At 41.7% G+C, this 58,126-nt stretch overlaps 2 protein-coding genes across 3 annotated transcripts; one reads left to right on the top strand and one right to left on the bottom strand.

Annotated features, from left to right (window-relative positions):
• Nucleotides 1-1,729: 1,729 nt before the first annotated feature.
• zgc:101810 (uncharacterized protein LOC493612 homolog) lies at nucleotides 1,730-6,083 on the top strand. The gene is made up of 9 exons (XM_018677227.2): nucleotides 1,730-1,913; nucleotides 2,870-2,980; nucleotides 3,794-3,952; nucleotides 4,108-4,237; nucleotides 4,317-4,453; nucleotides 4,591-4,740; nucleotides 5,032-5,177; nucleotides 5,290-5,422; nucleotides 5,852-6,083. The coding sequence occupies exons 1-9, from the start codon at nucleotides 1,866-1,868 to the stop codon at nucleotides 6,020-6,022; spliced, it is 1,185 nt and encodes a 394-aa protein (XP_018532743.1). The 5' UTR covers nucleotides 1,730-1,865; the 3' UTR covers nucleotides 6,023-6,083.
• A 981-nt stretch (nucleotides 6,084-7,064) lies between these two features.
• Nucleotides 7,065-41,962, bottom strand: rin1b (Ras and Rab interactor 1b). Of its 2 annotated transcripts, none has more exons than XM_018677202.2 (12): nucleotides 41,915-41,962; nucleotides 21,724-21,867; nucleotides 21,151-21,265; nucleotides 20,827-20,899; nucleotides 20,564-20,655; nucleotides 19,472-19,653; nucleotides 18,851-19,135; nucleotides 17,601-18,150; nucleotides 12,985-13,293; nucleotides 12,739-12,870; nucleotides 11,535-11,704; nucleotides 7,065-9,196 (listed from the first exon to the last, which is right to left on the bottom strand). In XM_018677202.2, the coding sequence occupies exons 2-12, from the start codon at nucleotides 21,865-21,867 to the stop codon at nucleotides 8,873-8,875; spliced, it is 2,376 nt and encodes a 791-aa protein (XP_018532718.1). In that variant the 5' UTR covers nucleotides 41,915-41,962; the 3' UTR covers nucleotides 7,065-8,872. The 2 variants fall into 2 exon arrangements, with proteins under 2 accessions (XP_018532718.1, XP_018532726.1); XM_018677210.2 differs by lacking the exon at nucleotides 41,915-41,962 and adding an exon at nucleotides 35,148-35,467.
• Between the last annotated feature and the right edge of the window lie 16,164 nt (nucleotides 41,963-58,126).

Genomic DNA, 58,126 nt, shown 5'->3' with positions numbered 1-58,126 from the left:
TGATCACATTTCTGCCTCTGCTGAAAACCAAAAGAATTTTGTATAAAATGTCAGGGCAACAAAGGACAACAAGAGATCACAAGCTGTGTTTATTCACAGAAAAAATAAAACCATAGATTCTTACTGAACAAACTGAGCCTCACAACACAGAACTGAAAAGGCATCATTCTTCTCATAGGCTGCATATGTTTCTTAGCCTCATCTAATTTTATCTAATTATCTTGCAGGATGGTCACACTATGACTGCCACCAAGTATTGCACCATTTACTTTTAATATCAGAGCTACAATTGCAATACACTCTAATTAAATCGCTGTATTGTCTTGTGGTTGAAAACAAGGATTGATATGGTAGTTTACTGTTTGATCTGACAGAATGAGATGTCCCCCTGCTGTGTGAATCATCTCTGAGCTGAGCTGCAGCACTGAGCTCAGACAAAGGCAGTGAATAATGATACACACAAACTGCACACACATCAGCAAATGCCAGATAGTTCCCAAAATACCTGTCATCACTGAATTATTCCCATATTAATAAGATTATCGATAATCTGACTTAACAAAGGTGAAACTAACAACATTACTGATAGATCAGTTCAAGCAGTTATTGTAATGAAACAATTAATATGTTACACCTGTGTTGGCAAGTCAAAATGTCTGTAGTGAAAAGGGTCAATTTAACTTAATTTTTATTCCACATTTGCCCTCTGGTGATGTGCAAAACAAACTGAAACACAACACTGACATATTACTAGTTGTTATAGCAGACATGGAGCGTCATCAGCCTCATCTGGAGCCGTGTGTTTGGCTCTAGCACTAAGCACTAGTTTATTTCTTGCACTTACAATTAAAATAGGATAACCTCAGCTGAATACACAACAACAGCCACACAGGTTGTTGGACAACACTCACCAATGTTTTGAAGACTTTTCCAGTTTCCCAAAACATTTTTTCTATCCGGCAAGGAAGAAAAAAAAATACAATACTCTTTGATGCACGCGAGGATTTTTAACTCACGAGTTGCACCTGTTTTCTAAACTAATCAAAGATGGCGGCAGGAAGTGACATATCTCTTCGCTCGCCAATTAGTCCACAAGGGGGCGTAACTTAACGATAAAAGCTTATAGTTATTTGTACTGAGAGGATGATGGGTCTTATTTTAAAATACACTGAGGGACTACCAGAAATGCAGGAGGTTGGTCTATCTCAGATTAATTTAACAACTGTTTTATTTATTTATCTATTTATTTTTTACGTTATAGAGCAAAACAAAAACATTAGTTATGAAAATGCTATAGTACTGCTATTTTAATGAAAAGTGAGAAAGTGCATGGATGGTTATAAAACTAAAATAATAATGATTATAAGGGCTACATAAGTAAGCTAAAAGTTTTTGCATCACATTAAAATGAGAGAGAAAAACTAATAAAATAATGTACACATTAACAAATGGTAATGATGTTCATGGAATGAAAACCTTTAAGGTCAATACATTATGATGAGCAGTATAGTTTCAGATTTATCAGTTATTTAAGTGGATACATTTGTCCTCAGAGTATGGATTTTAAATATTCAATGGAGCAAATGTCTGTTTTTTGTTGTTGCAAAAAGAGCAGTCTAAAGGAAATGTCAGCTGTCTCTCTCTGAAAAAAAAAAAAGTGTAGTGTAGGTCTTCCTCCTCCCTGGCCACAGATATTGGGCGTCTTCCTCACTTTCAGTAATCCCGCCCACACTTGAAGGAGTAGCAAGAAGACTTCTGCTTACCTGTCAGTTGTTGCTAAATTCATGTGAATTTGTTATTTGTTAGTTGCACCCCTGTCCTGACAGGAGGGAGTATCTGGAGCAGTTTACAGCATTTGTGTGAGAATGGACAGCCAGGGAAGGAAAGTGGTGGTCTGTGACAATGGGACAGGGGTAAGTAAAATAGTCCAAAATGTCAATATTCTATATTAGCCAGACAGACTATTACCAGTAGCATTACCAGTGTCAGTAATGCATCGACTTTATTCTGTTTTAGTAGATAAATTTCATTCTAATTGTTATGTTGACTGTATCCTACTGTCTGTGTAAACCACATACATTTGCAAGTACATTAAATTTCAATTCTATTTTCAAATGAGTTCATTTAGTAGCAAACATCTGAGGAAGTCCAGGGTGTGAATCTGTGTGCATACTCGAGCCTGGTTCCACATCTGTCTGGACTTGTCACTCTGCCTCTTATGTGCACACACAGCCATAAATGGTTGTAATCCTTTGAACTGCACTACAATTGGATGAAAAGCAGGAAGTGAGATTTTGGGTGTTAAAAGCCCCAGGAGTGGTTCTTCAGTACCGCACAGTAGTCTTTAAATATTGATATCTGAGAGGAGTATCAGGTGTGACTTTTACCTGCAGTCAGAAACTGGCTGTAGCTGATTTTTTACCACTGCTAGGAATGTATTGCATCCCTCCAGGCTAAGGAATGTGTCTATGCCCACAAAGACAAGTTGAGACAGTACAGTGTGAGGTGCAGTCATCACAGGCAGAGAGAGGCAGTCTGCAGTGGTTTGCATGCCATTAAAAGGCCATGTAACACTGTGTTTATTCACCAAATGCATGTAACGTGAATTATTCTACATGCTTTCAAAGATGTAATGAAATGGCAGTTGCATTGTCCGATAGATAAGAGACAATCTGGTAAAAGCACTTTGATAATAATACACTCTAGTTCAGTTTCCTGGATTCAGATTAAGCCTAGAGCTGGATTAAACTGATTGGTGAATGGAAATTATCCATACAAAAGACTTAGTAGAATTACAATTAATGTGCATATCAGTTCAGTTTCAGATAGTAATCTCTTCCTGTGTTTCCTTTCTCACATCCTTCCCCAGTTTGTCAAGTGTGGCTTTGCTGGGTCCAACTTCCCCGACCACATCTTCCCCGCCATGGTGGGTCGACCAATCATACGATCGAGCACCAAAGTGGGCAACATTGAGATAAAGGTGAGGTTAGATTCAAAACAATGGGCAGCCTGCTCATCACTCTCTCGCTGAACTTGGTTGTGAAGTCGGTCTGGTGGCATTTTGGGTTGTGATCATGGAGGATTCAACAGAATAAAACAAGACAGTCCAACTAATTCTTCTCCTTTTCTGTTTTTCTTTGCATAATGTAAAAAAGGTTCTGAATACTGAGGGCAGAATGTACACACTCATCCCCATCCAATCTGCAAACCTGTTTAGACTTGAGATAAACATCAACAACAGGATAATAAAAGAGATGAAAAGGGGATAAATTAAAACCACTCAATAAAACCTAGATTTACTACTCTCTGTCTACATGTAGTATTCTACTTAAAGACAAGCCAATGATTGTCTGCTAAATGTGGACATGCACAGCGTAAGACTTGTTCAGCTAATTAAACGCTTGACCTACCTCTGCTCCTCCAGATCTTCTTACCTCTTAGCTCATACGTATCAAAGTGTCTTAGAAGTGTTCACCTGTTAAGTTCCTAAGACACAGTTAAGTTCATATGCTCATGTAACCTGAGGTTGCGCAGATCCTTCAGAACCTTTAGATCTTTAACCCTTGTAATTCTTGTAGGACTGTGGTACAGGTATTTTGCAGAGCATGGGTGCAGAGAGCACTGCTACAGAAGGTAAATTTTGAAGGTAGGATGTAATCTCAAGACAGTAGCAGATGAAAAAAAGACAACAAATAAAAGAGTATGCTTTAATCCTCCTCCCTCTTCATTGGAAAAATAGCATTTCTCAACAGCACAGTCCAGCTGAACTCCTCCTGTTCTGGTTTTCACCCAGGACCTGATGGTGGGGGACGAGGCCAGCGAGTGTCGCTCACTGCTGGAGGTGTCCTACCCCATGGAGAACGGGATGGTGCGTTGCTGGGATGATATGCTCCACCTGTGGGACTACACCTTTGGACGCGATCGCCTGAACATCAACCCCTCGGAATGCAAGGTACAGAACCGCCGGGCAGATGTTGTATGGATTTTTATTAGGTGTCTCTGTGAGAGAAAGGTTGGAGGAGTTCCTTTGTGAAATGCCCATGCTGCTGTAGTTTCAAACCTTTCAAAATAAAGCTCAGTAACATCATCTTGCGTTACTTCTTCAAGATCCTGTTGACAGAGCCGCCCATGAATCCCACCAAGAACCGGGAAAAGATCACAGAGGTCATGTTTGAGAAGTACCAGTTCCACGGCATCTACGTGGCGATTCAGGCTGTTCTCACTCTGTATGCTCAGGGTAAGGTTTTAGCAAACAGCTTTTAAACTGGCATAAGAAAATCAAACCTCTAACCTCTCTGTTTGAACTGGGTCTCCAGGTTTGCTCACCGGTGTGGTCGTCGACTCAGGGGACGGCGTCACCCACATCTGTCCGGTGTACGAGGGATTTTCCTTACCCCACCTCACACGCAGGCTGGACATCGCAGGACGTGACATCACACGCTACCTCATTAAGGTGAGTCGGAGTTTGGTTGTAGGGTCTTAACGTTACACATAACAGAAATAAGAAATATAGATTTGACATGTTGCATTAGCCAGTAAACATGGAAGAAAAAGGACAAACACAAATCACCGTTTATCTTCTACCATCAGCTCCTGCTGCTCCGCGGTTACGCCTTCAACCACACGGCTGACTTTGAGACTGTGCGTATGTTGAAAGAGAAGCTCTGCTATGTGGGATACAACATCGAGCAAGAGCAACGCCTGGCCACAGAGACCACTTACCTGGTGGAGTCGTACACGGTAAGCAGTAAGCAGATTTCTTGAGTTAAGCATTAGTCGAAACTTTGGGAAATACTCTATGCTCTGTGTCTGTCTTGTGTGTTTCCTTCCCAAGGATTAATTGAGAATATCAATACCACGCCCATGTCTGTATGATGGACGTTAGGCTAGAGGCAGCAGCCAGCACATTTAGCTTAGCATAAAGACTAGAGACATTTTTTTTAGATCTAGGTCCATTACATTGCAAAGAATAGTGTCTGTTTAGGATCAGAAATGGGCCCAAAACCAACAGTCCTCCTTTCTGTGGTGCAGCTCCCTGATGGCAGACAGGTGAATGTGGGTGGAGAGAGGTTCGGGGCTCCTGAAGCCCTCTTCCAGCCTCACCTCATCAACGTGGAGGGAGCAGGAGTGGCCGAGCTGCTGTTTAACACCATCCAGGCTGCAGACATCGACCTCAGGTCTGAGTCTCATCACTGCTGTCTTTAATGAAACTGTACAACTACAAACAGTGCTTTTTTATCTGATGGACAATGGACAGACAAAGCATCTCCTGTCTGTTTTTCTGTGCAGAGCGGACTTCTATAAGCACATTGTCCTGTCAGGAGGGACCACCATGTATCCCGGCCTTCCATCCAGACTGGAGAGAGAGATCAAGCAGCTCTACCTGGAGAGAGTGCTGGACGGAGACACTCAGAAACTATCAGTAAGCTCTTTAATATTCGTGGTATTTCTGCTCAGTGCAGTGGGGATAGAGTGTATATTGTTGATAATCCAGGATATCAAATAGGATGTTATACAAGTGTTGACAAAACAATCTCATCTCCAGGGTCACTAACTCACTTGTTTTGGAGCTTTTGACCATATTACATAGTCTTCAAACTTTACAATATTCTGAACACTTCTGGTAATCTCAGCTCAAGCTCCTCTTACTCACTCGTTCTGGAGCGTTTGATCAATTCACAAGAGGAAGACTCACAGTAAGTGAACTTTGAGCTAAGACAGACTTGTCACTGTTGGTCTCAAAGGCAAGAATAAACTGTAAAGACCGATTGTTGTGTTGTTTGCCCTCATTGCATAAAAATAAAAATTATGTCAGCCATTTACAGGGATCATCTCCTCTCTTTTGTCACAGAAATTTAAGATTCGCATCGAGGACCCTCCCAGACGTAAACATATGGTGTTCCTGGGTGGTGCCGTGCTGGCCAACATCATGAAGGACAAGGACTCCTTTTGGCTGAGCAAGGCAGAGTACGAAGAGAAAGGCCTGGGAGTGCTGCAAAAACTGGGAGGTGGAGTCAGATAAAAATAAAATACTACCAATAATAATAACTGAAAAATGTCAAATAAATATTTTAGGTTTTTTATATCAACTTCTCACTTCTTGTAGCCACATGAGCTGGATTCATTCATCAAGAAAAATGCAGTATAAGTATTTTCTGGTTCCAGCTTCTCAAAAGTGAGGATTTTTCTGTTTTATATCATTGTAATTTCTCTGATATTTACAGACCAAACATGACTTAATTGCAAACATTTTTGATGGGTTGATTAATATTAAACGCAAGTAGAATGAAACGTCATCAAAATATCCTATTAAGTTTCTCAAACTGCTTGTTCAGCATGATCTAAGTCTCATTTAATGTCAATTTATTCATGTTTGTCACATCACAAACAACTGATGGTAAAAAATACTGGATGATCCTGTAAGTGACAGTTGTGCATCACAGCAGCAAGTTCTGACTGAGCAGAAATAATTTTGTTGAGGTGTTTTATTTTGCCATGAATATGTTTACGGACTATTCTGTAGTATGAGACATTTTTGACACTTAAATTGGTTTTGATTGAACCTCATACAAGACTAAGAGGTGACAGAAAATGATAATATTTGGGTTAAATTGTCTTAAATTGCCAACCAGAGTCAGAATTATTTGTTACAGCCAATGAAACAGGACTTTTTATATATAAAATAATACTGGAACTAATGAGAATAATGTGTTAGCATAGGCTTGAAAACACAAATGACTGATGCATAAAATATATAATGTTTTAAATGGTAAATAATCATTAGCCAGCCAAACTAGATACTAGAAACACTGTATTTTTTTCCTCTGTTATTGATATTTCTGGATCCTACTGTCAAAATAAATTGAAAAAAAAAATCAAATGCTAAATATTTTTTAAAAACCTGTTGTTAATTTCTGAGATGCTCTCAAGTAAATTTTATCATACATGCTAATTAAGTCACGTGCAAAAGGTCTGTTGTGCTGTTTCATGGGTTGAACAGAAAAACACAGTTTAAGATATTTAACAGCAAGGAGTCAAACTGTGGCGTTAGCATTTGCTGCCCCCTGGTGGTTGAGTTTGTTTAAGACATCAAACGACAACATCTCTCAGTCCCACCACAGCACAAACTGGATGTAACAACATTGTGAACAGATATTGCAATTTCTTTTTTATTGCGATACTGAGTTACCTGACAAAATACAGTAATGTGTTTCTACACTGAAAAGAAATAGTGAGCTCTCACAATGAACACATGCTTCACGCACACATACACCACATTCGCAGAACCTTCACGTTAAATGAAAAAAGCATGCAATAATGTTCAAAACACGTCATAGCTCTCAAAATGAACCTCCTCAGCTGACTGAAAACTCCAGATATGTTGAAAATCCATACTTAGGTTTGATATCTACCCAACAAATTGAACAATCAAAAGTTAGTTTTGTTAAATACACAATATGATAATTGATAATGACACTGAGTTGAACAGTCAGTTGATAGTGATGACTTGCAGCAGGAGCCACCAGAAGCTGGTGACTTTTTGACATTTACATTCTACCAGTCACCGTGAGGTCCTGGTTTTATTGGTCAGACTGTCCTCTCAGTCCGGGTTGTTAACGCAGCACGGCCAAGAGAAACAGTAGAACTCAAAAGCAGTGAATCTGAAACGTGAAATGAATGCAGTTCTGAGAGGATTCAACTCTGACACGGAAAAAAAAACAAAAAGATTTTAATACATTCGCAAGTCAGTCAGTAAAATCTGTTGCAGGTTGTCTCGGTGTGTCAATGTGATGTGTGTGTGTGTGTGTGTGTGTGTTTTTTTCTCACATGGTTTAAAAACAGAGAGCTGATGCTTTTCTATCACTTCCCTCCTACTCGCCCATTACTCCACCTGCCAAAAACACTTAATAGAATACGCGAGCAAGGAGGAGAGTCTGCGCTTTTTCTCCAAAAAAAAAAAAAAAAAAGTAAAAATAAAATCGTCTCTGTGGGTGATTCTAAAAATAAATGGCTGATTTAAAGCTTCCTCCAAGCTTGTGAACCTGATTTCTCTCAAAGCAAACACCTGTTGTATCACAAAATGGCCTCTCTTTTTCTGCTTTTTTGTCACTTTGGTATTGAGGTTTGGTCTTGGCGATAACACATCTCACCTTTTTGTCAAACTATGTTCCCAAGGGTGGGGAGGTGGGGAGGCAGGGGGCGGGGGGGGCACACAGAGAGGTTTGTATCCCCAAAACCTTTTTAACAAAGTGGTTCCATCCAAAGATCTGCAGACTTTTACACATAAAAGTGAAGTAATAAAAACATCCAAGTGTCTTTTAGATTGTGCCCAGAACTATACCGTGAAAGGGTTACATCACCACGGTGGACAATTTGCCTTCTCGTGTGCGTACAGGAAGTGATTTTTGTTTCCAGGCAACAGTAGTCTCACAGAATTTGTCTTTGGATTTGAGCCCCCTCACGTGTTAATGATGTAATCCCTTCATTGTATATACTCTGGGTTCATGTTTCAAATAACAACCAAATCCATTTATTACACATTTTTCCATGTCACAAATAGCACACTCCTTTACACTAGCAGCCACACTGAGTGGTACATAGTACAACTTTTGGCAACAGTCCCTATGTTGGTCCTGCTCTGCTCTGCATGTTGGTCCATTTAGGGAGGAGTTTACCATTTAAGGTCTGCTCCTAGTCTGGAGAAGGGCTGTAGTTTTTCACAACAAGTCCTGACCCACGACGAGACACAACACACCGCCGGAGAGAAAGAGACAGAACAAGAGAGAGAAAGAGAGAAAGCGAGAGCGACCATCCATCTCCTCCTCCTCCTCCTCCTCCTCCTCCTCCTCCCTCCTTCCTCCATCCCTCCCACTCACTCCTCACACACCGACTCGCTCAGGTCCACGGCGCCACCTCTGGTGAGCCGCCGCATCTTGCTGAAGTCGTGGTCGGTCCTCAGGTAGGAGAGCGAGGGCCCCCCCTCGCTGTGGCTGGCCAGGTCCTGGGGCTGAGCCTGAGGCGGCAGGGCCCTCATCTCGCCGCCGCTGCGCCAGTACAGGGTGTATTGCTGCGGGTCGGACACTCCGAAGGTGGCGGCGCACAGCTGCGCCAGGGCCTGGCTGGTCTCCCCGGCTCTCCACTGCAACGTCCGCACGGCGCTCCGCTCCCCGTCCTGGAACAGTATCCGAACGCACCTCTGAGGAGGGAGGGAGGGAGGAGAGGAGATAGAAAGGAGAAAAAAAAGTGAACATATACTGTATTCATGCAAAACAGAGATCAAGAGGCTTATGGAGTGAGGGCAAAAGAGGGGGAGGAGAGAGGGATGGAGCCAGAGGAGGAGTGAGAGCTGAGCGAGCACACAGGCTGATAATCCACTACAATAAATGAGCCAAAATGATGTTCGTAAAAGAAATTCTCTCTAAAAACAAAGCTTCTACTTCCCACACATACGACCAGCAGGTCCAACAGCTTTATATAAAAATCATCCTCATGAAATTGCTCTTTTCTCTGCTACAAGCTTCATTGACAAACTCCCAGAATTAATCCATTAGAGCACGTCCACGTCAAAACTCATAAAATATAATCCATTAAGCTTGCTCTACCTCGGTGCTCTGGTGAAGTTTTCCCTCTGCACTTTAATCCAAACAGAAACTTTCTGACATTTTCAAAGCAACAAAAAAAGGCGATCAAACACAGAACTAACGAGTGTCTTAACAATTGCCACTCTTCAAACACTTACCAGCAATTGTGCTGTACCTAAGCTATTATATAATGTCAGATTCAACCACCTACAGACGCCCTCACAACTCACTTTAAAACACACACACACACACACGATGAAAACATACTGAACATAATCCTTTTACCAAACATCCAACCTTGAGAAACCAGTGAGAATCCTCTTCTCTTCCACACACACCATCCATCCTACCCTACCTGCACACACACAACTCTCTCTCACACACTCACACACAGATGCACAAGTGGCCAAATATGCTCAAGAAAAAAAAAAAAGAAAAGAAAACACACATACACACACACACACACACACACAAGCAATTATAATCAACAGGTCTTCCATCATCAAAACTTACAGAGTCACTGAGCTCCTCGCTGTCCGTGTGCATATTGTGTTTGCCTGCTTCGATGGGTAGATGCGGCTCAATAAATTTCATGTTATCTGACCGCCCACTTCTTCATAGCACTTGGCTCACTGATCCCCGCCTGTGTCAGTGGAAAATCTGGCTGCCGGGTGAGTTAGATCGGCTATTTGAAGCCAGGAGAGGCACCACGTGACGAGACAGAAACGTTGTGGATGACAATGCCTTTTTTCCATGGCATCTGGTGGACTGTTACACCAATCTGGGGCCGGGAGAGTGATAATAGGAGAGTGTAGGTAAAAGCCAAGTGTGTGTTTGTGTGCATTAGTACACGCCACCGCCGTAAGCCGGCGGGCCCCAGATCAGCGGATTACCTCTAAAAATGTCTAAAAACTAATCCTCTCAAATGAATTTGAAATGTGTTTGCACGCAAAGGAGGGACGTCCAGGTGTGGACCAAAAATCTTCACCTTTTGCTTGACCTCTGGAAAATTCCAGCTCTGTTCTCAATCTCCTGAAGATGAAACAGCAGCAGGAGGAACACCTGAGGTCAAACTTCAAATATGGGTCACTGTTGCTTTGCTCTATCCCACCTGCCATTGTCACAGATGTGGGACAATCAGACGTTGCTCAGCGTGCATCGCCATCAGTATAATTAATGTAACGTCTGACCTCTTTCGATGGATTATCTCCTTGTTTTTGTTGCTGTTTGTGCCACTGGAAAGACGTGAAGCAGGTTCAAATTGAAACGTGAAATGTGTCGATGATACTCAGTGGCTGTTTGTACCTGATAAGCTGCAGGGCACAGGATATAAGGACAAATCACTTCTGGTAACATTACCAGGAAAACATTAGAAGACTCAGCCCCACAAATTTATCCATCAAATTTTAAAGAAAACTTCTAACTAGTTACAAACTAGCCAAACCTGCAGCTAAGAGATGAGAATCCTGGACGCTATTTTATGAAGTTCTGGTGTGTATTTTACAGCTTTTGATCCACGTTCAGCCACATGAAACCAATTTTGGATCCCAGTCTGTGTTTGAATGACTTTTGTATTGCTCCACCCTCCGAGCATCAGTTAGCATGTGACTGTTTTTCTCCTCTGCAAATGCTCCTGTGACCACGAACCTAAATTATCAGAGTTTTAAAAAAGCAAATGACAAAATACACATTTTACATAAACTCTAACATAAATACCTTCTATTTCTTTAACTCTATTTTTGCCATCACAGTACATCATTCACATGGTACACTGGAGAATATTTCACTGCATAATAAACAGCAGTTCCTACTGTCCACACATCAGTCTACACTTCACACGGGGCATCTATGTGTGACAGTGATATTGTAGATTGCTACACTGTACAAACCCACATATAATTCAACTAGTGTTTCTGTGGTGTATTACTACAATCAAAGCACCTGATAGCCTACCTGGCTCTGCTGGCTCTCCTTTTGTCTCTGGGCTTCCCGGCTCCGTCTGCAGCCCCACTCCTTCAGCGCCTCCTGGGCCTCCGGCGTCAGGCAGCCTGAGAACGGCTGCTCCCTGTCCAGGCTCTGGATCAGACACAGGCTGGCATACACACTGGTCAGGTAGTACCCGCCTGAGAGCAAAACAAAGAGTGTGGAGGGCTTGAGAAGGAAAAACTAATTTACATTCTATGATTTTATTCATTAAAACTTGACAGATCCACTCAGTTTATCTCATTCCTTCCTATTTTAAAACTAAAAATAACAGAGCAGCCTCCAGTAAACATTCTCATGTTTACTGGAGCTACTACTACTACAATGTGTAATACAAAAGGGAATTAGCATCTGACACTGCAGTGTGGAGCATTTTAGCTTTTTCTGCTTTTTTTTTGTGACTTTACTGTTTTGGTCCACCCTCACAACTCTCATCTAACTGACTTCCAGCAACAGCAGCCTGCTGCTCTCAGCAAAAAAGGCTCTGATAAACCCACTGTGCACTACCTGCTCAGCACCAAACCACAGAGACGGGTAGCGACTGGTGGGTGAGTATAGAGGAGAATTAAGCAGCTAAAGATCCAGATACTTCTCTAAGGAAATGGTGGAGACCAAAAACAGAGCTAAAAGAGAGGGAATATTGGACTTGATAATTAATGGGCGTGATAATAAGTCTGTGTTCTGTTTAGCATGTTCTGATGTCTCTAAATGACCAAATCATCGATTAATGCAAGATTAAATAATTCTGTATTCCACCAAACTGCCTGCAATAGAAGTCTAAACAAATCATAAATCATTCATTGTTTCATTTAATGCAACTTTAACATGTAAATATTTTAGTTAAGTGACTTCAAAGATTAGAAAGTCCTCCTGGTTTTGTCAAGCTGGATCTGAAGTCATCAAAGTCATGATATGAGCCTGATTAGAGTTCAAGCCATTACTCAAATCCACATGGGTTCATTTACCCGCTGGCCTGTCACATCTTTCATGAGAATCTACTGCATAGTAGATATATCACTGCTGTACTAACAGGGCAATCCTCCATTTTCCACCAAAGGACAGTCCAATCTGTCATTGATTTAACAACTGAAAAGGACATTTGTCTTGTTTGATCAATGTGAACGCAGGGATCTGACCTCGCAGGTGATATATATACAATCAGTATGGATCGTACCCTCTCCTCCAAGCCAGGAGGGCTCCAGCAGCTCCATCATGTACTCCACCTCTATCAGGATGTGAGGCCTGTTACACTCCACAATCACATACGACAGCGATGGCAGGAAGTCATCCCAGCTCACTTCCTTTCCTGCAAAGACAGTAACAGGTGGACGGTTGTCATTTTTTTTAGTTGTCATTAGAATTTCTTTCTTTGGACCAAACGTTTTATAGTTAGGACTAAACAGATGTATTTTGGTCTCACCGTATAGGGACCCCATGGCCTTGTGGACGCACTTGCACACTTGCAGCAGCAGCAGCACTTTGTCGATGGGCGAGTGCGTCTTCTGCATCAGGATCAACTTCTGCCTCACCCGCTCCACCTCGCGGCTGTCGGGGACGCCCGTCCGCACGCCCAGCCGCTCCATGGCGGCATCCCCTTTCAGACGGAGCAGGTTCTGGGTGAGGCGCTGGCTGGAGCCGTCCTGATTGTGAAGCGCCGTCAGGGCTTTCTCAAGGTGGGACCTCAGAGGCCTGAGCACGCAGGAGAACATGGCTCGCTCCAGTGCCAGGTCTGGGGACAAGAGGGAGGGGAGGCTGACACTGAACATGTTTTTGTACAGCTGTGAGATATTTTTTTCAGTCAGAATTACTTGTGATTTATTTGTTTGGTCATTTGTTGGTAGAGAAAGATGTCTACATATCTAGAGGCGCTGGCAAGAGGCCCAGAAAGGTGCTGATCATCGCAGTGGAATCATTAGGGCAAATAAAGTGTCAAAACTGAAAGTGGAAGCTATTTTACACTTGTAGCAATATTTGAATAGATATGACAAAGGTTTAGCTTGGTGCAGAGCTGAGTTTTTTTGGCATTTGACCAGTGCCTGGGGAAATTATACTGCTATATGTAGGAGACTTCTGATTGTCTTATTGATTGCATTTGTAAACAAAGTGTGATTTATCCTTTTTCAATTAAAATAATTCCATCATTCATACAGGAAGGATGTAGTATGATAAAAAAAAAAGTTTGAATGCTTGCGTCAACATTGTGTTCAGTCCCTGTGTCCTGTTCAGATTAATTTTTGTAAGGACGTTAATTTCTGGAGGACGTCATCACACACATCTTTGACAATACGATGTAGTCCAGAGTCATGAAAATACAAATTACGGCCTCAAAGAGTTGAGTCAACACTACAGCTTTCTAAAAATTGACCACTGTTAGTCACACAAATGTAGAGTTTATTGCAGGGCTGCTGTACTGGGTTGCATCAGATTGCACAGGTGTTAATGTTTTTTTGTTGTTGTTTTTTCTCCTTGTATGAAATCAACTAAGTGTGCTTTTAAATCCGGGATTATTCTCTGATAATCTGTGATAATCCAAATGATTTTTCACTAAAGTCTGCACCGCAGAAATACCCACTGTTTCACACACTCACCTGCATGCATGGACAGATTAACTAGATAGGACATTCACAATTAGCTGCTGGTTTTTACACCTCCCTGTGCTGTGTAGAGTTTCTACATTAGCCTGTTTTGATTGAACAACTATTTTAGGAATTTCAAATAAATACTGGCAAAATGGGCAATATATAGCTAACCTTGTTCTCTAATATAGAGACAGTTGTCAGATATGGTCAATGAGTCCAGACACGATGGTGCAAACCTGAAACCCACTATGAGGATGAGTCTATGGGAAGCTAAACCCTGATGTTGTTTCCCAAGACACAGTAATGGTACATAACTACCCATAAAACCACAAATTGTAGTTTTGAAAATGAATAAATTAAACAAAACCCGACTCCTGTGGCCATGTTGATGCTCACAAGCTAGCAAGTAGCTAGCTTGTTAGCAATTCACACAGAAAAGATTCATTCACATAGAAAATAAATAGAGGTAAACTTTACTACGTGCTGTGCCAAGTTCAGTGGGTCTTCACTGTTACACTGTTTATGTGCAGATTAATCATATGAGGTAAAGGAGGTTAAATAATCAGAGCCAGGCTAACTGAGTATTTATATGCTAAGCTAGGCTAATCACCCCCTGTCTTTTGCTTAAAACTAAAAAAACAGATTTGAGAGCGGCATCGATTGCCTTACAATTGTATCACTTTACTTTAAATCCCCATATTTAACATTTATAAGCAGCATATACACATTTAATAAAAGGTTTAAACACTGTAGTGTGGTTGCAAGCGGATACCAATGTGTGCTATAACTTTTTCTGTGAAGGACCCACAAGTGGAGGCTAATAATGTATGATATAAAATATGTCTCTATTTTTAAATCAGTAATAAACACTTAAAATGTCCTTATATCTGCTTACAAGTGCTATTTATGAAATGTTTTTATATTGCTTATAGATGCTGAATGAAACAACTTAAAGAGTTACCAATTCTGTTTTTCTCTGCTATACAGTTTTTTTTTTTTTTTGGCCTTACAACAGTGATATGTGATCCAGAAACTCGTGTACATGTACAGCACACATGCATGGATGCTCTCGCACGTGGAAACACACACTCAGTGATTCTCCTGCAGTCAGTGGGCAGTCCTGACTAAGTGGGTAACAATTCTCCAGCGCACACTGTTTTTCCACTCATCATCAATATCCTCCTCTCCCTCCTTCATGTTTCCCTCCCGTATAATCCCCCAACATCTCCACCCCATCTACCTTACTATATCATTCCCCCTTGTGATTAATCATTCACGCCCCCCATCCTCTGTTTCTCCACCTCCCTCTTTGCTCAATCCCAGCTTCTCTCTCTCTTATACCAGCCTCTGGAGAGTAACAGGTTACATGTAATGTGATTACAGCCTTGTCAGCTGCTGGCTAGTCCTGAAAAAAAAGCAGACTTTTTTAGGCCATTACTCATAGATCTGTAACAGATTACACTTCCAAAGTAACCTGCCTATTTCTATCCCTCCCTCCCACCCTCCCCTGAATCGTGCTGCTCTTCAAGTGAGCGTGGGACTGTGATATCTTTTTATGATAAACGAGGGGGAGAAAAAAAAATGCAAATGCCTCCCACCGACGCAATGCGAGATAAATCAGAATCAGAGCGCAGGAAGGAAGGAAAGGGAGGAAGGAAGGCAGCGGCCAACCACCGCTCGCTCTCTCCCCTGAAGCCTCTGCACTGCCAGGCAACCATCCATCATCGCACATTTACACACAAACACACCTGCAAACACGCACTCTGCCTGCACACAAAGGAGTCCAAAAAAGAAGAAGAAAAAAAACCTACGCACAGGACTGTGTCAAAAGATCTAACCACAATCCCTCCAAAGTAACACCCTGCGATGCCTTTACAATAATGAGAAGAATCACACTTTGAATTCGATGGATGTGAGCGCGGCGCGTCGGGCAGGGCTTTCCTAATGCTGTTTTCTAAATACCAGAGACAATATGAGCTCCAGTGAATGAGGCTCTACCCCCCCCACGCAAACTACTTTGTGTTGACAGTGCCTTTCACTGGAGCCTGGGCAGCCCACCATTTAACAGAAAAGGCTGTCTGTTTCCATAGACCTGCGTCCTCTGGCACTGTGTCTATTGAATCAGTGTTTTCTAATAGTACAATTTTTTTCACATCTCCCTCTCTCTCTTTCAGCCCCCCCCCCGCTGCTGCACTCACCGTCTCCTCGTTTTGATGTGATAAACTTATCACGCATGCATATGAGAAACTCACAAGGTTGGGAAGATCCAGCACAGTCAGCTAAATTCAATTAAATAATTCACTCAGCAAGACTGACTTACTTTGAGTTTCTTTGTCGATAAAAAACAAAAGAATTTAAATGGTGTAAAGTGACTCAACCGTGGAAATATGTTTTTCACTTTAATTGGAAACACTTTCTAATAAGGTTGACTTTATAAGAGATTAACTTTGAGTGCAATAATGTTAAAATCTAGGACATGCGCATCTGTCTGCACATAAGTTTGCATTGGTTCTTGGACCGCAGAGATGTTATATCTATGTATTTTTGCTTAATTATATTATTTATCAATATTTATACATTCTTAAAATACATTAATAAGGATCACAGGCTATAAAATAACACTGGCTGCTTGTACACTGTCTCCAATCATAACTTTCTCTGACTTTTTATCGACCGTAGCTCTGCTGGTTAAAGTGAATTTTCAATCCACTTCAGTTATCTTACAGACTACAGATTAATTACAACAGATAAAAAGACACAGAGAGTTCTGCAGGAGGAGATTGGAAGAGGTTAAACCTCAGTGAAAGACAAACTGTTTTTCAAGTCTTTAAATTTAGGACTGAAACCAAATGGAAAAAATGATAAGACTCCAAATTTACTCCTCTACCGTCACTAGAAAAATTTCCACATTACTTTCTTTTGGAGGCTCTTATTGGTGAAACACTGGCAGTACTCGGCAGCTCTCAGGTGTGAATATTGTTGAGACACTTAAATTCTACTTCACTTTCCAAGTAAATTGTCGATTGTCAGCCTGAGAAAAAAAGTGATCACACGTTAATCAGTTATAATTATCTGCTGTGACTCAAATTTGCTTGAACAAAAATTATAAAAAGGTGAGAATTTTGTCCGTGTACAGGTGAACTCTGCTGTATGTTTGAAGGGACTTTGTCAGGGGTTTATAAGTTGTACTCAGTGGCTTTATTAATGGTCAGTTAATCATTAATTAATACTTCATAAATCAGTAAGTCCTCCACTGGATTATTTGACCTCTCCTGAAAAACAGCTGCAGAACGTCTGGAACAACTGAATGAGTGAGTTACTTGATCCAGAATCAAAATCTTTCACTTTAACTGAAGAGAAAAAAAAAGTTTGAAAGTCATGGTTCAACCTCGTGTTGTAATACTGATGTGAGTGATTATTGTGTGTCGACACTTTTACCAGGTTTCTGCTTGTTTACCTTTCTCGTTATCTGGCACCAGGGTTTCAATAGGAGGCTCCAGTTCTCCGCTGTCCAGCAGGCAGCACTTTGCCTGGGACAGGAAGAGCCGCAGACCCTGCAGGAGCTGCACGGAGGTCACCCGAGATGAGGAAGAGGACGATTTGAGCAGGGACTTGAGCACCTCTCTCTGCTCCAGAAGGAAGTCCTGAACCATGCCTCCGAAGATGGAGCGCCTGTCTCTGGACAGCTCCTCCACCAGTCGTGTCAGCCTCTTGTCCGGAGCAAAGAAACACACAAACGCCTCGCTCATCCGGTGCAGCCCCCCGCGGCCTCTGGAGCGAACGAGCGGCGGGCGCTGGTAGGTGTGCGTTTGGGTTTGGACCATGCTTTCTTGATCTGAATCAGAGTCATTGTCCTCGTCCATGCTGCTGAAGGAGCTGTTGCTGTCCAGCTCGGCCAGGGACGGAGCTGGGCGGCGTTCCAGGGCCAGAGCCGCCACCTCGATGCTTGGCTCCTCTGCTCGGCCCGACTGCTGGGGCTTTGGAGACTCCTCCACCTTGGCGGATGCCTGGACCAGGAGAGAAGCGATCAGTTTATGAATAAACATACCCAGACATTATTAGTGGATGAATCACAAAGTGACACGAGGGGTTGTATAAAAATCAGTTTCCTTTTGGCCAGTAAATGAAGGGGAACTGACTGCCTGAACCCTCCAGCAACTAAGTGAATAATGAGACAGTTGAGGCAACTTTGTCTTTGCGTGACTGGCTGGAAGTACCAGATGACTTAACAAAATAAGACCGCATGCTTAGTTTTAGGCACTTATTGCTGTAAGCAACATTAAAAACATTCATTTGGCTGCCAGACTTTATAACTTCCAACAATCCACAATTTCTCTAAGAAAACTAAAAACTTCAGGCACGCCAAAATGTTATTTGAAACGTCTTTTTTTTTCCACTCTTTTGGCCTGCTATTCACACTAAAACACCAAAAAGAGATGTTTTAGAGCAACATTTTCCACATTTTTTGGTTTGTGACCAAAGCAACAAATATGTCTATGGAGGTAAACCAGAGAGAGATCTGAGTTTTACCTCTTTAAGAGATCTAAAGAGGTCAAATCTTCCATTAATATTCAAATAAGCTGATGTGATAGGGTTGTCTTTATTCAGTGTAGCATAAATATTCTGCTTCAGGTTTACTTTACCCCTTGATTAGGATCAAAGCCACTGTTGTAGAGAATGCTCAGAAAACATGTTAAAACTTATTACTTCAGGCACATAGACAGACATCATGTCCTCTTCCTCTGCAGAGCCTGGTGATACGGCAGGGGTTCTCCTCAAGACCCCTGCCCCAGCATGAACTCTCCTCTGCGGGTTAGCGCCTGCCTTGTGCAGCCTCTCTGTCCCGCCGGGCTGCTCCACCGACAGGGGAGGTGAGTAGGAGCCGACCCCCTCGAGGGACAGATTCATGGAGGACTCGGAGAGCCGGAGCCGCATGCTGCGCTTGAAGCGGTGCCGTTTATTGGAGGCACTGTGGTTTGCGAGTTGTGGCTGCTAGAGAAAAGAAAGAGCGGATTCAACGCGAGAGCCAGCGGCTTTTTGAACAGTTTCTTTTTCAAAGGGAATAGAGTGAAGTACAAAGTGAACAGAAGCTACATTAGCAGTCATATAGGAAGATGGTTTTAGAGCACTTGTAATGGATGTAAATTAAAATGTAAAGTTTTCAGGAACTGAACAAATCTTCACTGACTTTTTCAGAAATTATAAAATACCTTTACATAGGAACAGATCAACTTTAAATTAAGGTAAAAATGCATGAAAATCTCCACAGGAGGAGTCCTTTAAGGAAGAGAAAAAAGCTCAGATAATCACACAACCTTCCTTACTAACCTTGCTAACCTCCAGCTGCAGGAAGAGCGGGTTGATGAAACAGAGTTTGCCTTGTCTGCCTCGGGTCAACAGGGCACATCGGTCCTGGGTGACCGCTGTCTGGGCCTGGCTGCCACTGGTTGATGCAACCGGGTCCACAGGTCCGTTTTGGATGTCTGAAGCACTCGGTGAGCTCCAGAAGTCTGGTGCAAAATCCAGGTAGACAAAGAGAAGAAGACATACCGAGGTTTTTAAATACAGGATTCATTAGTAACAGGGATATCAACTCACCAAATCCAAATCAGAAGACTATAAAGACTTTAAATGAATTTAATAATGAATCATTTATGTTAAAATGCAGCACAAAAAATGTAACTTTTCTTTTTCGGCTGCTTCCTGTGTTTAAAAACTTGAATAAAAGGGCATTTTGGCATTTTAAAAAGAACAATATGCAAACAAGACATCACACAAACACAAAGGAATAAAAAGTTTTTTCTCCTGTGAGCAGACTAGAGCAGACTGCTTTGGCAGAACCATGGTGAGAAAGAGTCTGGATATGTTTGAGCTGCAGTCGGTGACACATACTGCATCTTACTTGTGTCATTTTTAGCCATCATGAAGTCACACCTCGCTCTCTGTTACTGCACTGCAACAGCACATGTTGCCATGTTAAAATAGTTGCAACCTGGCAGCCACCACTTCAGTCCCTTATTAGTTTAATAACTACTAAGTGAACTTTTGTTTCTCTCAGTTATCTTGTCCTGAAATTATGTTTTAATTCACCAGTCATCTGCTGAAAAGAGGCCGTTGCAGAAGAACATACGTACCAAATAGAGACAGGCTAACAGCTTAGCAGTGTTAGGGGCAATATGAAGGATAGCATAAAGAGTTAAGAGTGCTAACATCAGCATGTTAACATGCTCAGATTGACACTTCAAAGAGACTTATGCTTGGCAGGTATGATGTTTACTGCTTACTGGAGAAATCTTGAATAAAATGTTAATGTCTGTGCCAAATTTCATGACGACTTGAAATATCTATTATAATTTTGGGCAAGCGTCAAAGTATCAGGTGAGTTTATACTGACATGGGTGAGGTCTGCAGTGACTGTACCTTGTCCCATGTGTGAAATGGCCTCCAGCTGCCTGTGAGTTGTGGCTTTAGCAATGGCCTCTGGTAGCTCCAGTGGGAGAGGCAACACATCTCTGCATTACAAGGGAAAAAAAACAATAAATCAAATTAAAGGGATACACACATGATAAAGAGTTTCCCACGGGGCTGACTGGGGTATTTACATGGCCAAAAGTATGTGGACACCAGACAAAGTTCCAGGAACATACTTTTGGTCGGTGCATCAGTTAATATAAGACAATTACCTGCTGATACAGTAGAAGGCCACCAGTCGACACAAGTCAGGGAAGCTGAGTGCTGAACTCTCCAAGGCGAATGCTGGTTATAGAACAGACAGAGTTTGACTGACAGCTGTGGAGGCAGTGGGAGACTGGTTCAAATTTAACAGGAAATATGGCAGCTGTGAATAATGTGGAGGACCCATCCTCGGTGTCCCACATCACTTCAGCCAGTAAGTAGTGTGAACTGCACTGCACCCCATAAGCTGAGCAGAGAAATGCAGCGTTTATGTGTATTTCTGTCGCTGCAGGTGGATGATAACATGCTAATCCAGCTTGTTTTATACTCACTGGAGTCCTCCTCACAGATGAAGCACTCCTTAACAGAGGAGGCACTTCTGTCCGCCGTCACTCTCAAACATAGCACCTTCCTCTGGCTGGAGCTGCATTTGCGCACCAAAAAGGTCTGAAAGCAAGACAGAAAAAAACACCAGAAAAACAGGAATAAAATATAGGGATGTTATTTTCTTTTTACCACAAGTTTTTCTGGAGACTATCACTCAGTTATCTGGGGATCTCACCTGCTCACCAAAAGTTACATCGAGCAAGAGCAGGGGAATGACAGAGGTACAATTCTCCCTATTAGAAGTCAGTGCAATGTCAAAATGACTCTGAAGGTGTTATTTTAAGGAAAAACAGTTGCATAATGTTGCTTTAAAGTTGCATAAGGCTTACATCTTAAATAATAAGTCAGTTAAGTCCCACAGTTTTACGTGGGAAAACTCATAATATGCACTTGAGAGATGGTTTTAAAAAAAACACAAATATCTGTTTTCCTTGTAGAAATAGGCTCAGAATGTATTCCTGTATTCTTTCACCTGATAAGGTATGAATAACTAATTAATATGATTGATTGGTCCTCACCCCAACAGGCTCTCTGAGCAGGATGTAGAGGGCAGAGTCTTGGTTGAGCGACAGCTGCAGCCACACGGGATGTGTGAGCAGCAGACGATCCAGGACGCTGAAGGCCCGCTGAGAGCCTCGCTGGGAACTGCCCACCTCCTGCATCTGAAACACAGATTTTGTCGCACAAAGACTTTTTATTATAAATTCATATACTATATTTAGCCACTCTACATTTTCAAGCTGAGATTTTATGGAAGAAAGCATGAGAAAATAAAGCCCTGTAATCAGTACATCTATCGTTATGCGCACGCAAAAAATATTTGACTGCTGTTTCAAATCTTAATAACTATTGGCTAACTAGATTCAAGAGTTTAACTTAGCATTTAAAGTGCAACTTTTTCATTCATTCCATTCAGACTGTGCCCCCTAAAGCTGAAGAGACACCTCCGTCCTACACGAGTGCACTTATACAGTACAAGTCGTGTGTGTAAAGATAAACACACACGACACCTGCATGCTCCTACAGAGGTTAACAAATGACAATGAAGCAAATACTGTTGCTGACTATAAATTCAGAAAGAGGATGCATATAAAGCACTAAACATCTTACTGGTGGCACCAACTTCATCTACAGACTCATTATCACGTCACATAAAAGTTCACAACATCCATTCAGACTGTGGCTGCTTTGTCACCAATCAGATTCGTGTCATATTTGTGTGGCTAAGTAAAGAATAATAATTAAAACAGTCAGATTTCATGTAATTTTTCAGTTCAAAGCCATTTTTGTCCCATTTCACAGACAGAAGCTGAATTTTCCTGTTATTCTTGTTTTGGTTTTTTGGTGGCATCTTTGAAACAGAGAAGTTGTGGTTCATGTTCAGCATCAAAACCTCAGATCTTAGGCAATTTGTAGGGCAACTTAACGTGGTTTTAACAAACTCATCCATCACCAAACTTCAGTTCAGACATTTTAAAGCAGCTTTACATCCTTCTGTTCCTTCTATAATCTGTCAAAGTGTTGTTGTGTGCTGCAGTACACCTCTCCTCCTTCTGTCCTCACTACAACAACTGAAACCACAACATATTTCAACTGAATTAATGTATTTGAACTTAGGCTTTCTGCTTTAATGCACCTTTACATGTACTTAAAACAGCATCATTCAGTTTGAACCATGTGTTTTCTTATTTATGGACCTCTAATGTTAACATTCAATCACAGGTTTACTTTCTCTCTCTCTCTCTCTCTCTCTCTCTCTCTCTCTCTCTCTCAGATTGGCTTGCTGCTGGATGTCACACTGTGTGGGCTGCCGGCGAACGCTTGCGAGCGTAGCAGCAGATGGTTGCCATGGGAACCCGGGCCTATCATCCCCACATCCTACCAGGCATTCCCACTCAGTGAAACACCCTTTTCTGACAAGTTGGAAGTGCGCGCGCACGCACGAACGAACATGCAAACACACACGTTTACACACAGCACGCATGCACAAACACACACACATACACACTCTTTGTTAAAGGGGTGACAGGTTTTCTGGAGTGCAGAGGTCTTTTATTTCTAGGAAGCTTTTTTTTGTATGTGTGTGTGTGTGTGTGTGACTTTACTCACTTTTTTTCTGAAAAATAAAAAAATAAAAAAGTGATGCCATTAATAATCCATATTTTTTTAGTCGCCTCCTCCCTCACATCAGAGCACTCAAGTTCATTTCTGAGCAATGACTGTGCTGCTCTGAAATCAGATGCTGCAACCTGTTTCAGTGGTATTAGAGGAAGCATTATGAATATTGTTTTCATTCAATAACACATTTGAATTTTTCACATTTTTCATCACCTCCTGTCACCTTTTACATAAGTCTCCCCTCCTACCGGGGAAACCAGTTATCCACGCGCCAATCTGCTCTCTGTAGGACCATTAACAGTGGATGGTAAATAGCATTAGAGGGGTTAGGAATCAAGTGCAAGAGATGTCATTCAAATGAGGGGGTCAGCGTTACATAATAGTCACGGGTTTGTGCTAACAGATGCAAGACTTTAGCAAACAACTGTGGAAGAACTTTCTGATCCTGTTTAAACATTAGCAAAGTTACAGCACAGCAGCACCTAGCATTTCCTCCAAAGGTGAGAGGCACGCTTTTAGCTGACTACATTATCATCATCAGGACTGATATATCCACTGTGAGGGGGCAAAGTTGTAGCAGTATGTGAGGGTTTAGAGGAACAGTTGTGCCTCTGTTCTGCTCTTTATCTGGTTTGGGGAAGTAAACACTGATTATTCCTCATCATCCCTCCTCTTGAAACATACTGTAAAGATTAACTCTAATCCCTGTGTTTGTCTTTAATAAGCATTTAAACCTTTACCTAATTTCTATTCACGGTACAGGATTTAATATAAGTGCTACCCTTAAATGCATGAACAGTGCTATTTCTGAGTCTTCTACATGGATTGTGCTGACTTTTTCTCTGCCACACATAGCTTTAGTCTTAGTCTTTTAGCATTATTATACACTGATCAGCCACAACATTAAAACCACTGACGTGTGAAGTGATTATTTAATTACAATACAATGTTCTGTTCTGGAAAGTTTGGGTCCTAGCATCATCTGGATGTTACTTGACAAGTACCACCCACTTAAACATTGTTGCAGACCAAGCACTCCCCAGTGGAAGGGGCCTTCCCCCCAAAACTGCTCAGAAACAGCCCTAGGAACAAGACAAAGAGCCCAAAGTGTTGACCTGGCCTCCAAACTCCCCAGATCCCAATCTGACTGAGCACCTGTTAGAACAAGCCAGATCCATGGAGGCCCCCCACCAGCTGGTAGCATTTTTGCATTAGCATTAGCTTGAATAAGCTAGCTACAGTTGATGTAATCTGCTACCGACAGCTGTCATTTCAGCCGACAAAATCCACCGTCCTCGGAAGAAATGAGACGTCTGCTTGTTGTTCACTTCTGCGTGAAATCGTAAGAAATCATTGCAAATTTCTGGTGGTAAAGCTGCTAGTTATTTTTATAAACCGCATATGTGCCATGTGTGAATGGAAAGCTTGACAGTCGTAGCAACAGTAACCAAGAAGGAGGTGGGGCTTACCTAACAGTCAGCATTCCTAACTTCACAACAGACACTTCACATGAGCACTACAAGTCAACGAGCATCATCATCTTCAATTTAGCAGTCAAATACTCCTGATTTCAAGGTGTGCTCGAAAAACTAAGCAGTGTGTGTGAGTGAGTATGTGTGTGTGACACTGAGTGGGCCTGCAGAGTCACCCCATTGTGTATCTGGAGCCAGCCACCACGCAGATCAACAGCCCGAATACCCAGCAGCACACACAACCACACAAGGCTGTAAGACAAGCAGAGAGAGAGAGAGAAAAAAAAAAACAGAGAGCAAGACCCAAGTGTTTCGCTAGCCATTTCCAGGTCCGCCTTACATAAAATGCAACGCTGCCCACACACACACACAGAGACTTATGTAATTCCCTCAGAGAAAGAGAGACACACAGAGAGGGAAAAACAGAGGAGAAAGATAAAAAGATAAAATGATGAAAAGAGTAGAGAAAAGCCGGTGACTGAAAATTAAAGCTGGGTAAGGAAATCAAAAAATCAGTGGAGCCTGCAACGCTGCAGTTCAAGCTGGCAGAATAGAAATGTAATAAGCAGAAGGAGATGCACACTGTATATCTAACAAGGTGTTTTGGCACCTGCGGGCAGCAGCAACAACAGCAGCAGCAGCCGGGAACCCAGCGGGATAGACCAGATAGTCTGATGCTGCTGAAGCACTTAACATGAAGTAGATGAAGAGACTGTTAGGGCGAGACTTGTCAGACGAGGGGGGGAGATGCAGGGAGGAGGGTGGAGGGAAGGGAGTGCTGAGCCCAGGAGTGGGAACCAGTGGGTAGTTGTAGAGGGAAAACCCTAAATTATGTTCCCTCTTTTGGGCAACTAAATCAGTAAAGAGGGCAGGGGGTGAACCTGGAGGGAGCGTTTACAGCGCCAAAAATCAGCAGGTTGTTAATGAGTATTTATGGGAAGATACATGCAGAGAAGATAAGAAATTTGGGCAGAAATCTGAATTGCAACATGCAAAGTGGACAGAAGGACGGACTGACCGACATGCTGGCTGAGCGAGTGATGACGGAGTGATGGAGTGACTCAAACACTTACAAAAGACATTTTTTTAACACATCTGAGAAAACACAGCAGGTGCTATAGGTATCAGCGTTGAACTCCATATTCCTCTTGCCAGCTTTTTCAGATACTGAAGGCATTGATACAAATAAATCATTGATTTTGTACATCTGACGAGCAAGGATAGCATCACCACCTGTCACTCATCAGACCACAACATCACGTTTTCTGCCAATGAGATATGTGCGCAATTCGGTTAGATAAGACTCGAAGAAAGGCTTTCAAGGCTGGAGGTGAGGAGGAAGTTACCTCACCCTGGATGCGAGTGAATAAAACAAAGAGGCAGAATTTTAAATTGTCAGAGAACAGTGTAGGATGAGAAAGATCACTGACAGTGAGCAGCTGCTCATGGAGAAGCTCAGCCTGATGCAGATGGACAACGTCATGGTGTCCAGATTCGCAGGATGCAGTTTGTCCGCCTCCAGACCAGTGCCCCGACAGGCTGCAGAGAAAGCACAGTGGCGCCCCCAAGGGATCAGCGGCTTCAACCCTGTTTGAATCTCAAAACACACTGTGCCACCTCCAGATGTTCCCTGATGGCAGCTTTGTGGCGTTATGTGTCAGTGAGGCGGATGAAGAGGAGAACAGGAGTCTGGTGAGGAGTTCTGTCAGGTGCTCCAAAGACGAACTACCTCCAGCTCAGTGTTGATTTCCAGCGGAGTGAGAAACAACCATGAACCATCCAGACTGAGGTGGTAAATGAGGTACAGCGGGGGGTTCTTGCTCAACTTCACATACTTGCAGAGAAGGAAAAGCAGGCTTAAAAGCCTCCATACAAAGCACACTGGACTGAAAATAAAGTTGATCAGACATTTTACCACCAAATATTTGCTCTGATGTGCTAAAAAGGCAATATAAACACAAGATATGCAAGAATATAATAAAAGATTTCAAGGATTGAAAGTGTACAACATATAAGTATTGTGTTACATGCCTCACCCTCCAAGGAGACACTGGTTCCCATTTATTTCAACATTTAACCTGCTTCTTTTGTTTCACTTACAACACATCATGTTGTGGTGCAGTAATGTTCTGAGTTGTTGTGGCCTTTTCGAGCTCATTAATGCAGCAGTTTTCAGCATCTGATTCTTAAATGTTGGAGTCAAGAAAGACCTTTTCAACACCCATATAGTATAATCTTACTTTGACGAAAATAAATAAAATTGTACCTAAATTTATCCTGCAATGGAAAACCTCACTTAATTAGAGTTTCAAGTTTGTTTTAAATTGATATTCAGATGTTACATAAGTGGACAGAAACCAATGGCAGCCTGAAAGGTGTAAATCTATTTAGAAGACAAGGAATTCTCTGAAAAATGTTCAGCAGTAATGCGAAAGACCATACATACACGATTTGAAGTTATAATATTAAAAAAAGCAAATATGGAAATTTCGATTAAGAAAGAATCTGTAAAGTTCACTTTCTTCCTATCTACCTTCTATTTCACTAACTGATTTCCTACATTTCCCAGAATGCATTTCAGTTGCCTCCAGAGAACGCACATGAGCTTGTATTCAGCTGAGTTTTATGTGTAGGTGGATATAGCCATAATGATGGAGATAGTAAGAGCTGCCCTTTACACTGAACACAACATCTCTTCAGACTGCTTTGCATTCTGGCTGCCACAGGACACATTAGCATCTCTGCTTCTTCTAAGACAGTTAATGATGTTTGGTCCAAAAATAATGAGGCCAAAAACGCTGCTGGTGTTTGTGGTTTGTGTATTCTTTGCAAGTTACCCACTGGAAAAAGAAAAACAACACAAAGCATAACAGAATAAGTCCAGAGACAGTTACAGAGACTCCTGAGACAGCAGCAGAGGGAAGATGAGGAGGAAACCGAATCATCGACACCATCTCCCACCCCCTCTGCAGACCATCTCCAGCCTTTGTCTCATCATCCAACACAACTCTACAGATCTTTTTTTTTCTGTACACCGGTGTAACCTCCAGTCAATAATCCTGATGACAGTGATACTGAAAACAGACAGCGATGTTATAAACTTTGCCCGCTGTCACATCCTACATACGCTGTTTCCATCTGGAGATTTTGACAAGCAGGCAGCTAGCAAAGCACAGATCCAGCCACTGTAAAGTCACACATTTCTTTTTATTTTTGTCTCTTATTTTACATTTCTAACCTATTCACACACTGAAGGAAATGACTCATGTTCAGTCAAACTGTCAAGACCCTAAAACACACACAGACATATCACCTGATATCACGACAGAGAGAAATATCAGGCATTCAACAGCCACAATCTTTCACAACTTGTACGATCAAGTGTCCATCCACACTGAACACTGGGGTCTGTAACTTTGTGCAAACTCTCTCTCTGTCACTCTTCACAGTGGCAACAGGCAACTGAAATTGTTTTTGAACAACAGCAAATATGGCAGGGATTGCTCCGTTGCAGCAACTTGGTTTTTGTTCAGATTAGCAACTGAAAAACTGGAGTTTATGCTCATGCATTTTCAGCCATGACAGCTGCACCTCAACAAGCAGATCAACTTCTCTCAGTAGTGGGTATGGAGAGTCTCCAACTACAGTACTCATGCCAGTTTTTGTGTTTTACAACTCTCCACCATAAAGAGCCAAAGTCCTGCCCACTCTCCTAGCTAGCCTCTGTTCAACTAGATTCTGTAAGTTAGCATGTTCACTCATTCTTTTCCCCTTTTATGAACATAACCTATACAGTAGTGCCTTTATGGTATTGCAATGTATAGCTTTCTGAGATCTTAATTATCTATAACGATTCAAATATAGCAGGATCAGAGCAGATAGAGCTGCAGCGCTAGTGCCAAATTGCACACCAGGTGGCAGCGCTGAAAGTTACCAGCCAGGGAGTTACAGTGCTCAGTCAAGAAATAGCAGTGTGACCAGTACAAACTACAATATGTCTTATAGAGAGTTTGGTTTTTGTGCAACTTAAACAAAATAAGGTGCTGGTAAACCCAGACTAGCTGTCTCCAGTTTTCATGCTATGCTAACTGTTTATATTTAATGAACAGCACCTCAGCTCTATATACAGGTAGATACTAGATTTAACATTTTTAAGAGATAACATAACAAACATGCTAAAATAGTTGAGCAATGTTTGTTCCTGCACTAACAAACTTTATCCAAAAAACAAGTCGACAACAACAACTGCATGCTCATTATTCATCTTTTCTATTCATCATGTTTGACGCCAACCACAAGCATCAGTCTGTAAAATCTCCCATTTGCTCAAGAGTGACCATGACGGTGGCTAAGTATAACCAGCAGCCCATCACTGCATGCGTAGGATGACTAATGGAACAACATAATTGCAGTGGGCTATAAGTATCCACAGGGGGCAACAGTGGGCACGGGGGCCTGCTGACTGATGACAGGTGTCTGTTGAGATGCCTGTTGCAAGCGCGCCGTAGCAATGGCACTCAGGGCCAGTGACAAGGAAGTGCGAGCTGTGCATTAATGTGTGTGTCTGTTGTGTGTGTTCATGTGTTTGTGTGTGTGTGTGTGATGAAGTTGTACAAAGGCATTAGTATGAGTCAGAAGCAACACTTGGACTGTAGGAGAGAAGAAGGACTGTTAGCATAACTGTGAATATTCATAATTTTAGAAGCGTATCGGTTAACTGGTGCAGTGATTCAGAAGGGGCATTATCACAAATAGTTCTGTCAGACCAGTGGTGTGTGTGTGAGCGTGCGTGCGTGTGTGTAAAAGAGAGAGAGAGAAGCTATAGACGATCCATCATGATCGTCATAAAATCTTTAAACCGCCTCATATTTCACCAGGAATGGTCCACAGTGTCTTTCCTGATCTTCCTCCACAGTGTGACACTTAACTGAATTAAACCGACACTGAATCGACACTTTGAGGAAAAACTGCTTGGACCCTGTATCACTCTATATACATAAAATCATTTACAGAATACACTTTTTTTGCTTGTGGTAAGATTAGAGGAATAATGTGTTTGATGATTTCAGAGATGCTCTGAAGTGAAATTACAGGATGCTCAAGCATATGGCCACCAGAAGACTATCCAAAATAAACAAATTACAAGTGTGAGACCTTCAGATAATTTTTAATATTTAATGCCTTATTCTCTGAGCTGAGGAACTATTTTTTAATAAACTGCGCAGAAATTTGTAGAATGACAATATCATACGATTATATCAACAATTAATTTCTCTTCAAGTTTACATATGAATGAAACTATACTGATTAGATTGTAAAGCCACAATGTGTAGAATTGAAAGATTTCTTACTTTGGTGCCACCATGTGGTTGTATCAAAGAAGACACTGGGAAGCAGTCAAAATGCACTCACTTGCTCCATGGTTGTCTCATTTTTCTAAAGACAAAAACTTGTCCTATACCATGAGAAAAGTTTGAAAGATACTATAATTACATAAATCTCTACTCATCTTGCTACATACACATACAATATTTTTATACTAAGAATTACCACAACTCTGCAGGTCCCCTCAGCTAAGTGTCTTAGCATCTTTTAACCTGCTTTCGGTCCATTGTTTTGGTTTTTACAATGCACAACTATACTGCTTTGATTCACACTTAATGCTCTCATGAACCCTGTTTACAGTCTTAGCCGTCAGCTGTAAAAACTCAGCACCGCATAGCAAACAAAGCTAACAACTTGCTGTTGAACATAGTGGAGCAATAAGCAGCTAAAGAGCCAGCTGTTTCCCTTATGGACGGTAGAGACCAAATACAGAGCAACAAAAGAGTCAACACTGGATTTAAATTCACCAAAACAAAAAAGAGTGAGAGGCAGCTGATCTTATAAAGTCACAACCCATATAGGCTGAGCAATATAACTGATTATAATCTGTGGGATTAATTATAAAAACTGAATGTTACTAATTAATGACTAGTTAAGGTTTTAAAGGCCCAACAATATCCACACAGGTGTTGACACCTATTCTGGCTCATGAGACATGAGCTCAGCCTGATGCATGCTGGAGCTATACTTCTGTCATTTTGATAAATTGTGCAAATAAGATAAGTGATAAGAATGGAAGTTTTAACTCATGTTAAGTGAATATTTTGGTTGTCTTTCTCACCGTGTTTTTGAGTTTGTTTGGAAAGCCTGCACTTGGCTCCCAGTGCAGAATTTGGCCATCTGAACAGGTCACCCAATCTATCATTGAGTTTTGAAAATCTAATTTTCTTATACTAAGCTGGGGGAAAACTTGCCAGAATAACAATCTAGTTCCAATCTACCCACTTGTCTCCTGTGAAAACTGAAAACCAACTTTTTTTCCAAGATGCTGTCACTTGTTGCTGTCACTTCTCAAAACAAAAAAAAACAACTGGAACAATTTCACCATGCTGCCAGATCCTTCACACTTAAAAACAAAAACAAGAAAAGATGCTGAATATCAGCCAAATAATTAAGTGACTCCAGTTACAGCTGCAGTCCGTAATCCAAAATCCAGATATTTAGTGGGAGAAAAACAGGGTTCATGCACTTAAAAAGGTCTTTAACGTCACATATTCTGCCTTTTCTGATCTGCTTTGACCCCTGCGTGACTCTCTGTGATTCATAGTGTGACTAATGACAGATCGGCATGAGGAGCACTTCATACAGAACATTATTTTTGTAAAGGGCTGTTAGGTAATGTCAGAGGTTTTCGATAAGTGAGCGTGAATAATACCTCTAAAAAAACGAGTGCTCGGTTGGAGATGTTTTGAGCAGATATTTTACAAAGTTAGGGGCAGCACAGGTTTCCTAACTATTTATTTTTTTGTTATTTTCCAGTCAGAAGCTCTTTCTAGACCTGATTTGGGGTCAGGTATTTGTTTTCTCTCAATCACATCAGATCCCTTAAAAACTAAGGATGTTTTTTCCCAAAGAAAAACTGAAGAAACATGACAATAAGTTATCAAATACTTAGCATTTTAGGAAGTAAAAACTGTTATTCTTCCTTTAAGATGTTGGACATTTCCTGCCTCTTTCTAAATACCAAACATTTCTACTTAATTTCATTTTCCAGCCCTCTCAAGGCTTTCTACAATGTTATGAGTGTACTCTTGACAATGACAATGAGGGATCACTTTCATCCTCCATTTTCAGATTGTGTTAGAGTGACCACAAGAGGACAAAAGCCTGCATTAATACTGTTCTCTCTCTGAAGCAGCCGGGGAGGGAGAGTGCCAAGTCAGACCTCTTCCTTTTCAAGTCCTCCTCCATTAACCAGCTCTCTCTAGCATCTAAAACCTTTTTCGAGGCTTTTGAGGAAAGAATATCTGAGTCCAATCACAGTCACAACAGAGCTCAGGTGTGTTGGGTTAGGGCCATTCAGGTGTGTGGTTGTTTTTCCAGGTAGCTAGTCTGTTGAGGTAGGAGTCATTATTTAACTGTAAAACCTGACATCAAATTCTTTATGTTATACTGCAGCGCTGAATCATTTGAGCTACACTTGAAACATCTCAGCTTGAAGTCACATGGGAACATTTATCCACCAGACTTGCCTGAGAGAAATATGAAAATAAGGCTTGGAGAAATACCACCACTGGTTGTCTACATCCATAAATAAAAGGTTTTACTGTAGGTGGATTTCATTATAAAACCATAAAGTGGTGATGAGAAGAAACTAAAACGTGACTTCTTTTAAGTGACTAAGGATCAACAGGAAGCTGGGAAGAAAATTTGTGATTTGTGGTTGCTAGTTTGTGCCTTAAAACAATCAGAGGATGTATTTTAATTTTTAACCCAAACTTACACACATTTTGAGCATTTATCTGTATTGTTTTCTGGTGGGATATGATCTCCTGAACTGAACTGCAGAGCCTATGTATGTGGAAGCAAACAAGAAAGGAACTATCATACTACCATATCAGTACAAACACAACCATTTATTTTACAGCTTCCTTAATTTCACACTTCCTGAACATAACTTTTAATCCTAGGGTATTTTTCCAGTGGTTCTCTTTTTTTTTCTAGCAGAAACTGAAAAACATTCACCCTCACCCCTCAAACTACAATATTCTATCAATCAAATCAAACAAAACAGCCATAAATTTCCAAATTTCCCAGAAAGGCTGATGTGATTTACTGCAAATTACAGGGAAAACTGTTAGTTGCTGGTTGGTTAGTACCCACTCATAATATCTGGGTTCAAAACGCGGCCATAAATATGCACGTTAGATTCCTAACAATATTTTAACTGGCAAAGATCCACAGTGAAAATTCAAAAGTATTATTTTGAGTGCTACACTGCCTTTAAGGTTGTTAGGTTCCTTGTGATGTGTGAATTCCAATTAACAGTTTCCCAAATTACATAACCTCCTTTCCATGAAATGCCCTAAGAATGACTGGTTACATGTCTGTTTCTATTCAGGGAATTATTATGAAACTTTCCTGGAAATTAGTAGGAAAATTAAGTGTTTGTTTTTTTTTTTTTTTACTCTACTTGAAAAGGTCTCAGGCTGTAAAAATGAGCAGCTATCAATAATAATATTGTGTTTCAATACTTAACTACACTAATCTCAGTGGTTGGTATTTATATAGTGCATTTTCAGTGGTTGTACTCTAAGCAACAGCATTTAACTGAAAAATAACTGCAACACTTCACAGTAATGAGTTTTTCTTGTACGCCAGCCATCATTTTATCTGAGCATCTGCCAGATTTTTTAAAATGGTGGACTTTTTGCTTCAGGAATGAAACTACTTTGTGTCTCGGAGTCGCACTGCATGACGATGACACAATTCCTGAGCAGCGTTTTTTTTTTTGTTTTTTTAAGGAGGGGGGGGAAGCCTGCTATATACATGAGTCAGGTTACTGTAACATGTCTGTCTGCGCACCACTTCCAGCGCCGAGGACAGACTGCTCAGCAAAGGACTGAACTCTGTCCAACAGCTCTGAGCGTCATGCTTGGGCACTCTGCGATCACACCCCACCCACACACACAACACGGGGCAGAATGCAGGGCCCCCCCCAACACACTCACATAAATATACACACACATTTGGTCATGCCACCTTCAAAATTAACATGTCACTGCACACTCAACAATCACAGACTTCATGTAGGTAGGCTACATAATCACAGGGAGGACTTTGTGAAGCAATCAGTCCTGCTTTTGAGGGGTGGGGGCTCAAATGCATGAAAAAAAAACACAAAACCTGAAAATCAGCAGTCATGTAAAGTCACAAAACGCCACTTACAGTAATGTGCCTCTCAGATTTTAACGAGCAAAACAACAGCAAGGAAGTGGGAACATCACATCCACTCCTACGCAGGCAGGATGGCACTTCAGTTTTAAAGTTATGTAACAGTCCAATAGTGTGAGATTACATTCACTTTGCCCTCAGAGGGGAGACAAGAGATCAAGATACTTAAAAAATCAAAGTCTGAGTGGCTAATTGAACACTGCTCTGGCTCAGAAAGGTGCACGTCTGCCAAAACACAGGTGGATAAATGACATTAGTTCACAGCTAAAGCTGTTAAAAAAGGGAGATTTGACTGATTTGAATTGGGTGCTGGATTTGATTAGGGCTGAAACACCAGCTGCAGAACTGAACAACTGCCTCGTGTACACAAAGGATCAAAGTTTGGAGGCAAAGAAGCAGCTCCAGAAATTATTTTACTGACTGAACTTGAAAGAAAGCCAGCTGTCAGGCTGCACAGAGAGAACAAACACTCCCCTGACAACCTGAAGATAAACCTGTGGCTGGCAATAATTAAAAACACCCACACTTTGTGTCTTAAATACCAGTCTGAAACAGTGTGAAACCCCCTCGTTTCTCCTCTCTGGAGACTGGAGTTTTCTCTCTTGATTAAATAAAATCACCACCCTGGCTCTGGCACGGCTGAACTGTGGCACAGCCTGGACGTCGCACCTCATTCTCATTGATTTATGATCGTCCCCGATCACTAATTGATTAATTGGCGGAGCTTAAATGTCAAGGGGGACACATATGCATGAATCACTGAGCAGCATTGTTTACCAAGACGTCCCCTGCTGACCGGAAACTACGTTAAACAACAAACGCCAACGCGCTTTGAACTTGAGAATAGAAAGAGACCTTCAAAGCGAGGAGAAAATATTAATACAGATACTGTAGCCTGCAGCCAGCCTGCATGTGCCAACTCTCCAGGAACTCCAACTGCATTTTTTTTACTTCACGGAGTCTGTTCTTTTTAAAGCATGACAAGCAGTCGCACTTGATACCTGCCCTTTGTTTTAACGCAAATTCAGCTTCCAAAAAAAACAAAAAACATCCCCCCCTTCCTCTCAACTTACCTTCTCTGTGAAGGTGGGGAACAGGTTGCTGCTGTTGCGCGGCGCTGTGCGTGGTCTACCGTCTTAATTAGGCGGTCCGAGAAGAGTTTTTTTTAATGGTTTTATGTATGTGTGTATGAAGACAGTGCTGCTGGAGCCTCTCTCTGAGTCCGAGCGCCCATGCTGTGGGAGCACGCGGGCTCGTCAAGAAGAAAATGCGCGCAACGCTGGTGACAAGGCGGAGGAGCGCATTTTTTAATTCTGTCTGAGCATCATCATGATACACAGTCACAGCAGACACTATGTGTGTGTGTGTGTGTGTGTGCCCTCCCCCCCACACCCATCCTCCCCCTCCACGCCTCCCTGACTCTGACACACACAAAACCAAATCACATTATGTCACTGAGGAATCTCAAAATTGTCAGTGAGACCACTTTTGATACAAGGCGAATAAGAAAGAGAATGTTCTGGAACACTATACAAAACTTAGTGATTAAATAAAGACAGTTTTAAAGCCACAATAAACTCTCACACTAACAGGTTAATGTCTCTAAGATCACACGTTGCAAAGATACAACAGAAAAAAATAAAAGAAAAAACACCCAATCATCACAATTTTATCCACTTGTGCTGCATCACATGAAACACTTGTGTGTACAGTGCTCTGTTCAGTTAAATCATGTTGCATTTGTTCAAATGAGCCACATTATTCACAAGTATCACAGTCCTTTCACACTGTGACCATGGAAAAGCTGTTAGAAGCGTCACATAACCGGAACTGGACTTTGACGCACGGTCCTTTTTTTGAGAGCTATTTCTGGATTTGCTGCATCCATCTTTTTTTTTTTTTTTTTTTTTTTCCTTTTTGCAGGTGAGGATGTGTCATTCTGCCTTTGCTCACTGGAGGGCGCCACAGACCCGTGTTTAATAGTCGCTCCATCACCTACAGGAGCCAAAGCATCACCACAGAGGTGGGGATTAAAGCGTTTGGCTTCATATAAAGGATTTAATAAGGGTAGGTTTAGAGACTGCTGCTGCTGCTCTGTTTCACGGATTATTCAGTGATTTTGAACAAACTTTATTTAGAGTGTCTCATCTCACCAAGAGAAATGAGACACAGAGATGTGACGTGCACCACAAAACATTTGTATCACACAGTCCACATACAAGAACACCAACCTGGTGTCCTATAACATTTACATACTACTGAATAATGTATTCTGACAACACAGTGAGGAAACATTTTGAATTCACTGACGACAAACTTCATTTGTTTTCCTTTAAACGTTAATTCGCAGCAGCTTAAGCATGACCAAACTTTGTTTACGCCTATGTTCAGACTCTCTAAGCTCTCAATAAAGGTTAGAGAAAGCTCTTGGTTAAATATTGATAACTTCAAAAGTAGCTTGAAGCATGAAACAGCATGTTTAAATCCTAATGTAATTCAACTGCTCTGCCATAAAGTTATAGAGGTGTTAATTAAATCATGTGTTTTAACATTGAAGGGTGAAGGTACAAATGTAATGCAGCCAAGTACACCACCACCTTCAACTATGACCTCAGTAAGGAACGAATGAATTTACATATTTCATAAATCACACACAGAAATAATAAAATTAACGATGGCTCAGTCTCATTAAGCTTCATTTTCAGGGTCCTGTCATTGTGCATGCTGGCCCACTCATTGCTTAATGGGACACTTGAATATAACAGAGCTGTTGCTAATGCCATTAGCAACACCTGTGCTTTTGCAAGTCAAAACCTCTGCTGTGGTAAAAGGCCCGTTGCTGGTTTTACTGCCAGAGATGAAGATAAATAAGGTGTTGTGTCCAAGTAAACGTATTGCTGGACAAAAGTAGATGCACACCTTGTGCTTTTGTGTACTTCTGGTACCTGGTGAAGGCTCTTCAACATGACAGCGCTCCCATGGGCAAAGCCAAGTCCATAAAGAATTGGTTTTGACCAGTTTGATAAGGAAGAACTTGACCTTCGACCTTCTTCTTCGTCTCAGCTGCAGTTTCTCTTCATTACCTTCCAGTACGGTATAGAATTGACTCCAGAGTGTTTTAAAGGCACTCAGTGGGCTGGCTCCTTTTCACATTGCAGACATGCTAAACCCTCAAATCTCATCAAGGTCTCTGAGGTCTCCCAGATTAAAGTTGTTGGCAGTTCCATGGTCTAGACTGGACTGTCAGGGGGGATTGCACTTTTGCTGTTGTGGCCTCTAGATTTGAAACTTGTTATAATCACTGCTCCAGGAAAAGCAAAGCGAGGGAAGTTTTATTTGCATCTTTCAAAGTGCTGTACATAAAAGACAGTATAAAATACATATAGACAGGATTTTAAAAGAGGTTCCTCCTGTCGCTGAGGGGGAGCAAATCCCTGCAGAGAGGTCTAGACATTCTGTGGACGGCCTTCCAAGGAGAGTAAAAGCAGATAAATGCTCATGGTTTTGAAAGGAGATTACATATGGGTGTGATATTTGTTTGTCTACATACTTTTGGCCATGTAGCAGCAAGATTCTGGCACTGTTTTCCTAATTTCATGCCACGTTATCATATTTCTGATCAGATTAAGTTTGAAACGCAGTAATGTGCCTCCTAATACACATTCCTCATTATTAGTTTTCTCTATTTTTGCAGTGTTTGTTGGTGCTCTGCCAGCTCCAGATGTTGTTTGGTGTCTGGCGGCGGACCATTATTGTCTGGGCCTCTGCCATGCATCTTATGACCACATTCATTCCTCCGCACACTCTTTAATCTAATTAAGTTTGTTTTCTCGTTTCCCCCAAGAAGACTCGTTTTCTTTTCATTTTCATGCCTCTCTGGATTCATTCTTGCAGATAATGAGTGTAACTGTGAAATCCTGCCATTTTGAAACGATGACGACACTTACAAAATTAAAACAGTTTCCGTGTTTTCCTCTCTACTCTCTGTTCTTCTTCTATCCTTGGTTTCATTTACTTATTTTTTGAATGTATAACCTCTATTCCCCCAAAGAAAGTCTTTTTTAATTACTTGGATTTTTCAGATTTCATTTTATGTAACTGCTCTAGCATGTTTTCGCCCATCTTTGTTTAAATAGAACAGTTCTTTCAGGGACATTGTTCTTGAAATGAGCACGTTTCCAGTGAAGTCAACACACTGACTAAACTTTACAATAACATCTCAGTCCATTTCTGGGACATTGTGTTTAAGTTATTTCCTAATATAACAATTTTACTGCCCAAAATAAAAGTCTAAATGCTGTTTCAAAGCCTCATTAATGCTACCAGGAAAAATACTCTGGTGTTTATAAATACTAAATCTTTTATTTATTCATTGATTTCTTGTTTTGTTTTTGCTGACAGATTTGTGAGGAAAACAGCTCTGTGTGAAAACAGGACCGAGCGCTGAGATACGCGAGAGAGGTGAAATACGATCCAGAAAGTCCAGTTAGAGTTACAGAATCATGTGTTTTAATAGGGGTTCCACAAAGGTAATAGATTACAAGTTCCAACTGACCAAAGTGATGACAATTCATCCTGAGGGAAACATGAATATTTTTTTTACCAAATTTCATTGTGATCCATCCAAGTTGTAGAGAAACTTCACTCAAACGTCAAACTCATTGTGATGCTATAGGACAAATCAGTGGCTCAGCAAAATCATCTGCATAAAATTGCACAAAAAAAAAATCCATCTCATACAGCAGATGTTGAGATATTTCACTGAGAACATGAATGTTTGTGCAATATTTCACAACAATCATTAGTTGTTATTTCACTCTGAACCACAAACATCAACTTCATGGAGCAAGAGGAAAAGATAGTGGATCACCAAATTCAATAGGATTCATCATGTGGGAACCATGCATGTCTGCCAGGATTTACGTCAATCCATTCAGTAGCTGTTGAGATATTTCACTCTGGGCCAAAGTTGATGGACCATCCGACCATCAGACAGACTGACACTGCCATCCCTAGAGCCCTACTGCTGGCATGGCTAAAAATACAGATGTGACCTCAGCATCCCCAGCCTGGTAATATTGACTCTGTCTGCGCTTTGGGGCGAAATTACAAAATTGCAGACACAAAATTACAGCTTACAGCCCTGTCTGCAATGAGTGCAATGAGAGAAATTTTTGATACTGCAAACAGCGAACCTAATATACTGTTACTTTTTCCATTTGCTTTTTTATATATAGCATCATGCGCAGCAGAAAGTCTTCAAAAACTCATACAGATACATTTGCAGTGTCTGCTTCATAGGAGTAACTCAGTCTGAAGTGGCACAAGAAACTGTCTCATTCCAAGGTCAGGGTTTGTGATGTGTTTTTTTTAATGTCCCATTTTCTCAAGCTGCGGTCCGCTGAACACCTTCGGTGTGGGGTGGGGGGGTAGTCCTTCAGATGTTGTGTGGCTCTGTGTTTCATCACTGGGTGTTTGCCATGTCAGGACAGCTTCTTCTCTCCAGCATCTTTCAATGTGCCAGATCACTGTGGGGCCAGTTCCTCCGTCCACTGAGTGGAAAAATCACTAGTGTGGCAATCTGTGGCCACTCGGAAACCAACAGTGCCGAGATAATGCTAATTAATTGGAACACACACACACAAGCGCATGAGTTATCCCTCTTTCCTTTTTGCCCTCTTGCTCTCGCTCCGTCCATGTACACACACACACACACACTAATGCCGCCCACAGCCCTTCAGAGTGTGAACTAAAATGGAAGTGATGTGTTGTGGTTTCAACGCTGTGCAAAGCATCTCTGACTCACCAAGAGAGAAATGAGCAGGGACACGGACACTGTTATTCTGTCAATGTGTGTGTGTGTGTATGTGTGTGTGTGGAGGAGTGTCATCATGTTACACTCATGCCAGATACTGTATGTGAGCTCATATCATATGCTGTTCACCGGACAGGTTCACATCTCCTTGTGTCGACTCAAGAGCTCTTGGGGGGGGGGGGGGGGGCTAAGGTTACGGATGGAGGACAGGTACCTGCATAGCAATAAGTGGCAGTGTGTACCGCTCAGGAAAGTTGTGTGTTTTCTGTGTGGGAGTGTACTCATTCATTTTTAACTTCCTCCTTCATTACAGTAGAGGTTTAACCAGTGGTGGAAAGCAACTACCTGTATTTACCCAAGTACTGTACTTCCATTCTGTGCTACTTTATATTTATTTTACAGCATAGTTACTTTTTAAATAAAGATTTACATACAAATCTTTAAAATGTGATGCATTTTTACTGATTAAACCATCCAATAATATAAATCAAATCAATTTCAATCAATTTCAAATTAATGCATCATCAATTGGCTATTCTGCCTCATGAAAGCTTTTATTTTGAAATTTTCAGTATTCTTTTTTCAGATGATGCTTCTGTTCTTTAACTCTGTCAGTGTGTTTTAACATTTTGAAGAATTGTACGACAATGAAAAACACCAGAATATAAGACTGTATCCACACACAACACACACACACACACACACACACACGTGTTAAGACACTCACATGCCCATTTCCCACAATGCCCGAGGGCTGAACAGCAAATGACAACAGGCAGAAGAGCTGACTTGGTCGTCCATCTCCCCTGCACACTGTTATTCCTCTGTCTGTCTGTACGCTCCCTTCATCTCAGATCAGTCCTCCGCTGCACGGCTCAGCCACGTAGCCGAGCTGACACCTCGTTCACATCTCCTGGACTCAGGAACTGACAGCTGAGTCACAAAGTCAGGAATACTACTGCAAAGGCCAAGAAAAACGGACCCAGGAAATGCAGTTGTTTGTACAGGAGTGGAATGGACTGGAGGAGTTGCACTGGGCTGAATTTTTGACAACACAACAGTAAGTTCATCCTCAGTCTGGTCCAAAAAGCATGCAACTGATTTTCAGAGCGAGACCAAGCGGACAGGATACACGAGGAATTTGACCTGTTTAATTCATAGACTGTAAAAGAACTATAAACAGCCAGTTAAGAATTACAGTTCATTCTTCTCCGCTTAATGCTTTTCCAGAGCTTTCAACCATATCACACAGCCTTCCACAGCAGATGCAACTTAGCAGCTGTCATGGCAATCGACACGCAAACTTGGTAGCTTATACGTTAACAACCATGTGATCTTGAAACCTCTAAGCAGGTGCATCTTGAGTTGAGACAGTTTTGTCAAACTACTTTTTTCAATGTCAAGAAATCACAGCTATGGCCACAGCAAGAGCAATGGTTCAACTGAGGTGTAAAGCATAAGTAGAGCAATTTTTATTTTTTATTTATTTTTGTATTTGTATTTTGTATAATTGTACTTTTATACTTTTCAGGAATGACAAAGTTTTAAAAATAAATAAGTAAATAAAATAAATAACTACAACATAGTCTGACTGCCTGTGATTATTCATCTACATCTGTATGATTGTTTTCATCACACATGAACACAAAGGAAAACACTGAAAGCAACCAGTTGTGACAACTTTATGATGTTATCTAGCTAGCTACCTCTGGCCTACCAGAACAGCACCCTCTCTGTGCTCCGGGACCTCCTGTTGTACAAATTACGCACTGCTAGCACGCCCAGCTAACAGCAGAATGCATTAGCCAACTGCGGCTAATTAGCTAGCTAGCTCGCTAACGGTTAGCTGACACAAACGTATCAGTCGGAGGCGCTGCAGTCCCACAGGTTGTGTCCGGATGATGTTGTTTATGCTCAACAGGTGTGAACATGGTAAATATGTAATGTTTACATGTACCTTGGGTCACTATGTTTTGGTTTTCAAAACAGAAGACTCTTGTTTGTAAACATTAAAATGTTACTCACCGCTGGCAGGCTCTCGTCCGTATCCCTCCGCCTATCAGATGTGAAACGGTCGCTAATCACTGAGTGACTTTTAATTGGCTGACGTCGGTCTTATTTGGCGGATGGATACGACCGTAGAGCTCACAGAGTATGATCTAACACGGAGGTGACATACAAGCTACTAAGTTTATAACCATTTTAACCACCGATGAAAACCATGTCATATTATTGAAAGCTCTGGAAAAAACCCAAGATTCCATCGTCTAGACTGAACGTTCATGCTTCATTTCTCACAGATTGAAACATGGTCTCTTCTTTGTCCACCTGGAGATAAAATAATCTGTGAAGCCTGCAATTAAATTACATCATCTTCACATTTCATTTATTTAATTCAATTTTGCCAATCATGCTTTCATTAGAGTCTTAATAAACCGACAGGTCATTGAGTGGGGAGGTTCCTGTGACATTCATAAGCCTGCAACCCACAAGTAATGCTATTAATTAATCAGGAGAGAATTTAATGCTCCCAGATGCTCTAAATGTCACTTCAGAGACATTGTCACTGTTTAAAGAGAAAAACTGTGTAAGAAACTGAGTACATATATATTTTTGGTCACGATTAATGTCAGTAATTAAAAGTTTAGTTTATATAAATGCCAGTAAGCTGTGATTTAATGTATTGCAGTAATGAGGCCAACCTGCCTAACACAAGTGTTTGTTATGTGTGTGTGTGTGTATTTTAAGGAAAGACAGAAGAAGAATGAATAGAAAGGGACAGTGAGAACTCCCAGATCAGAGCCCATCCAGTGGAGCAGACACTTCGTAAAAACGTTTTGACACCAACATCTGTTCGAGGCGCAGCACGTCGTCTGACGTCTCCTGATCTCCTGCAGCTGTCGGCTCTCTCTCCTCGCTGTCATCACAGAGTTTGTGCTGCGTCTGAAACGCTGAGACTGGGTTGAGATCACACAATACAAACTCCCCTGTACCTGAAAACCTGTGACGGTGTCAGAACAGCTGTCTGCCAACCTGGAGATAAGTCTGGCACCTTACACTATCTGTGTGTGCACAGACTGAAGATGCAGTGTCAATGATGAAAAGGCAAATTACTCAATTCACTTATCTTTATAACCCATGAAAGAGCCCAGAGATCCTTTGTATGAAAAGATGTATTATTTAATGCATCCATATTGGTGTTAGAATTTAACATGACATTTGCTGGGTATGTACTGTTGGTGCTTGGTCTGCAACAATGTGTAGGTGGGTCGTACATGTCAAAGTAACCTCCAGATGAATGTCAGGACCCAAGGTTTCCCATCAGAACATTGTATTGTGGTGTTAATGTTGTATACCTAAAAACTTCTGTACTATCTTAAAGCCAAAATTATCCACAAAATAAAAGCATAACTTGCTTTCAGTTCACAACAAATTTAGTTTGATTCTTCTGAATGCATAATCTACATGTATATACTGTGGTGGACGTGTGCGAACACTAGAAGAAATGAAGAAAAGAAAGAAAAGAATTGAATATACATTTCATGGAAGATCTTTAAGGGTAGGTGCACTTTATTTTGAAGGTTTTGTTGTATTATAAAGTCCCTTTTCAGACTTGACTTCATTTGTACTTTGAAAACAAGGCTCTCAATTCTGATTTTTATTCATATATTTATTTTAAAAAATTAGCTCACAACTACAAACCGTATCTATTAGTTTCATTAATCTGTATCTATCAGTTGCCATGTCATTACATAATCAACATTATTAATGATAAAATGTGATGTTTTTGCTTATTAATCATAGAGAACTAAAATGAGACAGAAGAACAAGGTTCTCATGTCGTCAGTTGTCAGTAGGTCACATTTCAGTGTCAGCCACTGTTTGACACCCCACACAGTGTCTGTGTCTCCCTTTAATCTGCACATATATGCACATAAACACTCCATCTACAGTCCTCTCCTCTTTGTCTGGATGTCACCAGAAGCTCTTACATATATTACATAAGCACGTCGCTGCAAGCGCCATCAGGTCATCTCACAGAAAACCTTCTAGACAGAGACATATATAGACGGAGGGAGAAAATAAGTGAGAGTGTGAAAGTGGGAAGGGAGTGATGGATGTGTGTGTGGAGGCGAGAGGAGGAGGGAGAATATGAGTACCTTTTTTTTTCTAACTAAAGGGGAGGAGTGGTGAAGTGAGGGATGTGTAAAGTGGGGATGACAGGCGTGACGATGCACCTCTGGCTGACTAATCCCCTCCGCCGTCAGCAAATGAATCTGTTAACGACGAGAGGCCTGGGTGATTGACAGACAGACGGGTGCATACAGGAAATGGAAGAATAGTCAGACATAGCAGAAAGTCTGCAAGATATTCTGAGTGAAAATCAATACATTTCTGCTCTATTAGACGTCAACCTTGGTTTCCAAGGAAGTGTGGTGACTTTCTGTGCAGCACACAGCATCACTTCTGAAAAGCATTTATAGTTGTGATTTGTGATAAATTACACATCAGTGTCACATCTTATATTAACTTTCTATCTTAAACCCGTATCAGTGAGTTTTTTAATAGCTACTTGATAGCAGCACAACAATATGTCAACACAACATATATTGACATATAACCACCTCATTAAGTTGATACGGTGAACGTACATGTTCACTCTCCTTTTAGCTCTGCTTTGGTCTCCACCAACTACTGAGGAAAACATGTGGCTCTTTAGCTGCTCACTACTCCACTTTGTTTGCCAGCTAGTTGCTAACTGCTGTATGTTTGCTTACAGTTTGATGCTGAGCAGGTAGCATACAGTGAGTTCATAAGATAAGATAAAATGAACTTTAATAATCCCACGGGGGGGAAATTGCATCATCGCAGCAAGAATAAGAATTAAAGAGGAAAATATCTTGACATTGTTTTACAAGCGTAGTATTGCACATACAGTATGTTGAGCTATGGTGAGGAAAGAAGTTGCATGCATTGCAGTCACTGAGGGAGCTGCCCAGAGGTGGGAGAGCATCATGCAGGGTGGGCGGGCAGTGGGCGGGAGCCTGCCCCTCTCTCTCAGACCAGTTTATTTAGTCTCTTCCTGTTTGCTGTTGAGATGCTCCACCCAACAGACCGCACCATAAAAGACGCCACCACACAGTCATAAAAGGTTTTAAGGAGTGGACCCTGCATCCTACAAGACCTGAGTCTCCTAAGCAGATGAAGTCTACTGCATTAATATTGTATGTCCAGTCCAGTTTATTGTTTAAGTGCACACTGTGGTATTTGTATGATTTTATACTCTCTGTGTTTGGTCCTGCAGAAATCTATCACCAGCTCTTTGGTTTTTCCAGTCGTTATTTGGAAGCTATACCCACTGACACCAGTCCACAAAGTCCTGGGTCCTGGACTCCTCATCAGGCTCCATCAATGGAATGAATGAGATGGAAAACTAGCAGATGAGAGCAGCACAAAACATTAAAGTCCCACCTGTAAAACAGAAACAATGAGCTGAAAGATGCTAAAATGCTCTGTATAGCTTGAGCATTTTCTGCTTAATTCAAGCATACACACACAGGTTGGAAAACAAGGCAATAAAGCAGAACTTTATTTCCATTTGTACTGTTTTATACACATCCACTGCTATAACCAGCAGGTATGAAAACAGCATTGTGATGCATCGAGGCAAACAAAACAGGAAAGAGGACATTTACAAACAGTTTCGTTTATATACAGTCTGTTGCTGAGGAAATAAAATCTAAAATAATGTGAATGTAGTTTGGTTTTGTGGCTACACATGATTTCATTTTATAGTGGTTGTTGACTTTATCCCTGGTAGCATTACAGACTGAAAGCCTGCCAACACAAGAGACAGATAAACACGCAGTTCAGATAGCCAGCATCTGGAGGGATTTTTTTCCCCCAAATCATTTAGCAGCAACCAGCTGGTCTAGATTTTAGCTGACCAAATATGAGCTCAGGTGGTGTTTTCGGTTCACGTGCTGCCAAAATGTACGGTTTGGATTGGAGATAATTGTGGTTTTTGCTGAAGAGATTCTCCCATTTTACTCAATTCTGCTTGAATATTTTATGGTAATTACTCAGAGGTGTCTATCGGCGAGAGGCAGAGAGAGCAACAGCCTGCAGCAGATAACAAGACACCAGATCTCTTTCTCCGAGCTCCCACTGGGCTCACCTGCATGTACGTGTGTGTGTGTGTGTGTGTGTGTGTGTGTGTGTGTGTCGGTGTGAGGAAGAGTGGTGCTCAGGGTGTCCCCATGGACAGTATAAGGCTTTGTCTCTGAGCCCCCCCCAAGAGAAGAATAAGGTTAGATTGAGATTCAAGTTCGCTGCCATCAAGGGCACATCCACAGCTGTGAACACCACACACACACACACACACACACACACACACACACACACACACACACAGCATGGAGTGCTCTTTCAATCCACACTCAAAGAGGGAGTCTTCAGGGAGAGACAATAGCAGCACATGCATATATTTGGACATGTAATGAGGGCACAGTCCACCAATTAAGGAGGACTGGTATGTATTTGTGTGTGTGTGTGTGTGTGTGTGTGTGTGTTTGAGGACCACTAGTCCCGGCAGGGGATGGAGACGGAACCCAGCAGAGGGGAACCAACCCCATTCAGAGCTGGTAATCCAATTCTGAAAGCTGTCTTTCAGGAGGAGGGTGTGTGTTTGTGTGTGTTCAGACCAGACTGGGTGGAGAGTAGATGTAGCAGAGTGCAGTTCTTTAATGTGAATGCAAAGCAGGGGAGCGGTCAGATTACTCCCCCCACCCCACCCCTCTCCCCTCCTCCACCTCTTCTAGTAACCGTTCATTTGTTTTGTAAATCCGTGACTCCCGCTCTCGGACTAAGACGCACAGTGAAGACCACCGCCTCAACACCCCTCCACCTCCTCCTCCTCCTCCTCCTCTCTGTCCCTCTGTTCAATAACCCAATAACCGAGTGCTTTTAACTGAGGCTCAAGTTTCATGCTCTTTGGGATCCTGAACATGACAGAGAAAAAGACCCAAAAGAGAAGGAGGAGACAAACACACTGCGCCAACAGTGTAGCTGCAGTCGGAGAAACATTAGTTGAAAATACCTGAATGTCCCCTTGATATTTATTTTTTCTCACAATGGTGTCCATAATCTCATGATTACGTTATGGGAAGGGTTTATCATTTCAGCTAAATAGTCCAGCGTATAACGGCAGGAAAAGCATCCACACACTTTGATTCATTTATTTATCGAGGCAGTTTTTCTGTGTCCGTGTGTGAATATTACAAAAATGTGAAAATCCGATTTACAAAATTAAAAAAAGATTTTAGAAATAACATCAGCAAACGTTCTGTTGCAGGAGGTTGTAAATGTAAAAGAATAGTTTATAAATGTGTTGTCAGAAGATCAGAGGTCCATCAGAGGCTCCACCTGATCAACTAAAGACCTGAAAGTGTTCAGGGCGGCTGGAGGAGGATGCACCTGGCAACCCAAAAGTACCAGCTCATAAATGATCTATAAAACATGAGAAAATCATTTATTAATAGTTAAAGAGTGACTTATAAAAAGTGGTGGCACAGTTTCTGTTTTTCTTTCACTCTTCAGGGACACAAAATCAGCAGAATTTGCATTTTCGCCCCATTTTCCTCCCAACTTTCTGTTAGCAGAAGAATTTCTGAGCCCTGAGGACACAGACACCCAAAAGGCGCCATGTGCCACCCAACAGAGCGTCAGCCGCAAAGTGAAGATGTTTTCAAGCTTCAACTACAAATGTTTCTAACAGTAACTTTCACTCTGGCTTTAGGGCATGGCTGAATGTTGGCCCTCAATGTTTAGATGCTTGGGGACATAAAACTAAACTGAAAATCAGTTTATGAATCTGCTCCAGTTATATTTTACAGAGAAGATCAGTAAAAACCAAAAACATGAGCTGTGTTTACAGAGGTTGCTGCTGCTTCGAGTTCAGGAAGAGGAAAGCGAAGTCGAGTCCTCTGAATGATGTATGGATGGATGCTTTGGACTGCTGCATTATTGAAACATGGCAATGGAAAAGCATGCCCCCTCCTCGACGAGAGATACAGTCTCTTCTCACACTCCATCAGCAACACATCGTATTGTTTTGAAACACAGCATGAATCTTTTTTTTGTTAAATGCTGCACTGAGGTGAGATGCATAAATCACCCGTGTTTCGTCAAAGTCTGAGGCGTCAGGAATGTCTTAAAGAGAAGATAGAGGTAGTGAGGTGAAGATGTGATGTATCTAAACCAGTGGTCCTTTGAGGCTTTTCTTTTGCCAACATTATGTTTTTTTAATAGTTTTTAAGCTTCTTTGGCAGCAGATGTGAAATTCTGCCGCACTGAAGGGCAGGAGGATTGAGGAGAGACCGGGAATACAGAGAGAGAGAGAGTGTGAGAAAGAAGAACGAGAGGCGAATGAGACCGAAGAAAAAAGGCCAGAGAAAATGAAATTGCGTGTGAGAGAGAGGGATTGAATGGAAGAGAAAATAAAAAAAGAGGGACTGATAATGAGAGAGGGGCCAGGGGTCCCCCTCTGTAAGGACCCACCAGGTCTCTGCAGGGCTCGCTGGAAGAATGGAGGGCTGCAACAGAGCGGCCGTTATTTTCTTTGTGCGCCCGAGAAACCGGAGATGCTCCTCCGCTCGGCTACTGAGTGACATCAACCGCTTGGGGAGAAGACACACACACATTGAGAGAGACACACTCCCACAAACTCACACACACAGTTGCACAAGCCTAACCACCCACCACCTCTCCTGAATCCTCCAAATGGCTAAATATTTGCATATACTGCTGCTCCAATTATCCTCCTGTCTTCCTCCTCTGCACCTTTATCTACAGGTGGAGACAGGTCTGTGTGAGGTTTAACGAAAGTGAGACAAGCCCCCGTCATCTCACCGCTCATCGCACCGCCTGCTGCCTCTCATTACACCATTATAGCAAAAAGGAACAAAACACCCAAAAAAAGTCTGCGAGGCTGCAGGCGAAAGCACAACATCCACATTAACTGTACACAGTAGAAATATGCTGCTTTCTACATTCAGTCATCACGCACATGTGGAGAATTATGATGAGAAGCAGCTGTGAGCTCTGTGCATGACAAGGACAAATAGTAGAGAAGAATAACAGAGAACTATAGGCTACTTACACTTTCCACTAAACACTGAAGAATTAAAGGCAGAATGACTGAGGACTCTGAAATAAGAGAGGGAGGGAAAATAAAGGTGAGTTCACCTTTTTTTTCTTTGTTATCAAAAGTTAATCTTATTTTACCAGGATCAAAATAATACTTAAATCCCAACTGGATTTGTTGCATAAACTGAATTGTCAGCTACACGTGACAAACAGGTGCACACAAATACAGACACACACATTTTAAAGATCCTGCACAGGTGTGTGTGTGTGTGTGTGTGTGTATTGTTGTTATCTTAGGCTGATTCTGCCAAATGGAATCAGAAATAATCTTTACTTGGAATTAGTATTGGTCAACATTATGATTTCCAAACAGAACAAACATTATTTATCAAGAAGAGCACAGGTATAACCATAAACATCAATAATGGCTGTGTACCATTTAGTTTAGCCAGTTTCAGAGCCCTTGCATTGTGCACACTTGCTTTGCGACATGATTTACTGGATCCCTTAAATAAAACAGAGCTTTCTTGAATGTAATAGACCTTGTCATACTTATAGCAGGAAAAGCATGAGTGAAACTAATTTTGTTTACAATAGCTTCCATGAAGTGTCTCAGAAAGCCACGCCACAGATAAATGGAATGCAGTTGTTTTTGATGTAAAGCAGGTCATGAATGTTCAGAAGTCTGCGCCTATCAATAAGTGACCTTTGACCTTAAGGCGGTGCTAGAGAAATACTCAGGGGGTCCATTCATCCATTAATCTAGTATGTATACTGCTGAGAAGCGGGGTACAGTGTGTAACAGGGCTGACTTATATAAACAAACAACCACTCACACCTACAGGCAATTTAGAATCACCAATTAACCTAACCTGCATGTCTCTGGACTGTGGGAGAGCTGGAGTACCAGCAGAGAACCCATGCAGGCACAGGGAGAATATTCAAACTCCACACAGAAAAGCCCTGGGCGATTCAAATTCACAACCTGGAACCTGCCTGCTGTGAGGCAACGGTGCTAACCGCTGCACCACCTCACTGCCCTACACACAGTTTATGAATAAATAACTACACCTCTCTTTAGATATTTAACTCTGTACCAAAGAGGTGGACCAACCAACAGATTTACACACCTGCTGCTAGCGTAGCTAAAAGTTAACAAATGATGATGATTAATGATGTGAGGTCGTTAAACTGACTGGATTTAATAGGAAAGATTAAGGTATAATTTGCCTCACACCTCCTGCAACAGGTGTAACAAAGCTAACACGAGAGTGGAGAGGACAGTCTGATCACACTCACAGAGGAGAAAATACCTGAAGGTGTGTGTGAGACTCTCTGAGTCGCCACGGTCTGACAATCAATATCACCTGATGACAGCTGCACATAAAGAGGACAAACACAACAGGGTTTGTGGTTCTTGTTTCTCCTGTTGTTAAGCAAGTTGTTAAGAAGGAAAAGTTTCAGACGCAGCAGGAGTCCCTTGGAGATTTTTTTTTTTGTGCTGATGTTGCCTGACTCATTACAAAACTAAAAAGTAAAGAGCTGAGCAGCTTCTATCTGCAGCTCAGCCAGCCATGCTTATACTAAAACAGACCCTTAATTAACCAAGACTACGTAGAAAATGGGTCCGAGTTTGAATGTTGTCTTTGAGTGCACTCCTTAAATTTTACATTAAGCTATATCGAACATGGTTTACCTACAAGACAGTACATTACACGCCACTAACACTCATCTCTCCACCTGAGCTTTAGATGATTGAAACTGAAAAGAAAAGTGAAGTTCTCTTCCCAACTTCAGTCTGTGGCATTTCTTATGCTCTTTGTAGCTCCGCACACCTACACACTCACTCTTACTCTGGTCTTACCTTCTCGCTTGATGTTTGGGAGCTAATGAATGTTTATGGAGGAGTTTCCACAACCAGCCAATAATAAAACCTCACAAACCTGACAGCTTCGCTAGATAAATTCAGACGCGTACAAAAGGCACCAAACTCGCGGCAGATGAGACAAAAGAAACACACAGATGTACGTCTCACGCACTGCACGGAAACACACGTGTTCAGAATTGCATACACGCCTTTTCACACACACACACATACACACAAGCTGCAAACACGTAAGTGCACAGTTCCCTACATATAGATTCACCAGCCACATCAGTATGCACACACATATTCACTATGGATGCTGCACAGCTTCAGGTCTCAGACACACACTCGCACACACACAACAACCCCCCACATGTTTGCCCGACTCGAGTCCAACAACACACATTTCCCTGAGAGGTTTCCACTCTTTTCCCTTTCTCTCTCTCCTCTCTCTTCGATATCGAGCGCGCTTAACTCTGCAGAGAACAAAGTGTTTGTTTTATTTTAGATCACAGCTCCTGTGTGGGCTCGGGGTCAGAGAGTGGTGCACTGCAGAGGGAAGTATGAGGCGTGCTTTGAACTGCGGTCATGGGAGTCTTGGTAAACAACGGGGCCGTAGGTGGGGGCTTTAGGTTTGCAGTCGATTCAGCCGCCGCAGCCTTACAAAAAATGAGGGTTGTGTGTTTTTATTTTATTTTATACGTGAGCTTTTGTGCCCATGTATGGATGCAACAACTGCATCAAAGTCTGAGTATACCTCCATCTATACACTTGGAGAGGATGTGTGTGCTGATGTGTGATGGCGTGTGCGTTCCCAGTAGGGGTGTGTGAGGGGCAATCAGCACAGGCATCCGGCGCACAACACGCAACTGGCTTGATATCACATGATTTTTTAATGTGTTTCCTCCCGTTACTGATCTTTTCCCTGCAACTCATCATCCATAATCATCAGTCTCCCTTCCACCAAATGTTTACTTTATACAAACGTGGTTGTGGCAAATATAACTAAAACGTCTGGTTGCTGTGCACTATAAGCAGTGTTGGCAAAGTGACTAATATTAAAAAGTATTTAAAATGATCTTTAAAAAAGCTGTTGTTGGTTTGTTTTGAAGTATCCCGTTATGCCTTATGGATGTATACTAGACTGGACTGATGCTGATGCAGATAATCAGTTGTGAACTGACAGACTAGATGACTGATGTGATGCAGCTCTAATCCCTGGAATTACACCTGAACAAGTTCCTCTTGATTTCTGTCCAGTGTCCTCCACACTCACTGTCTCCCTCTGGTTTTCTCTAGCCTATATTGTTTCCAGCCCTTTCTCACTTCTGGCCTCTGTGTTTGCACACAGCTTTCGAAGGTAGCCATCCCCCGCAGACTCCCCCACGATGCCGTTTAATCAAGGCTTTTGTGAATCTGCATGTCTGCGCGTGTCACTTTGTGAATCGAGGCGAACGTATCCGAGAATTCTGTGCTCATGCAGAAGTATTTCCTGTTTATGCAGAGCTGATTTAGCTCCTCTTTTTCTCCCTCAGGCATGCTTGCCACATGCCAAACACACACACACACTAACTAGAGGGAGAGAGGAAGGGATGAGGACTAATTAAGTCGGTCACAGAAATGAGACCTAACCTCCATTCTTTCAGTGGCTCATGCAAACAAAAACAACAACAAATAACGTTGGCTGACGGCTGTCCGTCCATCTGTCCGTCCGTCTGCCCCTCCGGCTAAAACTTGATCACAGTCCTGGCCGTCCGCCGTGGAGTGATCAGAGCTGACTGAAGTCCGCTCAACATGCAGGGTCAGGTTTTCCTCTCATCCCAGATCCCATCATCAGTTCATTCCTTCAGTCTGTTCACACCCTCTCTCCGAACATCTCGGTGTGTGAAAGCCTGCATTACATCCAGAGAGAGAGAAGGAAAATGAGGGTGTGATGGTGAAATTATTTTGACAGAGTAGAAATGAAATACAAAATTGACAGCAGGCATGCTTAAAGAATCCAAACCAACACAAATAAACAATCAACAAAAACTGTAGTACTTTCAGTGATTCTGAACCAATAATTCAAGCCAGTCTCTTCAAGCTTTTTTCTTTCTGGAAACCCAGATGAAACCAGCTGATGAAATATCTGGTGAAATCATGTTTTTAAAGTTTTGTAGACCAAAAAAATACAAAAAAAAAAAAAAAAAAGGTTGAAAAAGGAAAGTCAGATTGAAGTTTTACCAGCACAAACATTTATCTGAGGCAGGCCAGCTCTGTAGGCAAAATAACCCAATGTGGTCTCAGAACATTTTGCAACAGAAATACAGATTCAGTTTAGGGACACAAACCACGCGACCTTTGTTTAGAAATTTACAACATTCTTACAAATTTTACTTTTGTTATATGAAAAAGGAAGCCAACTTGTCTACCTTATCGCCAGACAAGAGTTTCCAAGAGTGATGCTTCTGTAAAACCCCAGATTTTCACTCAGAAATGTCACCGCCACACTCTCACCCTCCACCCTGCTACATAAAGAGCATGTGACGTCTCGTGTTGCCACAAAACATTGGCACTGGATGCAGTTCATAAAGAGTGATATCATCCAGTCTGAGCAAAAGACCTGATGATGATGAGCTGATTAGACAAAGTAGCCGACTTTTCTCCCTGTTTAACAGTCACTCACTCACTCATCTTATTTCAGACTCTGCCCGTCCTGCAGTAATCCTCTGTGTGTTCCTGCCTTTCACCACCACCTGAGCTTCACACCCACCTGCACACCTTCTCTCAATTCCCTCATCAGCTCCCTCACAGTGTATATACGAGCCCTTTGGCCACTGCTCCCTGTCAGATTGTCTGTTGTGGCATCCAAGCGTTATAATTTTAGCCCTCTTGTCTTGTTATCCTGCGTGCTTTCTTACATTGTCTGGTCTGACAGTCTGCTTTGTGTTTTTTTTCCCTTTTGCTTCACTTATTCTGCCTTTTGATTTCTGCTTTTGAGTCCTCACTGACAAAGACTTTGATTCAAGCAAATTAAGCTACAGCTGAGTTAATTAAGACAATTTAAGGTTAGGATATGTGTTTTATGTTTTATTAATAACACATAAAAAATAAATGTCTTACTCAGGGTAGAAATTGTTTACACACCCACTGATAATTCTCCTCCAAGCACCATTTCATCAATTACACTTTGATGATTTAGAAACACATTTATCTCATTTATTTTAATGTCTGATGCACAGGTTTGCATTTAAGACGTAAAAGGTTTTAAGGGAACAGGTGCAATCCTCTAAACCTTCAAGTTCCACTAAGCAAACAGACCAAAGTAACTCAGCTAAAGTTGGACAATGAGCTAACCTTGGTAATTAGCTTTCCTTAGCTAATGGAAATTCTAACTACTTCCTCTTTCCTTTTCCTTTTCCCCTGAACTCAGCCCCACCAGTCAAGATTTAGCTCGTTCATTTATATAATTTCTGCCTCAGAGAAACACATGTAAGACTATAATTTTTTTTCTCTGCAGAGGAGAGACTGAAAACAAGAACAAATGGTAGATTTCAATGTCAGTGGCACCTCTGAGCCAAGCGGAGGGGTTTTTCAGAGATGGGATGAGCGCACATTATCAGGGATAAGCTGCTCTAACAGCCCACCCAGCCAGCCTCCTGCGCTCCTGCATTGTTCCAACACACTCTGACTCACAAAAGGCGAAAATACACTGAAACCTCAGTGCCGCGGTGCCTCCTTGCTCTCGGTGACTCACAAAGCTGGACTACATTTAGCCTGCAACATCCGCCGCCAACACAGCCCCTGACAAAAGAGCCGGAGAACTGCATGCATCCTCCTGCTGGTGTTAAAGCTGAACTGTTGATAAAAGGAAGGATTGGTAACTGAGACATTATGAAATGACATTATGTAGAGACATCTTTGGAAAATGAAAACACTTATCAAAGGATCAGTGGGAAGTTTGATTCGATTACAAAAGAGATTGACCCTTAGCATCCTAGAGAATGAATATCCGGAAATTCTTTTGGAATGATGCATGCATGGCTTTTTGAAAATCAATTGTAATCTCAGTCTCCATATTTCCTGGAACTTCCGGGCTATCATTTCTGCAAACTGCCTGACATGCTACCTGATGGAGGGGACATCAGCGATTCAAGTTGACTCAGCTGTCATTGCGTGACCCAACTTACCAAACCTTCCAGTCTGTCAGTGCAGTCGGAGTTAATCTGGCTGGTTCGGCTTTGTTCAGATTTGTTTCTCAAATTAGATCTTATTAGATCATATTAACCTCTCTGTTATTTGCAAGGGATCAGACTGGATTTGTGTCTTGGCGTCACTAACCTATCTTCCTAGATTGGCACAGTGTAGCTAGCTACGCGGTTTTGCAATGCAGAAGCATGAAAAATGGAGGTTCATCATCTCGCCTTCAAAATACCTGTCCACAAACAGTTCTCGTCCTCCATTCTGTCAAAAAGCTAAACTCCGATGGCGCTGTGCTCTTAGCACTATGGATTCTGATGTCTCTGGATTTGACTTTTGTCCTTTTGTGTGTGTGATGTTGCAAGTGAACTCTGGCTTGTATGGTCAGATCTTCCAGACTGAGATGCATCTGTACAAATCTGAAATGAATCACATTTCGAGCCACCTTCAAATGTGTGTGTGTTTTTTCCCGCCCACTGTCCAGACTCCTAAAACCAATCAAGTCAAAAACACAGTGATGTGCAGGTGAACAGAGCCTAAGTGAGGTATGAAGCTTGAAGCTTGAAAAATCTTGCTTTACAAGTCAAATCAAGTCTTTACCAAGAGACATCTTCAGTAAGTCAAGTATCAGAGCTGTCAAGTCTCAAGTATCATTTTTATGATTTAATTCTCTCGAGTCTGACGTCCAATTCTCAAGTTCACATCTTGCTTGCTCTAAGTCATTTGAGATCAGTCCACCTCCTCAAGTCCTAATTTCTGTGATTTCAGTCAGCTCTGTTTGTCTGATGCATTGATTATCACCAGTGAGTAGTTGAACAAGCAAATGTCTCTCTCTGGCTGATAGAAATATGATCAGGTGATGCCCTTGACATGTCCATGTCTAGAGGCAACAAAACCAAAAGCTGTTCATTGTGAAAGCACTTAACTCTGATGACTCCAAAGTGAGGATTTTACTTATTCATACAGTGGCTGACTTGACTCTGTGGCTATTATTAGAGTTAGTGTTTAAGTATAAACATATTTAACCCTGGAGCCATGATTTTTTCTCTGATTACAGCAACGTGAGCCAACAAGATAGAATACTTAAAGGCTGGAAATGTCCCTTCTCCTCCTTGATGAATAGGTTCCTGACATTTCAGGCCCAATCATAGCGCAATCAAGGCAAAGCACTTGGGCTAAGTTATGACAATTGACTGCCTGCATTTACCCAGAGTTCCACTTGTGCACTTTCAAATGAATAATCCTATAAATTGCTGCAGAGAACAGCATGTGCACGGCACATAAATACACGGTTATGGAAATAATGAAATCTATTGCAGTGGAGTGTTCAGGCTTGAATTTCCCTCAGTGGAAGTTCCCACGTGTGTTTGCTGCATTGTTGATGTTTGAGGTCTCATTTTGGTTTTGTGTCACGAGGGAATATGTTTGTTTGTGTCTGAGAGGCTCTTGTGTGCATGTGTAAAAGCCTATTTATGCATTAACGAGAGATGTAATGCATTTGGGTGCACGATGTAGAGCTGTGTGTTTGTTTGTGTGTTATTAGGGAGTTAAATGTGATCTTGTGAGTGCATGTAGCCTGATATCCCGAATGGCTGATGATTTTGTTACCCACTCTATTACTCTTTCTGATATCCTCATCAGTTGTTTTCTTTGTAGGAAGGGTTTGCTGTTGCTTTATTGCCACATTCATGTAATACAGGGTAGACAGCACTGAACAATTCAGGACAGTGATTAACAGTGTTACTAATGACTGTGATTTACACGCTTGACGAATACCTAATGTTTCACTACACTTGGATGATATGCAGCCTGTCATGGAAAAAGTATGCATTTACAAAATTAGCATTTACTTGCCTTAAATATAGGACTCTGTTAGCTGCTTTCAGGCATCTCTGTATCATGTAGCACCTGGTCAAATAAACCAGAGCAGCAAAATACAAGATTTCCACTTAATTCTGGGTGTAGCTCGTTCATGATCAATGTGGTAACTTTGTGACTATGCTTCACTTGCTTTAATTACTGTGTGCAGCATGCTGCCTTATCATTATTCTGGATCTGTCGTCCCCAAATAGTGAATATCAGCAGAAGGGAAACGGCAGCGTTGCCTCTCCTGCCTCACAGTGACATTAACACCAAGAGAAACTGTCTGTAACATGTCTGTAAACAAGAGTGTGCAGCTCTGTGAGGCTGCACTCAGACACAGCGGTGCTTTGAGATGAATTATAAATCTTTTTTTTTAATGTCAGTAAACTTACATGCTCAAGCTGATGATGCAAACATGCTTATGTGACGGAGGTATACCACTGTCACAGTGTTAGTTTAGCTTGTTGTTGCTAACACATGCTAATTAGCACAAAACACAGCTGGTACAGCTGGGGCTGAGGTGTTTTATCATTAACTAATGTATGGGACAAATGAACATTTTGGCCTGATGATAGCACTAGAGCTAAAGTCAGGGGTCGATCACCAAAGTGACTGCAACTCATGCTAATCCACTCCTTAGGTGTAGAGATATTTCAGTGGTGTGCCAACAGACAGACACTGTCAATAACTAATGAAATGAGCCATTAAATATTAAATTAATGTAATTTGTCAATAAATATGGGCATTTCTATCCATGCTGAAGTGAATGTCGCTCATCAGAGAGGCCAGCTGCTCAGGCAAAAATAGACCTGGTGACTAAAGATATGAGAGTGGAGGAAAGAGCAGCACAGTGGATACTGAGATCTCACAGAGGGCTTTATTTGACATATTCTCCTTTTCAATTTCTCCACATTGTTGTCTCCGTAAAGCAAACGAGTGTTTGTCGACAACCTGGCGTGTTTTCATTCTCATTCTCTTTCTGCTATTTTATCCTGTGGTCATTATGTTATTATTCAATTTCCATAATGTTGATGCCTATGATTAACTTATTGTGTTAAAGATAGGAGCAGCAGGAGAAAGGAAGAAGAAGAAAAACAGAGAGGTGCTGAGGCAGCTGGTCCGGAGGGCCACCTCACAGCAGGCGCCGCCATGGCAACAGCAGGGCCATGATGACAGACAGG

The sequence above is a fragment of the Lates calcarifer genome, linkage group LG14, assembly GCF_001640805.2.
Source record: "Lates calcarifer isolate ASB-BC8 linkage group LG14, TLL_Latcal_v3, whole genome shotgun sequence".
Taxonomy (NCBI): domain Eukaryota; kingdom Metazoa; phylum Chordata; class Actinopteri; family Centropomidae; genus Lates; species Lates calcarifer.
Note: the sequence above shows the minus strand (reverse complement) of the source record. Positions and strands in the feature narration are given on the sequence as shown.

What these genes read in the sequence shown, in the direction of transcription:
- rin1b (XM_018677202.2), bottom strand. Translation starts at nt 21,867, where the DNA reads ATGCAGGAGGTGGGCAGTTCCCAGCGAGGCTCTCAGCGGGCCTTCAGC. An exon ending in CATCTGTGAGGAGGACTCCA is followed by an intron (nt 20,900 to 21,150) that starts GTGAGTATAAAA and finishes TTCTATAACCAG; the next exon opens with CATTCGCCTTGGAGAGTTCA. An exon ending in TGCAGCTGGAGGTTAGCAAG is followed by an intron (nt 19,136 to 19,471) that starts GTTAGTAAGGAA and finishes TCTTTTCTCTAG; the next exon opens with CAGCCACAACTCGCAAACCA.
- zgc:101810 (XM_018677227.2), top strand. Translation starts at nt 1,866, where the DNA reads ATGGACAGCCAGGGAAGGAAAGTGGTGGTCTGTGACAATGGGACAGGG. An exon ending in TCAACCCCTCGGAATGCAAG is followed by an intron (nt 3,953 to 4,107) that starts GTACAGAACCGC and finishes TACTTCTTCAAG; the next exon opens with ATCCTGTTGACAGAGCCGCC. An exon ending in GCTGCAGACATCGACCTCAG is followed by an intron (nt 5,178 to 5,289) that starts GTCTGAGTCTCA and finishes TTTTCTGTGCAG; the next exon opens with AGCGGACTTCTATAAGCACA.